This window comes from Magnolia sinica, chromosome 2 (assembly GCF_029962835.1).
Source record: "Magnolia sinica isolate HGM2019 chromosome 2, MsV1, whole genome shotgun sequence".
Lineage (NCBI taxonomy): Eukaryota > Viridiplantae > Streptophyta > Magnoliopsida > Magnoliales > Magnoliaceae > Magnolia > Magnolia sinica.
The window spans coordinates 109,814,828-109,886,916 of NC_080574.1; the positions used below are offsets into that span (position 1 = coordinate 109,814,828).

Here is a 72,089-nt window from a genome sequence, read left to right on the forward strand (position 1 = left end):
TGGGGTTGTGAACAAGTTTTTGAGGGAGATTAGGTTGAGGCTGGGGAGAACTAGTTTCTATTAGCCTATCAAGGTGTGATTCAAACTCTTCTAGTAATTTTCTCATATCCGCAGAAGAGTCTATGTCACTCTGAAGTGGCTCCTCTTGGATCGATTTTGGTTGGATTTTAAAGGTAGAAGATCCAAGAGAATATTAAATTATAACAAGTTGTTGGTTCATCTTCCCAATTTTGATGTTTCCATCGATCATAGCCATACGGATCATAGGTGGGAAAATCTGATGGTCGTTGATATATATTATCATACATAATACAATCACACATTGTTTTCTTCTTGTCTAATGGGTGATAATAATTCTCCCTCGCATAGTTATGATAACCCCAACATTCACGTAATGTTTTCTTAATCTGTGGGGTGTAATTATTCTCCTGCATATGATCACGTGAAGACTTCTTAATCAGTCGAGCATTAAATTCCGGTCGGTTCTCGATGATGGTTTTAGAAAAATTTTAAGACATAGGTTGATTTCTATCATAATCATCATACTTCCCTCCCCAATATCTCTTATCCATCTCAGCATACTGACGGACCCACTCTTGCATGGTGAAACCCTAACTCTGAATCTAATCCTAAAAATTAAAAAAAAATCCTACATCAATATAGAAGTAAATAGAGGAGAAGTTAGAAGGAAGTTACCAGATTGGAGGAGATCTATGTTAGGATCTTGCAAAAGAAAACAAAACAAGTTAGTTTTAAAAAACAGAAATTCTAAAATTAGAAAGTTTCTAAAAATAAAAATATAAGGAGTTAATTTCTAAAAAGGAAAGTTTTTTTTTTTTAAAAAATAGTTTCTAAAAACAAATTAGAAAAGTTTCTAAACCTAGAAAATAGAAAGCTAAGTTAGTTTCTAGATTAATTTAGAAAACCCTAATCCTTAAAAAAAAGAGACTGGAAAAATCCTAATCTTAAGCTAATTCCAAAACTAGATAATATCAGAAAAATGCAACCGTTAGTCCCCAGCAACGGTGCCAAAAACTTGTTCACAACCCTAAGTGTAGAGCTCAGATGGTGGCCTCAACTGGGTGGTTTCAAATTCCAGAGTCATATAGAGCAACTCATCCCTCTCTCGAATCATATCATCATTCAATTTAGGAGAGTGGTCCAAACATGTCTCACAAGAGTTAGAAGGGTCGGTTGTAAGTGGCTCATCCTCCACATTTAAATCGGACATGTCAGATGAGTGGAGTAGATTCTTATGACCAATCACTTCATGTACTTCTTGATCACCGACTTGGACCAAACTTGAGATTGATTCCAAGGGAATTTGGGCTGAATATTCATGATCGTCATCCCAATACTCATCATCTTCCAATTCAGTGCAGTACACACTTGGGATGGGATTGCTTTCCTCACATTCTATTCCTAAATTGGGTTGAGGTTTGAATAAACTAACCTCTTCCTCATCAATAAAAATCAGGTGTGTCATGTGAGTGAAGTGTGTCGATATCATTATATTTGAAAACCAACAGTGTCTCTTGATTATTCATTTGGACCGTCATCGAGATCGACTCTCTAGAAAATTGAACCATATGCTCATTAATATAATCCAATTCTTCATTCCAAATTCCAGAGTTCTTCAAAAGTAACTTGGGATCACTTTTCTCATATTGTGTTTCTGGATTGAGTTGTGGCTGGGACGAACGAACCTCCAATGTCTTATCAATATGCAATGCAAGTGCTTCTATCGTTCTACTGATGTCAACAAAATCATATATGTTACCCTGAGTGACTCCTCTTGGATCGTTTCTGATTGGGTTTCAAAGGTAGAGAACCCGAGAGAATGTTCATTAGGGTGTATTGTTGGTTCATCTTCCCAACATTGATATTTCCACTAATCATAAGTAGGGAGTTGGGAATGAAGAATTGGATTGGGTTGAGGCTGGGGTGAACTAGCTTCCATTAGCCTATCAAGGCATGATTCAAGCTCTTCTAGTAATTTTCTCATGTCCGCAGAAGAGTTTATGTCACTCTGAAGTGGCTTCTCTTGGATCGATTATGGTTGGATTTCAAAGGTAGAAAATCCAAGAGAATAATCATTATAACAAGTTGTTGGTTCATCTTCTCAATTTTGATGTTTCCATCGATCATAGTCATACCGATCATAGGTGGAAAAATCTGATGGTTGTTGATATATATTATCACCCATCAGACAAGAAGTAAACAATGCGTGATTATATTATTTGTGATAATATATATCAACAACCATCATATTTTCTCACCTATGATCCGTATGACTATAATCGGTGGAAACATCAAAATTGGGAAGATGAACCAACAACTTTTTATAATGATTATTCTCTTGGATCTTCTATCTTTGAAATCCAACCATAATCGATCTAAGAAGAGCCACTTTAGAGTGACATAGACTCTTCTCGGAACATGGGAAAATTACTAGAAGAGCTTGAATCATGCCTTAATAAGCTAATGGAGGCTAGTTCACCCCAGCCTCAACCCAATCCAATTCTTCATTCCCAACTCCCTACTTATGATTAGTGGAAACATCAATGTTGGGGAGATGAAACAACAATACACCCTAATGAACATTCTCTTGGGTCCTCTACATTTGAAACCCAATCAGAAACAATCCAAGAGGAGTCACTTCAGGGTAACATATATGATTTTGCTTACATCAGTAGAATGATAGAAGCACTTGCATTGCACATTGATAAGACATTGGAGGCTCGTTCGTCCCAGCCACAACTCAATTCAGAAACACAATATGAGAAAAGTGATCCCAAGTTGCTTTTGAAGAACTCTGAAATTTGGAATGAAGAAATGAATTATGTTAATGAGCATATGGTTGAATTTCCCAACGAGTTGATCTCGATGACGGTCCAAATGAATAATTAAGAGACACTGTTGGTTTTCAAATATAATGATATTGACACACTTCACTCACATGACACACCTGATTTTAATGATGAGGAAGGGGTTAGTTTATTCGAACCTCAACCCGATTTAGGAATAGAATGTGAGGAAAGCAATCCCATCCCAAGTGTGTACTGCATTGAATTGGAAGATGATGAGTATTGGGATGACGATCATGAATGTTCAGCCCAAATTCCCCTGGAATAAATCTCAAGTTTGGTCTAGGTTAGTGATCAAGAAGTACACGAAGTGATCGGTCATAAGAATCTACTCCACTCATCTGACATGTCCGATTTAAATGTGGAGGATGAGCCACTTACAACCGACCCTTCTAACTCTTGTGAGACATGTTTAGACCACTCCCTTGAATTGAATGATGATATGATTCGGAAGAGGGATGAATTGCTCGATATGTCTCTGGAATTTGAAACCACCCAGTTGAGGCCACCATCTAAGTTATACACTTGGGGTTGTGAACAAGGATCCACTTGTAGCTATCAAATGTTACCTTATTTGATTCAAGGAACACAATTGGAATTGGAGTCCTATCCTATCCAATTGGAAGATAAAGCAATTTAAATCAAATCTGAATTTTCATTGACCTAATTCTCAATGGAGGAGAATTGTGATGATTTGAAGGGATTCCATCACCCTACCATGCCTAGGAGATGATGTTGAACAACAAGATTTACTAATCTCACAATCTCAAAACAGGAAAAGAAGATATCCAAAGCTACCACAACATCTATTGTAATTTGAGTCACAATAAATCATAGAAAACTGAAAACATTCCTTTAATATCAAACTAGAAATCAATGAGGACTAATAAGAACAAGAATCAAAGCAAGATAATCATCCAAACATGCTATAAGCTTCATCTCTTAGCCTGGCTAAGAGGTTTAGCCACCCATAGACATGATTGAAACTAAATCTCTTAAATAAAGTATGAAAAATAAACTAGAGAAGAAGAAAAACTCTTTGGTGGCTGCTCCACCCTAGTGTATGCTCCTTGAGACCTTTCCAAACCCTAGAAAATGCTTTGTATCATCCTAAGGAGTCCTATTTATAGTTGTACAACTCCAACTTTCGCACCGAGTTGGAAAAATTTAGAAATCACCTCAATTGTAAGCACTCTGCGCAGTTTCTCAAAATAAACTCAGAGTTTAAACCACCTCAAATTTACGCACTCTGCGCAGTTTCTTAAAATAAAATCAGAGTTTAAACTGACTCAAATTTACACACTCTGCGCAGTTTTCCAAAATACACTTGGAGTTTTAAAATATCTTTTTTTAGGATAATTTCAAGAATATGTTTATTTTCAAGACAATTTCAGGATTCATTTTCTTCACTTTAAATCTTTGATTCTCTTCATTCCTCACTTGGTTTTCTTGGATCCTTGGCAAGTAAATTCTTCACTAATGACTTCTAAATCTCCAAATCTTCATTTAGTAATATTTTGAGCATAAATCTTCCATTTGGCATCAATTTTATCTTAAGCTCTTGAAATCACCCGCACATGAAAACATGCATAATTAAATCGATTAAGTACCATCATGTTTATAAAACTAGGTATAAATAGAGAGAAATATACAATATTTCACATTCAACACACCCCCAACCAGCATTTTGCTAGTCTGGAGCAAAACATGCATGAAGAAATCTTCAATAATCATTGTTCAAATCACTTTCAGAAAATAATTATTTGTGCAATCAAGTATGAATAAGTACAATATAAAGAAGCGAGAGTGCAATTTTTAAAACCTAGAGCCAAATCACATGAGCAATTAATCAAAAAGTTTCTTTATCAATAATTTAAAAGCATAAGTTCATATATCAAAATTTTCCAATGTGCTTAGTGAATTCTATTTACTTTCCATAACATACTACTATTTCATAATGTTAGCCATGCTCATCACCTCAAGTTTTATTGAATAATCAAGTATTAATTCCAAACTTATTACTTTTTCTTTATTTTTTCAGTTTTTGATTTTATATCGACAGTCCCTTTTATTTATTCATTATTTTTAGACTTTGCATCCCTTTCCAATCTTTTCATTATATATGACCTTTTTGTCGATCTCTCTATTTTTTAACTGGTTTTTTTTCATCTTTTTAAGGTGGACAAAATTCTCCAGACTTAATTCTCAATATCTATCAATGATACACATACTAACAATAAAAAATTCTAATATAATTCACAGAAAGCAATTTGAATGTGATGTGTGACTTAGATTAACATGATATTCAAACTTCTTCTTAATCAATTAAGTGAAAAAATCTAGTTGATAGTCTAATCGGTTGATCAAACTCGAACAATTCAAAGTTCAATCTCTATCTTATCATGATACTCAAAGCATTTTAATTCCACAAATTATCATTTCCCAAACATGTTTTTAACTTGAAATTTTGAAAATTTTCACAATTTTTGCTCAAAACTAAGAAAACACTGATTAGTTTACCTAATCCACACCCCAACCTAAAACCTACATTGTCCTCAATGTAAAAGATATGAGCATGCAATGCATATGAGACAACGAAAAGAAATGGAAAGTGATGGAAAGATAATACTTGAAGGAGAATTAAAGCTTTTTCAAAGTTCTTAACATGTAAATGGGTTAGCATGAAGACTAAACAAATTGAAATCAAACTATCCTAATCATAAATCCTATGAAAACAATAAACCTAACTAAACCTCCATCAGACTAGAAGGTCAATCCTAGTATACAGGATTAGTTAGAGGCATGGACATGTCCTTTGAATCAAACTTCTCAACAAATGGCTTAAGACGATGTCCATTTACTTTGAAAACATCACCATTTGCTGGATTCTTTATCTCGACAACCCCACGAGGATAAATAGTAGTAACAATGAAAGGGCTGGTCCAACGAGATCAAAGTTTTCTCAGAAAAAGATGTAACTGAGAATTATATAGGACTTTTTGGCCAGATGTGAATGATTTCTTAAGGATGTTCCGATTATGAAACACCTTCATCCTGTCCTTGTAAATTCTCGAGTTCTTGTATGCATCGTTCCAAATTTCTTCGAGTTCATTCAATTGAAGTTTACGCAGCGAGCTAGTGTTTTCCAAGTTAAAATGTAGATTTTTGATAGTTCGATAGGCTTTATGTGTCACGCCCCAAACTCAAAAATCAGGCTCACAAAATGCCTGATCGCCGAATCCGGCGTCGACAGCCTTCATAGTACCCCATTCTCGGCTCACGACACCCATATACCAGGTTCCGATCCTGAGATAGTACAAGGAGGATTTTCAACAAAAATTTGATTCATAATAAGCATAACTATAAGCATAACCCATGAACGATAATGAGAACATTTTAAAAATCAACTATGATCAAAACTTGAGTACAATGCGAAAGTACAATATCAATAACAGAAGCTCTAGAAGACAGTTGCGTGCTCCAATCTCAATGCTGCAGCTCAGCTACGACTGTGCCCTGGCGTCACCTGTACACATCTATCATGCATAAACTTATAGAAGGCTTAGAGGGTGGTGAATGTGTGTGCGCAAGGTAGCAATGAAAGAATGTAATATTAGATTAATGTGGAATTGCTGGTAAGTCCATGAATGCCATCAGCCGTACCAAGGGTATGCGATGTAAGGCATGCCTGCTATCAGCCATACTAAGGCCATGCGATGTAAGGCACGAATAATGTCGGCCATACCAAGGCCGTGAGATGTGAGGCCTATGTAGTCGAATGTCATATGCGAGATGCAATGCACGCATGCCAGTCCTCATTAGAATCCACATAACCATACAACTCATCGTTGGAGCATCAAATATTAGTACAGATCTCACGCTGGACAATCACTGGGGTCTAGTACACTATACAATAACTTGCCGCCCTTATCCGATCACACAACTGGATAAGTGGAAGAGACCTCACTATCCGCCTGCCAATATCAGGCCCGACTCATCGATAGTGGACTCATTCCTCAAGATGGTCAAACTTAACCTAGATATTTCCTCCCTCACTCAAGCGGGTAAGGCCACATCCCCTTCCAACTGACTACGATATAGTGGGAGACGCGGCCTACTGGTATACGGCCCTCGTGCTCTCATGTATCCACTCGGTCTCGACATTGGAGTTATCCTCTGGTACCATCGGGTTTAGAAATTTTCACCCAGGGACATCTATGGAGCCCCGATACTAGTAACAATATTTTCGGTGTCCAATCCTGCCATCCACGATGTGCTTGTGGAGGCTATGGCCATGATATCGATAGGGCGTACGAAAATCATATCACACAAATGCAAGATGCATGAATCATACTATCCAGTCTGCAGTAATCCTGCGTGTACCGCGCGATCATGTGGGCAACTCTATCAGGGAGTCCTATAATAATCCGCCCAATGACATATGCTATAGTTGTGCACGCAGGTCGATTTGGTCCGGTTTTGGGGTGAAACTGGAACTAAATCGTTCCTAATGGTTCTACAGTTTTTGGAACAAGAACCGGACCGTTAGCACCCTAGAACTGAACCGGAACCGGACCGTGAAAAACGGTTCGATATCGGATCGGTTCCACAGTTCTAGGCTTTTAAAAATCCAGCCCAGTTGGATTCCAATTAGTTGTGAGGCCCAACATTTAAATGTTTTGGATCATTGAACCGCAATCCTGAAATAAAGGAACAAGGGACGATTTACCATACATAGCAAACATCCGAGTAGCATATACAGCTAAGAAAGTATGCACAGTGTAAAAGTGCAACATCCAAGTAGCATATACAACTAAGAAGGTAATTAGGTATGCATGAAATCTAAAATTCTGGAGTAAATGTGCCTTCCTCAAAATCAGCAACAAAAACCAAAATCAGCAAGTAGCATATACAATATGCCCTGCCTTTCTCAAAATCAGCAACAAAAACCAAACAAAAGAAAAAGTTTCATTGATTGCAACTCTCCTGAAGACTGCAATCAATGATGAAGATTGTAACACTTTCTTCCATGTTGAGACCAAATCCACAGTTCTTAGAAAGGCTGAAGGTCCACTTCTCCCATGAGCCTGACCCCTAAATTCATTAGGAGAGGAAGGTAATGAAATTGCCTTTTCCTTTGAATTTCTTTACTCCATGAAAAGATTATATGTAGCAGATCTTTCACTGAATATTTCACCACGACCATTCTGATGGAAATTTGAGACCTAAAGTTGTGGATGAACTAAATACAGATTATACAGGTACTGTCCAAGAGAAAATATCACAGAAAACACAACACCATGACCAACTACACAAAGGGAGACATGTGAAGCAACCATGGAAGTTGGGTCAAAAGATGGTCTTTTACTGAACAAACAAGAATGAATTAGTTTTACTAGGAAGAGAGAATACAAGAAGATAACAAAACATTTAAGTAATTGGCTGGGTTCAGTTTGCTCTTAATTCAATGCGGCACATTGATTCTCTTAGGATGCATTTGAAACTTCCAATATGCAACTAAGTGGATAGCTTGTAAATTGTTCAAGTCCTACAAATGAAGAGCCAATATTTCCATTTATAACCATTACGCTGTAAATGGAGAGCCTGTATATGAAATTGGAACTTTTTTCCTGCAAACAAGATGGGGGTAAATGCCGTAAATCATTTACATCCTATAAATTACAGGCAAAAAAAGGCCATCCAAACAGTGTAAATGATTTACTTGTAAATCATTTGCAACATAGCCCATTTACAGGCATTCAAACGACCAAAAAATGGTGCATCCAAACACATCCTTACAGTGAACTGAACTCAGAAAATTAGTTAATTTGGTCTTTTATTGATTGTATGAGTGTTTTCAATTCAAATCACTTGCATATCCAAACACAACTGCAAAGATTCAGTGCACTGAATTGAATTGACACTGAACTGAACTCAACAAAATGGAGTTGTTTGACAACGGTAAATTTCAAAGTGTGTATGAAGAAAAGGTTAACAGAGAGATCCACAACCAAACAGTAAATGGAATGGCCAATCAATTCCTTAACATAAGTATAGCACATAAAATCTACTTAATTGCTTGTAACAAGCGTAATAGTTAGACTACAAATATGCTTTTCATGCATTTTAAAATAAATACAAGCTCTTTCTACCTCTACTCAAACATTCATTTATACATTGGCTTTCTAATTCAATACAAGGATAGAGCTACAAACAGCTAGTAAAGTCACTGTTGCTTCTCAAAACTTATTCATGAAGTCTAGAAGCTGATGAAATCGTAAGCAATGAAAAAAATAATCCATGGTCGACCCAAAATAGACTATGCAGCGTAGATGGTCTCGGTTGACATACATGCATGCCTCATGTAAAATGGAAGCAAGCCATAAACTTATCCATGTAAAGAGATGCATTCTTCCTTTTAAGTTGTAAGTAAATGTGGATCTATCTAATTGTTAACTAAATGAATAATTTAGAGCAGGTTACTTTCATGTGATTGAAGCAAAACAGAAATTTCTTCCATGGTCAATTTCCCTCACTTGGAAAATCCTTGATGAGGTATCAGAGCCCAGATATCCATGCAGATGTTGGTGGATTTTGAGTGGAGTTAGAGAAGGTCACCTCAGTCAAAGTTTATAGAAAGATGAAACATGCAAGAATAGGTAAAAAGAAGACAAGCAACAGAGATATTTTGTGCTCTAAGTAACAACAATAGAAACCAGAATTGGTAAAACGATAGTCTATAAGGCTACATTTCCATCCAATTATTATGCACAAGCGCATAGAACTTCAAAGGTTGTTATTTCCTAGATATCAGCATCATAAGTAGATCCATTTTCTAACATATTCTTACCCTAATTTTCTAATATACAATTAAAAGAAGAAAGAAACTTTCAAAGTCTGGATCAAATGAACATTTACCTGATTCAATTGAACCTCACCCAAGTAAACTCGATATGAAAGTCCTTAAATAGAAGATAGGGCTGCAAAAATATAATAATTTATTAAAATCAAGAAGAAAACAATAACTAGAAATAAATTATATGACAAAATTATATTGATCAAATGAACATTTACCTGATTCAAGAGCTTCAATTTCAGCCATATTTTCTTCAACTTGAATTGGGAGAGGTGAAGTACGTAACCAATCTTGTGCATAAATTAAGCATTCCACAAGCTTAGGGGTAAGAGAACTATGGAATTGATCTAGAACATGACCTCCAGTACTAAAAGTCGATTCAGAAGAAATGGTAGATACAGGAATGACTAAAATATCCCCTGCAACTTGAGAAAGAGCTCTATAATTTGAGCTATTCACCTTCCACTAGTTCAAAATTTCAAAGTTTGGATCATCCTTTCCACAAGATTCCTCCAAATATTTGTTCACTTCAGACTTGCCTCCATTACTCTCTTCTTCTTCCAAATGTTTTTGAAACTTCGATTTGAGAGAAATTAATTGCTCACTTGTACAACTAATTGATTGGTCGACATCCATGTCGAAAACGGCTTGACTTGTAGAATAGTCAATTGACTGAAACTTTTGATACTCATCATAAATACGATTGAATGCCTCTCTTATCTTCTTAGTGAGCTCAATCACCATGGCAGGTTTGTAAACTTCAGAATAATAAAACTTCACATATTTCAATTTATAACGGGGATCCAACACAATAGCAATCAATAACATCATATTCACCTTTTCAATATTTCCCCAATACTTCTCAAATTTAATCTTCATTTTCTTAACCATGGTATTTAAAGTAGAATCCATACTTATTGACAATTCAGATAAGTAACTTTCAATGGCACAAACTTTATGAAAATATGAATTAGAAGTGACATATAAAGAACCAGACAAGCGAATAGTCGCATCATAGAATTTCTGCAAAAATTTTGTAAAAACCCAAGTATCATCCCAATCACTAGTGGTAGGAAGTCCATCATGAAGTTTTATGGTGAAATGTGGATCTTCCTCTTCTAATCTCTCAAATGCTTTTTGAAACTTTGTTGCAGCATCTAGCATGAGATATGTGGAGTTCTACCTAGTTTGAACATCTAGGCACAAAGAACTTTTATATGTTATCCTCTCGTTCTCTACACATGCCTTGAAGCATTTTTCTCTTTGTGGAGAACTCCTAACATACCTCATTGCCCCACGAATTCGAGTTAATGAATCTTTTAATTCAATTAACCCATCTTTCACAATTAAATTAAGAATATGTGCACAACACCTCATGTGAAAGAATTCGCCGCCTAAAATGAAAGTATCTCTCTTCTTAGACATCTTTCTTTTTATATATGAAATAGCAACATCATTGGAACTTGCATTATCCATAGTAAGCATGCATAATTTCTCTATACCCCATTCCATTAAACATGCCTCCACCGTTCGACCAATTTCTTCACCTTTGTGACTAGAAATCACACAAAAGTTTAAAATTCTTTTATGCAATTTCCAGTCTTTAATAAAATAAGTTGTAAGGCACATGTAAGAAAGATTCTGCACTGAGGTCTATGAATCCGTAGTGAGATAAATTCTTTGAATTTAGGTCACTAATAAATCCTTCAATTTTTTTTCCTTACTCATATACAATGCCATACAATCCCTTGCCATTGTAGTACGTAACAATATCTTGAAATTAGGCTGCATCACGCTACAAAAGTAACGAAACCATTCATGCTCAACAAACTTAAAAGGCAACTCATCTACAATTATCATTTTGGCAAGTGCTTCTCTATAGAGATCTTGCTTAAATTTCCAAATACCAAGGGTACTACGACCATCTTCTGATATTGAATGCATTGACAAAAGTTTCTGTTTCTTGTCTTTATTGTGGGAATTCTTGGGACACTTTGATATATGTTTTCTCACTAGTCTCATTCTCACTCAACCATGCATAGGATGTATTACAGTAGTTACATCTAGCCGCTTTCGCTTTTTCATTCCCATCATCTACAATTTTTGTAAAATGATCCCAAACGTCAGATTTACGACCCTTGTCTTTAGGAAGACATACCTTTGCATGAGATGAAGAATTAGTAATAGAGAGCTCCTGAGGATTATTTGTCTCTCCGGTACTTGACATTTAATAAGAATTAAGATATATAAAAAAAAAGATGCAAAAATCAATAAAACACCCAACATTCAATAAAACATTGATAATTAGATTTCTCAATATGTACCATATCTTAAGTAAACAACATTGTGCCATCCAAATAATGTAATTTCTCAAATGCCATTTACGTTAAAATGGTATTTGGCTGATCTTTTAAGTCAAAGTCAAATGTACCTCTAGCATTCAAAATAAGAAAGATATGCTTGCAATTTGGCCATTTGCACATTAGTAGACTTCAAATGCAATTCAGTTGGATGCTGAATCCAAATGCTAGCTGTTTCAGTCAGGATACTTCTTCAGCTCACATGCGACACTTGAAAGTGTAAATATTGGCCATGCCCTGTGCTAATGATCATCCGTACATATGGGCCCCACAATTTCACTCAAACTATATACATATGACTACAATGGAGAATGGTTTGTGAGGAATTTTGGCTGTGCATCAGGTTGGCCCCACCATATAGATGACTTGGCCAAGAAATCAGGCTGGTCCAATCATCTGGTGTGCAACACACATGCGTGAATAGCAACGCACTGGCTTGCCATCCTGGTATTTCTTTTTAGAATTTTTGATATATACCATCCTCTTTGGCTTTTCATATATAGCCATCAAACACCCTTTAGGGTCTGTTTTAAAATTTTAATAGTTGATTATCTTGTAAATGTAGTGAAAATCTCACATCATTATACTTCATTATTAATTACAACAATTGTTCATATTCAATAAAACATTTGCAAAATATCAATCACATTGATAATTAGTAAATAGTAATTACCATCACAGAGATTGACGATGAAGCCATTGTTGAAGTTCGGATCGAGATTCAAGATGGTCAGAGAGGGATGGCCAGCGATGGACGACCGGAGAGGGACGACCAGCAAGAGAGGGATGACTGGACATGATGTTTTTGAGAAATTTACCCTGCAAAGAGAAAATAAGTAAATTAATACTGTAAATGCTACCTTTTATCTAGGGTTTTAAAAAGGGGGGAGAAATTCGGAAACCCTAGAAAAGGCAACACTAGTCTCTAAAATCCGTCAGAAATCCCAAGCCAGAAGCAAAATCATCAGAAAATAAGCAAAACCATTTGTGATTTTCCCAAAATAGAACGAAACCCTCTCCTCAAATCATCACAAAGCATTCTATAGTATGCAAAGATTATACTACTTTCATAGCAGATAGAAGGAATTAGGGCTTGAAAAGATAAGAAAAGACAGAATAACAAAGAAGAATGAAAATTACCTTTCAAGATCTATTGCAGAGAGAGAGAGAGAGCGTCCCAGTGATTGGGAGTCTGGGACGGCGAGAGAGAGAGAGAGTACTAATGATTGGGATGGTAAGAGAGAGTGTCGATGATTGGGACAACAAGAGAGAGGGAGAGGTCAAACCGTCAAGGGAGGGCACTGCACAACTGCCGGTGTTTGGGACGGTGAGAGAGAGAGAGAGGGAGAGAGACTAAGAGAGAGAGAGAGAGAGGGCAGAGGGACTGAGGGAGGGCGAGAGAGAGAGAGAGAGAGAGAGAGAGAGAGAGAGAGAGAGAGAGAGAGGGCAGAGGGATTGAGGGAGGGGTGTTTTTCTTTTTGCGGGGGCGAGAGGGGGGAGAGGCAAGGCCGCAGGGGGGCATTAAAGCTAAAGACAGAGGAACATTAGGGTTTTTTTAAACGAATGCTCGGATCCACGGTTCGGATCTACGGTTCGTGGCATGGTTCGGATCAACGGTTCAGTTCAATGGTTCGGATCAGTTCTACAGGGCCTTAAACCGAAACCGATCCATAATCAACAGTTTTGGGAATTTTGGAACTGGAACCGGACCGTTGGTATCCTAGAACTGAACCAAACTGGACCGATCCAATGGTTTCGGTCCGGTTACACGGATCCAACGGTTCGATGTGCACCCCTAATATGCTATGATCAATCACTCCTCATATCAAGCATACACATGATGTGCATGGGCATGGATCATGAAACTATACTAAGCATGTTATATGATGATGATGTTTTCTCCTCATATCAAGGATAGGCCTAGACAGCCCACTCATATCAAGAATGAGCCTAACGATCATGGGTGCCCAACGATTTGCGTTAGGCCACTAAGGGGAGGTGAGAATGGGTTTAACTATGGGCCCTAGGGAGAGTTACAATGTAGACTTTTAACCATTATTGCTCTTATAATGTGGACATCAAACTATTATTTCTCCCAAGGCATGGCCCATCATAAACATTATTACATACATCATGGTGGAATCACACATCACATCGGTCCTCATATACATTGCTTTGGGCCTCACACAAGGGCCTCATATACATCACATTGGGCCGCACTCATGGGTCTCATGTACATCACATCGGGCCTCATACAAGGGCCTCATTTACATTGCATTGGGCCACATCCCATGGGCCTCAAATATATGACAATGTGCCACGTCTATGGGCCTCTCATACATCACATCGGGCCTCACATACATCACACTGGGCCTCACTCATGGGCCTCATATAAATCACATCAGGCCTCATTATATGGGTCACAAATACATCCCATTGGGACTCACTCAAGGGCCCATGGGCTAGGCACAAGGGATGGATAGTGAGTGCATTACATACATCATAGTGGGCTTAATGGGGCAGCCCATATAGTCCGAAAAATAATTGGACAACATGCTCAATGTACACAACAAGGTGGGCCACATATGTCACGCCTCGAACTTGAAAATCGGGCTCACAAAATTCCCGATCGCTGAATCCGGTGTCAACAGCCTCCATAGTACCCATTCTCGGCTACTAGCATTTATACGCCAGATTCCGATCTTGGGGATCCTACAAGGAGGATTTTTATTATTTTTTATTTTTTTTATTTGTACATTTAACTCATAATAAGCATAACCACAAGATTACCCAATTCACAAGGGCAACATCATCATCACATATCCACTAATATAATCATTTGAGTACAATGCTGAAAGGAAAATACATCAATCGAAAATCAAGCACCAGAAGACCGCTGTACACTCCAAGCTCAACATTGCTGCAACCTAACATCACCTGCACACATCTATCGTGCATAAGCTTATAGAAAGCTTAGAGGGTGGTGTAAGTGTGTGTACAAGGTAAGTGCCAAGTATTCAATATAATGCCATAGTCATACAATACCGAAAATATTGGAAATCTATAAATTATACAATATTGGAATAAGCAGAAATACTGACAAGATCATGAATTATCAGAGTAAACAGAAATACTGATAAGATCACAAATCATAGGATAACAGGGTAAGCGAAAATACTGACAAGTCCATAAGTCATACAATATTAGAATACGCAATACGAATTAACTATGCAAATGAGGAGTCACAGAGCGCCAAATATCAGATGCAGAGGATACAATGCAATAAACATTCCTGATGAGTAACACAAATAGCGTCAGCCATACTTAGACCATATAAATGCAGAAACACAGTAACCCAGATTGCTATATGCCGCAGATATAATGCAATATGCGGTGCGAATGGAGTGACCATGCTAGAGTGTCAAGTCGGGATGATAGTACGTAGTATCGCAGGCTATGGGGTCCATCACAAGGGACTTCTATCCAAACCAGTCCCATACCTAAATTTGGATAGTCAAACTCAATGTGGTAAACTCCTGATCTCAGGTTAGTTGCGCGCCCCAACTGAAATCCTGGCCATTACGAAGGCACACGTAACAAATAGTTACGCACCTCCAACCCGAGTGGATAGTGAATGAATGAATGCATGAATGAGTATGCAACTCCTGCTCACTAAATCCACATATCAGTACAGTTCATCTCTGAGATCATCACCGGGGTTTAGTACACTCCAAATGGCATTGTCTCTCTCCCAGCAGCACAGTCCAAGTGAGTGTAAGAAACCTCACTATCCGCCTAGCCAATAGTCTGCCAATACCTATCCGGCATGTCGATAGCGGACCTATTCACGAGCTGGTCAAACTCAGCCTAGTAATGCCCTCTACCCTCGGGCGGGTAAGGCCACACCCCCTCCCAACCAACCATGACACAGTGGGAGACGAGGCCTCCTGGTATTCAGCACTCGGGCGCTCATGTATCCACTCGGTCTCGACGTTGAGGCGTCTCCTGGCCTCAGAGGTTTAGTGATTTTCACCCAAGGACATCTATGACGCCCATATGCTAGAACCAAACATTTCTGTTGTCCCATCTAGCCATCCACGATATGCATGTGGAGGTTACAACCCTGATGTCGCTAGGGCACACAATACAAGATGCATGAGTCATATAATACAGTCATGCATCAATCCTACGCATACCGTGCACTCATGTGAGATAACCTCCGCCTATCAGGGAGTCTCATAACAATCTGCTCAACGACATATGCAATGGTCAACCACATCTCATAACAAACATGCAGATGATGCATATGGGCATGTATGATGATGCTATGCTGTCACATACTCATAATCAATATTAATAACCGGTAGCGACATTCGGCCCCAACAATGTGGACATTTAACCAACATCGCCCCTAAGGAATGGCTCACATAGAGCCTAACATATAGTGGACCCATGGCCTCACACAAGGGCCAAATATATATACAATTCCATGGGCTTCACTCAAGAGCTTAACACATCACGATGAGCCTTTCACATGGGCCTAACATACATCACAATGGCTACATCACCTGGCCCTCAAATACATCACAATGGGCCTCAACTATGGGTTGCATATACATTATATAGGTCTCAACAATCAGCCTCGACAATTGAAATCGGCCTCGACAATCGAAATCGACACTCAGAATCAGCCTCGATACTCGGCCTCGACAATCGGGATCGATCGATAATCAGAATCGACAAATCGGTCATGACAATCGGAATCGGCAATCGGCTACGATAATTGAAATCGATCGATAATCAGAATCGGCAAATTGGTCACGATAATCGGATCGATCGATAATCAGAATCGACAAATCGGTCACGACAATCGGATCGATCGATAATCAGAATCGGCAAATCGGTCACGATAATCGGGATCGATCGATAATCAGAGTCGGCAAATTGGTCATGACAATCGGGATCGATCGATAATCAGAGTCAGAAAATCAGTCACGACAATCGGATCGATTAATAATTAGAATCGGCAAATCGGTCACGACAAACGGATCGATCGATAATCAAGATCGGCAAATCGGTCATGACAATCAGGATCGATTGATAATCAAAGTCGAAAAATCGGTCACGACAATCGGATCAATCAATAATCAAATCGGCAAATCGGTCACAATAATCGGGATCGATCGATAATCAGAGTCGGTAAATCGGTCACGACAATCGGATCGATCAATAATCAAATCGGCAAATCGGTCATGACAATCGGGATCGATCGATAATCAGAGTCGGTAAATTGGTCACGAGAATCGGATCGATCGATAATCAAATCGGCAAATCGATCACGACAATTGGGATCGATCGATAATCAGAGTCGGCAAATCGGTCACGACAATCAGATCGATCGATAATTAAATCGGTAAATCGGTAAGAATTGGCATAACAAGGTCTAATAGAAGGTCACAATGTGGACATTCAACCATCATTGTCCATCAATTTGGACATTTAACCAACATCGCCCCCAAGGAATGGCTCACATAGAGCCAAACATATAATGGGCCGCGACCCGTGGGCCTCAAATACAACAAGTGGGCCGCATCAATGGGCATATATACACCACGGGTGGACCCTGCTCATGGGCCTCAAATACATAACATGTGGGCCCTACACATGGGTCTCATATACATCAAATGGGCCCAATACATATCACAATGGGCCTTTCACCAATGGGCCACACTAATGGGCCTCATACATATCAAGTGAGCTTTAAATACACAATAGGTGGACCCCGCATATGAGCCTCAAGTACAAAACAGGTGAGCCCCATCACATGGGCCTCATATGACAGGTAGGCCTCATATATATTAAGTGAGCCAAATGAGGCAACCCGTGGTTTAGCAAAACAGATGGAAAGTGTGGTTGAAACATATTCATCATGGTGCGCCCCACATACCAATGGGTGGCGTGGTGAATACATACATCACGGCGGGTTCCCACACCACCCTGGACAGATGGATGGCTGGAGAACCATATACATTCAAGTGGGTCCACATCCTCAAGTGGACGGAAAATTGGATATAACAATACATTATGGTGGCCTCACGCCATTCGTTTAGATGGACGGATGGATATAGAGCATATACATCGAGGTGGGTCCCACCTGCCATGGACGGAGCAGATATTCAACACATCATCAAGGTGGGTCCCATCCCACACGTGCAGCACGTGTGGGGTGGACCCCATGTCAGCTAAAATGGATAGACAGTGTGCATAAGCACGTACACTACCGTGGAATCCATTCCACCATCCAAGTCACATGGACGTAATGGATATACAATACATTCACCAAGGTGGGTCCCACCCCCACACGTGCCACACAGGTGGGGTGGGCCCACACCTCCAAATGGAAGGACGGTTTGTATATAAAACATATACATCAAGTTGGTGCCACAACGGCTGCCAACGGATGAATGGTTGAGTATGTCTCGGTGGCCCCCTCTTTGCACGGTCGAGAAATGGATGGTGTGGATAAATGATACATACATCAAGGTGGCCCCACACAGCACGCCTCATGACTGGACGGTGGAGGAAGGTGGGTCTCACATGCACGTGGCCCACCACTTATATATAATAATATTTTATATTTATTATTATTATTATTATTATATAAGTAGAAAGGTGGGTGGACGGTGTGGTAATACACACATATTGTATGGGTCCCACCGTCTTATTCATTTGGATGGTGTGGACCCCACACACATCACATGCAGGCCCTACCGTCCATGTGGACGGTGGGTGTAGTACATACATAAAAAGGGGACCCACATGCTGATGTCTCCAGCAGCTACATAGCTGGTGTTGAAATACACCAGCCAATCTCCTATCATCAGGTGGGTACCACGTGGGTGGGCCACCATCATATATCACATATAAAAATATATATATTATTATTATTATATTTATATTATTTTATTTGTATAAATATATAAATATTTTCTTTCAAGGAAATAAGGTCCAGCAACCACTGTCCAGTGGATTGGACGGTGTGGACAGTACATCACAGTGCAACCCACCTGGACGGTTGGTTGGATATATCACATACACGTGTGGGTCCCACGTGGCAGGTGGGTTCACACGTGTAGGACCCACCAGCAAAATGGATGAACAGCCGTGGATAAAACATGTGCATCAAGGTGGTTTTTCGCCAAAGATTTGAATCTGTTCGTTGGATGGATGGTGTGTATACACACATCCATCAAGTGGGTCCACGTCTAGCACTGTCTGAAAATGGTGGACGGTCTGGATTTCAGGCATATACAGCATGTTGGGGCCCACAACATTTGCTGACATCAATTACAGTCAGCTACATGCTGTTGGGACCACAAATGGACGGTGTTGATAAAACACCATGCCCACAGTGCAGCCCACCGTCCAGAAATCTGGACGGTGGTGATAAATAAATAAATCATGGTGGGCCCACGTTAGTGTGGCCTGCCAGTCCACTCGTTTTGAATCAAGATAATATTTATGCTTTCCCTTCACCCAGATCTGTCCCAAAACAGTCCAGGTAGCAATGCTACTGGACGTCAACAAGATGGGTCCCATAATGGGACAGCATGGATACAACGCATTCATCAAAGTGGGGTCCGCATAGGTGGCCCACCCAGCTTAGAATCAAGCTGCTATTTATGGCTTCCCTTTAACTTAGGCTTGCCCAAAAAGGGGCAACAATGGTGCTGTCGACGGTCAGCAGGGTGAGCCCTGTTTGATAGATGACAAAGTTGTCCCACTTCCGGGCAGCGTGGATAAACTCGCACATCAGGTGGGCCATAAACAGGGAAGAGAGAGAGAGAGAGAGAGAGAGAGAGAGAGAAAAAAACACCCACAATGATCTTCTCCTTCTTCTTCTTCCCATGGGTTCATAAGCCTTCTAGGACCCCTTCCAATGGTGGAGATGGGCTTCTAAGGGTTAGATTAGGAGGGATCTAAAGGTAAGAGGGTTGGAAATGGAGCTTGCTTGGAACGTCCATGGCTAGCAATGGAAGTGAAGAAGAAGAGAGAGAAAGTGAGATGATAGAGAGAGTGAAAGGATGGGTTGTAAGAGCTTGTAATAATGAGTGTTGAAAAAAAAGAGAGCATTTATGGGGTAGGCTAGGTAGGGGGTAGGTTAGGTTGTAGAATAGGGTGATGTCATCCCTAGGATGACATCATCCTCATTATGATTATGGAAAAATGTGTACACCATGGCCCATAACATGCAGTCCACTGCTATGATCGTGCATGGGTCATACCTTGGGATCTAGACATCGGATTGATACACGAGACCTGGCATCGGAATCGTAGCGACAACATGGTCGCAATGGCACAGGTCTCAGGTCGAACTGACTCAGGTGTATAGGGTGTGACTCACGGTCGAGCGCAAATGAAATCTACAGGTCACGGGTCGCCGGAATTCGACCGGGAGGACCGCAGAGGCGTATGGAACGGTACGGGCTAGGATACGAGTCTCACATCATAAGTCAGCCCAAAGGTCCAGAAAATGGATGGACATGGTGCCTACAATTCATACATCAAGGTGGGCCTGTTGCACCACAAAATGGGCCTAATAGGGTAGCCCATAATCCAGGAAAAACTGATGGGTAGCCTATATATACAACGCATTCATCAGGGTGGGCTGCTGCCCTGGATGGTGTAAATGTATAACACATATATCGCGGTGGCCCATGTCCTATGGATGACTTAGATTAAACATGTACAACATGGTGGGTCACACGTCCAACCCGTCTGGACGGACGGTGTAGATATACAACACATGCTACAAGGTGAGCCCCACTCATCTAGCAATATGGACGGCATGGTTGGAATACATATCTCAAGGTGGACCCCACCCATCAAATGGACGGACAACGTGAATGTACAGATACATCATGGCTAGCCTCTCACAGCAGCACTGTCTAAATGGACGACTTGGAGAACAAATACATCATGTGGTGGGGTCCACGTCCCCAAACAGACAGACGATTTGGATATAAAATACGTACATTAAGGTGGGTCCCACCCCCACACGTGCCACACGTGTGGGGTGGCCCACATCCAAAACAGATGGACGATGTGTATAAAACACATACATCATGGTAGCCCATAGAGCTTGCTGACAACAATTGTAATAGCTATATGCTACTGGGCTGCTACCCAGCAGCCCAACAGATGGACGGTGAAGATTAGTTGGGTCCACACGCGTGGACACCACATGCCATCAAGGCGGGCCTCATGGCTGATGACCAGTGTGGATAAAACACATACATCACACGGCCTCATGGCTTAGACGGTGTGGATTTTACATGTACAGCATGGTGGGTCCCACCGTCCAGCAAGTGGACGGTGGATGGATTGGGTGAAATGCATGCATCATAGGTGGGTCCACATGGGTGGGGCCCACCAGTTGTGGATCAGCTGATATTTGTATTTTTCCCTCACCTGAGCTGACCCGAAAACAGGCAGCAAGTGGGCTCCATTTGCTGGATGTCCAGAAAATCTGGACAGTCCAGATTTTAATCACATCGGGTGGGCCACACATATATATATCATCATCATCATCAAAAGAAAATGAGAGAGAGAGAGAGTGTGGCGAGATGGAGGGACCTCGTCACTATGGGTCCCTCTTTGTTTACAACACACATTAAAATGGGTCCCATCACAGGTGGGCCCTCAAATAAAAATCAACGGTGGATATCCTAAAATCACCCACCGATTGCCTTCTTCTTTAGTTCCTTGGACTTTTTAGCTCCTAGACTTTCCCTTTGATGGTGGATGATGAAGATTAAAGGGTGGAGATGGGAGTTTTGGGGTAGGAAGTGGACCACACACTAGGCTCTCTTTGGGAAGCTTGGATGTCCACTCTCTGTTAGTTGTTTGAAAAATGGTAGAGAGAAATGAGAGAGAGGAGATGGTATTGTAAGAGAGAGGTGATAGGTGATGGGTGATGGGTGTAAGGAAGGGATGGGTTGAGAGAGAGAGAGAGAGTTGACTTTGGATGAGAGAGGTATGGGTTGTCATGCCTTATTGGTGAGAGAGGAATGGGCTAGGTATGGGTTGTACTTTGATTGATTGATGTGATGTTAGGTAGAGATTCTCTCGAAATTCACAAATGCGTGACGTTTTTATTGAAATATACTTAGGCCCACAACTCCTGGCCTAGGTATCGCATCGGCGCATGAGACGCGACATTGGAACTGCGGCGACGACGTGGTCGCTAGGGTACAAGTCTCGAGTCGGGTTGAGTCAACTCAAGTTGACAGGGTGCGACTTGAGTCACACATAAATGCTATATAGGCATCACGGGTCGTTGGAATTCGACCGGAAGGACTGCAGGATCCTAAGGAACGGTACAAACTAGGTTACGAGCCTTACATTATGTTCTAACTCTACAGGCAGGTGGTACACTTTCCCATAGATAATTCTAAAGGGAGACATTTCAATAGGGGTCTTAAAAGCTATACGGTAAGCCCGTAAAGCATCGGTCAAGCAAATTGACCAATCCTTGCAGTTAGGGTTAACCATTTTTTTCAGAATTTTCTTAATTTTCCTATTGAAAATCTTAGCTTGCCCGCTTGTCTGCAGGTTCTATGGAGTGCTAACCTTATGAGAGATGCCATATTTCTTCATTAAGTTCTCAAATGACCTATTTTAAAAGTGTAAACCTCTATCACTAATGATGGCCCAAGGCGTTCTGAACCGGGAAAGGATGTTTTCTTTTAAGAATCTAATCACCGTTTTGTGATCATTATTCCGGCACGGGATCGCTTTGACCCACTTAATGACATAGTCTACTTCCAATAAAATGTAAATATTTCCAAAGGATTGGGGGAATGGCCCCATGAAATCGATGCCACCGCAATCGAATGCTTCAATGATAAGAATTGGGTTTAGCACATCATATCTCTATGGGACAATCCTTCCGATTTCTGACAACGCTCACAATCTTTGCAAAACTTATGAGTATCTTTGAACATAGTGGGCTAGTAAAACCCACATTGCAGAATTTTGGTCGTGGTCTTTTCAGCAGAAAAGTAACCACCACAGGCCTGAGAGTGATAAAAGGAGATAACACTCTGATGTTCATTGTCTAGCACACATCTCCTTAGAATTTGGTCTGGCTAATATTTATAGAAATAAGGATCATCCCAAAAGAACTTGCGTACCTTGGTGAAGAATTTCTTCTTATCTTATGCAGTCCAATATGTCGGTGTGAAACCAATGGCAAGATAATTCGCAATGTCAGGAAACTAAGGTAATTGGGAAAGTTTAAATAATTGTTCGTTAGGGAACATATCATTTATCAGTGTCAGTTCAAGAGAATCAGGAAGATCAAGCCTAAAGAGATGATCAGCCACTACGTTCCCTACTCCCTTTTTATCTCATATTTCTATGTCAAACTTTTGGAGTAGAAGGATCCAACTTATCAAGTGGGGATTGGCATCATTCCTAAAAAGAAGGTACTTTAGCGTCACATGATCAGTGTAAATGATGATTTTGGATCTGATCAAGTAGGACCTAAATTTATCCAAAGTGAACACTATGGCTAAGAGTTCCTTCTCCATAGTAGAGTAGTTCACTTAGGCCGAATTTAGAGTTCTACTTGCATAATGAATCACATAGGGCTTCTTCTCTTATCTCTGGCCTAACACCGCCCCAATAGCATAGTCAGACACATCGCACATAATCTGAAAAGGTATGCTCCAATCGGGTGACTGCATGATAGGAGCAGTAGTCAACATGCCCTTGAACTGCATGATTGGATCAGTAGTCAACATGCCCTTGAACTTAAAGCTCTCTGGCATTCTTCACTCCACTCGAATGGTGTATCCTTTTAAAGTAGATTACATAAAGGACGAGAGAGATGACTAAAGTCCTTTACGAATCGTCTGTAAAATTCGGCGTGTCCTAAGAAGGATCGCACGTCACATATGCTCTTGGGTGGATGTAGGTTAGAGATAAAATCAATTTTTGCCTTGTCTACCTGAATTCCTTTAGATGAAATTATATGTCCAAGAACAATTTTTTTGGGAACTATGAAATGACACTTCTCCTAATTCAGAACCAAATTCTTCTCCTCGCATCGCTTTAGTACATTTTTAAGATTTTCCATATACTCGCTGAAGGATGGACTAAAGACAGAGAAGTCATTTATGAATACCTCTAAATATTGCCCTACCAGGTCAGAAAAAATACTCAATATGCATTGTTGAAAAGTGGCGAGGGCATTACACAGTCCGAATAGCATCCTTCGGTAAACAAAGGTGCCAAATTGACATGTGAACATTGTCTTTTCTTGATATTTAAGGGGTATATCTATCTAGTTGTAGCCCGAATATCCGTCAAGGAAGCAATAATAAGAGTGACAAGCTAGCCTTTTCAAAATTTGATCAATGAAGGACAAACGAAAGTGGTCCTTCCTTGTGACGGTATTCAACTTCCTGTAATCAATGCACAGTCTCCAACCAGTAGTAACTTTAGTTGGCACGAGTTTATTGTTGGCATTGGCTACGATGGTGATTCCGGACTTCTTAGGAACCACCTGAGTTGGACTCACTCATTGACTGTTAGATATAGGGTATATGATACCCACATGTAACAACTTAAGTACCTCAGCCTTAACCACTTCTTTCATATTTGGATTGAGTCAACGTTGTGGTTGCCGGGAGATTTTCGCATTATCCTTAAGAAGAATGCGGTGAGTACAAATCAAAGGATTAATTCCCTTGAGGTCCGCAATCGACCATCCAATAGCTCTTTTATGCTCAATGAGGGTAGAATTAAGTATAATCTCTTGTTCCTTCTCAAAGTGGGAAGAGATCACCTCCGGGTATGTCTCATCTTGACCTAAGTAGACATATTTAAGATTAACGGGCAAAGGTTTTAGGTCAAGCTTCGGTGCTTTGAGGCTAGACGGTAGAGGCACTACATCGGTTTAGGGTAATTTCTCAAATTGTGGTCTCCACCGGTTAACTTCAAGTACTGGCATAACATCAAGCAAGACATTCATCTCCCTAATCATGTCATCATCTAAATCAGGGGAGTGGGTCAGGCATGTCTCTAGAGTGTCAAAGTATAGAGTCAGGAGTGCTCTATCTTTTATGAAAGGATCGATCATGTTAATGTCGTGGGTATCATCATCATCCTCTGGTTGTTTGTTCATGTTGAAAAAGATGTTAAGCTCTAGTGTCATATTTCTAAAAGATAAATTCATAATTCCATTCCTACAATTAATGATAGCATTTGATGTAGCAAGGAATGAGCGACTAAGAATGACGAAAATTTGAGTGTTTACATCTATGATGGGTTGAGTATCTAGGACAATAAAATCTACTGGATAGTAGAATTTATCAACGTAAACCAACACATCCTCAATCATCCCTCTCGGTACACGAACTGAGTGATCGGCAAGTTGTAATGTGGTCCGTATGGGTTTTAATTCACCTACACCCAATTGTTCATAAACCGAGTAAGGGATCAGATTTACACTTGCCCATTAGTGAAGAAGTACGTGCACAATCTGGTAGTTCCCAATTTACAAGTAATAGTTGGGCTACCAGGATCTTTGTATTTTTGTGGCACATCTTACTTGAGGATGACACTCACTTTTTCTGTCAAAAATATTTTCTTTTATATGTTTTGCCGTCTTTTGGTCGTAAATAAATCTTTCAGAAATTTGGCATATAAAGGGATTTATTTAACGATAACTAGTAAAGGGATATTGACCTTCACTTACTTAAGCACCTTTAGAATATCTTGAGAGTTAGAGAGAGATTTTGGTGCAATCAACCATTGAGGAAATGATGCAATTGGCTTAGTTCGAGGTTTCGGTTCTAGCCCGTGTGGAGCATTACTAGGTCTATCATTCTCATCTATTTTCGGGTCCTTAGGCTTTTCAGCCCTCATCGTAATAGATTTGTTATTTGTCTTCCCACTCCTAAGAGTGGTGATAGACTTAGTTTACTCCATCTGTTTTGAAGAGCTTGGGACACTTATTTCATACTGCTATTTTGGGTTTGGCAGAGGCCGAGCCGAAATGATCCCTTTCTCCCCAATCAAATTTTTTATTTCAAGCCCTTGTATGGCCTTTCTAAGGTTTTGAAAGGCTTGCAGCATACCCTAATTAAAAAGCTCTTGGTTTTATATATGTTTTAAGACCAGATCCTCTTAAGGTTTTTGATTCAGAAATTGGTTATAGATCCCTTGAGGAGTTGCCGTTTGTCCATTCCTCTAACTGAAGTTTAGATAGTTCCTCCATCTTGAGTTATATGTATTTTAGGTGGGTCCATTGAAAGGTTTTTGGTAGTTATTTATGACATTTGATTACTCATTCAATATCTCTTGAAAAACAAAAATTGTTGGGCAATTCTCAATTGTATGCATGTTATAAGCACAAACCGTAAACAACTTTCATTGTCTTTTCTAGTTCTACCTTCTTAAGTTCCATAGCCTCGACTTTTCTTATGAGTTTGACCACTCTTGCATTTATATCATCTTTCTCTTTTAGAACATAAATTCCTCCATTTTTCTTTGATTGAGCAGGCTTAGAAGTGATAATTCTTAAAGAGGTATCCCATGATTGCGCGTTTTTAACAAGTTTATCAAAATAATCCCACGCTTTATCGACTTCCTTATTCATGAATTCCCCATTACACATCATCTCCACAAATTGATGCATGAGTGAGGTCAATCCCTCATAGAAAAAGCTTGTTATACACCATGTTTCATAACCATGTTGTGGACATGAATTTATGAGATCCTTAAATCGCTCCCAGCATTGGAAGAAGGTTTCATCCTCTTTTTGCGTAAAATTCATGATTGCTTTCCTTAAGGTATTTGTTTTATGATAGGGGAAGAACTTTTTCAGGAACTCCCATGTCATCTTAGCCCATGTGCCAATGGACCTTAGTTTTAAGGAATGTAACCACAACTTAGCCTTTTCTTTCAAAGAGAAAGGAAACAATTTTAATCTAACTATGTCCTTAGACATGTTTGAGAAGTGTAATGTAAATATGATTTCATCGAACTCTTTCACATGCAAGTATGGACTTTTAGATTTTAGTCCATGAAACTTAGGGAGGAGTTGAATTACCCCTAGTTTAATATCGACAGTTCCTACATTCAATGGAAATATCATGTAGGAAGGTGTACTCACCCCCGCCAATTGTAAATAATCTCGTAGATTATGAAGCGGGGGTACATTCTGCAACTCATTTTCATCTTGAACTTCCTTAACTGGAGGTTGAGGTTGATTTGCGGCCATCACTTCTACTTACTCAGAGAGTCTCAAGTGGTGTCTAATCCTGTGATGGATAAGCAACCCTTCGACTAATCCTCCTTCACTTAAGAGACATCAAGTGTTGTCATGAACCCACTTGGGCAGGAAACACTTGTAGCCCTCAAGTAACTAAACAAACTAAACCTAAGAAAAATAAAATAAAACATACAACAAATAAGAAATCTAGAAAAGAAAGAGAGAATTGGAAAGAGGTTACCGGATTGGAGTAGATATGTTAGGATCCTACAAAAAAGAAAATAATGCTAGTTTCTAAAAATAATTTCAGAAAAAAATCCTAACCTAAAAAAAAAAGCAGAAATAAACCCTAATCTTAACTTTGCAAAACTAATTAATCTCAAAAAAATGCAGCCGTAGTCCCCAGAAACGGCGCCAAAAACTTATTCACAACCCCAAGTGTAGGGTTGCGATGTAGTAACAACTCGGTAAGACTGAGGTCGAATCCATAAGGACTAAACTTATACGTATTCTGAAAATAACTAGAACTATAACTGAAAAAAGATCTAAATTGTAATCTGAATAATTGAGAGTAATGGTGAATAATGTTGATTAAAACTTATAAATTTAAAGGTAGGAACTAGGGTGCCAAGGATCCACTTATAGCTATCAAGATGCTACCTTACTTGATTCAAGGAACACAATTGGAATTAGAGTCATATCCTATCCAATTGGAAGATAAAATAATTTAAATCAATCTGAACATTTCATTGACTTAATTCCCAATAGAGGAGAATTGTGATGATTGGAAGGGATTCCATCACCCTACGGTGCCCAGGAAACGATGGTGAACAAAAGGATTTACTAATCTCACAATCTTAAAACAGGAAAAGAAGATATCCAAAGTTATCACAACATCTATTGTAATTTGAGTCACAATAAATCATAGAAAACTAAAAATATTCCTTTAATATCAAACTAGAAATCAATGAGGTCCAATAAGAATAAGAATTAAAGTAAGATAATCATCCAAACATGCTACAAGCTTCACCTCTTAGCCCATCTAAGATGTTTAGCCAACCATAGATATGATTGAAACTAAATCTCTTAAACAAAGCATGAAAAATAAACTAAGAAAGAAGAAAAACTCTTTGGCGGCTGTTGCATGCTTGTGTATGCTCCTTGAGACCTTTCCAAACCCTAAATGATGCTTTGAAGCATCCTAAGGAGTCCTATTTATAGTTGTGGAACTCCAACTTTCGCACCGAGTTGGAAAAATTTAGAAACCGCCTCAAATTTACCCACTCTGCGCAATTTTTCAAAATAGACTCGGAGTTTAAACTACCTCAAATTTACGCACTCTGCGCAGTTTCTCAAAATAGACTAAGAGTTTCAAAATATGCTTTTTTAGGACAATTTCAGGAATATGTTTGTTTTCAGGACAATTTCAGGATTCCTTTTCTTCACTTCAAATCTTTGATTCTCTTCATTCCTCACTTGGTTTTCTTGGATCTTTAGTATGTGAATTCTTCATTAATGACTTTCAAATCTTCATTTAGTAATTTTTTTAGTATAAATCTTCATTTTGACATCAATTTCACCTTAAGCTCTCGAAATCATCTTGCACATGAAAGCATGCATAATTAAATCGATTAAATACTATCATGTTTACAAAACCAAGGTATAAATAGGGAAAAATATGCAATATTTCATACTCAACAGAGTGCTAGCATCAATGATGTCCTATGTATCCAAAATAATAAAATCAACTAGGTAGTAAAATATATCGACTTGGACTAGCACATCCTCTATTACCCCTCTCGGTATACGAATTGAACGATCAACAAGTTAAAGTGTGGTTCTGGTGGATTTTAATTCACCTAAGCCAAGTTGTTTTTAGACAAGTATGGGATCATATTCACACTTGCCCCTAAATCAAAAAGTGCATGTTCAATCCGGTGATCCCCAACCATGCATGAGATGGTTGGTCTACCGGGACTTGTGTATTCTGGGGTACATCTTGTTTGAGGATGACACTCACTTTCTTTGTCATTTTTTTTGGGAGGTTTTGTCATCTCTTGGCCATACATAAATATTTCAGGAACTTGGTATAAGAAGGGATTTGTTTTATAGCACCCAACAAAGGGATGTTGATTTTCATTTGTTTTAGAACCTCTAAGATATCTTGAGTGTTTGACATAGGTTTTGGTGAGATCAACCTTTGTGGAAATGGAGCGACCGGCTTGTATTATTTTTTTGGTTCTTTCTCATGTGTAGTGTTGATAAGCTCATCATTCCTCTAAGATTCTTCCAAGTCCTTAGGCTTCTCAACCCTTATTGGGATGTTCTTGTCAATTATTTTCCCACTTCTAAGAGTGGTGATAGACTTTGCTTGCTCTACATGGTGGTTCGAAGAGCTTGGATCACTTATTTCACATTGTGCTTTTGGGTTAGGTATAAGTTAACTTGGAAGAGTCCCTTTCTCCCTAACAGTAAGTTATGACTCAATTATTTAAATGGATAATATAAACACTCCTAAGAATGTTTTAATATTCTGGAGTGCTTGCAACATATTTTGATTAAATTTTTCTTGATTCTGAATAAAATTTTAAATCGTATTCTCTTGAGGTCTTTTCTAATTTAATGGATTAAGGATTGGAGAAATAGCCTCATGAAGATTTCTATCTGTATTAGCTGTTTTCTTATTCCTCCAACTGAAGTTTGGGTGGTTCTGCCAACTAGAATTATACATGTTTAAGATGGGAGTGCTAAATGACCTTTGATAATCGTTCATGGCATTGGATTGCTCATGTAACAACTCCTGAAACGTAAGAAATGTTGTACACTCCTATGTCAAGTTTATGTTGCTAGCACAAATACCACAAACAACTTTAATAGTCTCATTGGATTTGACTGTTTCTGCTTTTTTTAATTCCATGGCTTTGACCTATCTTGTGAGATTAGTCACCTTGGCGTTAATGTCCTCCTCCTCCCTTAAGACCTAAATTCCTCCATTCTCTTTGGATTGAGCTGTTTTAGGGTTAGTGGGCTTAAATGAAGTATCCCATGACTACATGTTTTCTACATGTTTTTAGCAAATATATCAAAATAATCCCACGTGTCATCAGGATCTTTGTTCATAAACTCCCCATTGCACATCATCTCTAAGAATTGGTGCATGGGCGAAGTCAGTCCAGCATAGAAAAAACTTATGACCTGCAAATTTCGTATCTATAATGTGGGCAAGAATTTAAAAGATCCTTGAATATTTTCCAGCATTGGAAGAAGGTTTCTTCTTCTTTCTGCGAAAAATTCATGATCGCCCTCTTTAGAGTGTTGGTTTTATGAACCGCGAAGAACTTTTTAAGGAACTTCCACGTTATCTTAACCCATTTCTCGATTGATTTTGGTCTCAAGGAGTGAAGCCATGACTTGACTTTCTCCTTCAAAGAGAAAGGGAACAACTTTAACCTTAAGGTGTCATCAAACACGTTGTGGAAGTGTAGAGTCACTATAATCTCATTGAAATCTTTGAGATGTAGATATGGACTCCAAGAATCTGGTCTATGAAACTTCCCAATTAGTTGGATCACTCCCAGCCTGAAATCCACGTTTCCTGTATTATGTGGAAAGACCATGTAATAAGGTATACTCGTCCTCGCTAGTTGAAAATAATCACGTAACATTCTCAGTGGAGGACCATTGTGCACATCGTTATAATCTTATTGTTCCTCAACAGGATGATGATGTTGATTTTCAACTATATTTTTTTCAACCTGGAAGGTCTTAGGAATTGTCTAATTCGATAATGGATAGGCAAACCTTCAACTAATTATCCTTCACTTAAGAAACGTAGAGTGATTTCATGAACCCACTTGGGCATGAAATACTCTCAGACCTAATTCTAAACTAAACCTACTTCTAATAAAAAAAAAAAAAAAAAGAATCTGAAATACTCAAGTAAGAGGGCTGGAAGGATATTACCTGATTGAAGATTTTAGGTTAGATTTTACAAAATAGAAGAAGCAACGTTAGTATATAAAAAGATTTAGAAAACCCTAATCTACAAATGCGGGAAAAAAAACTAAACCTAATTATACATTAATTCTAATATTAATATATTTTAGAAAAATGCAGCCAAAGTCCCCATTAACGGTGCAAAAAAAAAAATGATCGAACCCAAGGGTTGACAACCCCAAGTGTAGGGCTGCGATGTAGTAATAACTCGGTGAGACCGAAGTCGTACCCACAGGGACTTGCAATTGTGCAATTTCTAGAATACTTTAGAACTATAACTGAACTAACTAATGAAATTTTCTTTAAGGAGTAATTGTGAAGAACTTATCCAAGATAAAACACTAGAGTGATGAGGATCCATTTGTAACTATATCTTAATGTTAATTCACTTAATTCAATTATATAAATCAACTGGAATTGAAGTCCTATCATATTCAGCTGGATAATAGAGTGGTTAAATCATCATTTATAAACTTAAAACATATTTGAACTTCTATAGAATTGGTTCCCACATCATGCACCAAAGTATTGATCGCAGGGAATTCAAAGCATCTATTGTTCCCGTAGCCTATGATACATCAATGAATTTTACATATCAATTTCTTAAAAAATAGATAAGAAATTATTGTTAGCTTTCCTAAGCATCTAATGTGCCCGGAGTTAATAGTGGATCAAACTAAACTAAAGATACATCTTTATTCAAACCAAATATCAATGAATTATTCAACATTTAAATCAAATACTTGAATTAAAGTAAACTAAGCATTAAGAATAGCTACAAACTTCTACTCTTATCCCTATATAAGAGATTAGCCTATCAAAGACATAAATGAACTAAAACTCCCACTACCAAAAAAAGGAAGAGCAATGGCTACGGATTAAAACTGTAGCTATTGGCTTATAACTATGGTTTATATCCGTAGCGGATCTATAGCCATTGGTATCATAGCCATTGTAATTGAAGCAATGGCTATGGATAAAAGCCGTAGCTATTTGTATACAGCTATGGACTATAGCCCTAGTGGAACGCAATTAGATTCGTAGCCATTTATATAAGGGAAGCAACAAGTGTAGACTAAATCCATAACCATTTTCTTTTAAAAAACAAAAAGAGATCTACCAATTTCAATCCTACAGTCATGCATCTAATTCATGTCCGTATTTCATATCGGAACCTTTTACCATGAAATCATTACTTGCATCTAATTTAAAATCAGAATTTGTATTTCCAGCCTTCTTTAATGTGAAATCATCACTCATAAAACTTCTTCTCACAAGTAGTGTTACCTTAATAGAGGGAAAGAGAGATGAAAAAGTAATTCTGTATGAAAGCATGAAAGACTAGAAAACTAAAACAATAGTGGCCAATATATCCATCACCATACAACAGTCAGCTCTATAAAACTAAAATGAAATTTTAACAACCATGTTCTTATTTTGTATCCAACTGGCAGAAGTGCTGCCAAGTACAATAGCAAGGCATGGCATTTGCTTCCTTTTAATAACTCAAAGAGAAATATTCTACTGAAAGGAAAACCACCTTACAAGTGATGGTGAACTCTCATCAGCTGAAGCATCAACCTACATTGAATTGGATTTGCTAAGCTTCTCCACCTAAGATTGCTAAGCATATGGTAGGAACATAAAAATAAGAAGTACATAGAAATATGAGATTGCTCACATAAAATTTATTGAAGGTGACAAATCAAAGTTTTCGGGAAATTTTCCTGTTAAGTTGTCAAAGCTTAGGTCTCTGCAAGAGAAATCAACACAAGAACAAACATTAGATCCAATCATCCCCATAAAAATTGAAATATTTTGAAATTGGAATTTTTTTTCACCTCAGAATACATGGTCAACATTGATGAGAGATGAAATTCATGAACCCCATGCATTGTAAAAGGCCCGGTGGAAGTTAACTTACAGGGTTTTTAGATTCTTCATGTTGTTGACAATAAATTTTGGGATTTCACCAAAAATCAAGCAATTCCTTAGTATCCTGATGCATCAGCCAGCAACGTACTTCATAAAACGAATGAAACAATAGACCACTGACATTGTTATATATACCAAGGATGGTAGTATATTCAATTCAACTCGCAGTATCTTTAGGTCTCTTATATTCTCCAATGGAGGGAAGCCCACACTCAATCCCTTCAAGTCAGATATCCTCTTATAAATTGAAATGTTTTGGACCCAATTACTTGTGATTCGTATCATTAGTCTGCCATAGTCCGTTTGGGATCTTATGAAATGCCCCTGAACTAGTTTATACAATTCAAAATGAATGTAGAAAGTCCTCTCACAGTTCTGTTAAATGTTTCAAGAGAGCAATGTTAGGAGGAACTGGTCCCTCCATAGACATGCATTGCATATCTCTGCAATGGGTTAAAATCACAGTTCATGTAAATGATTTTGTATAGAAGATCTTTTTCTGTTACATGGAAAGTAAATAAAGTCCTTACATTCTTTGGATATGCGTCCAGTTCCCTATGAAATTAGGAATCTTCCCAAAGATAGGATTCCCATCTATTGTACTGAAAATAAGAATAAGAAGTTAGGCCTTTAACACTTGTAAAATAAAAGACCATCAAAATAAGTGGAATCTACATACAAAATAGTCAAGTTTGTCAGCTTGCGAAATGTCGTGGGCAATGGTCCTATGAAGTTATTTACAGAAGCAAGGCTGCTTAGATAAACATGAATCCATTTCAGATTTCAACATGAAGTAAATGGTACGTGATGTTTTAGGCTGGCAATCGGTGTCTACATATACAACAAACATTGTAAGTCTCAACCAAATAGTGATGATTAGTAGGATCAAACCATCTAGTAGGAGGTGTGGGAACTATTTAAGTACGAATGTAACTGGAGTGGCTGGTGGGCCCCACGATCACATGGTGGTTAATAGTGCACTTGCCAAATCCTTAATAAACAGCACGTTTAATAAAATTCTCATATTTTTTCATCAAAAGAAGAACAACCCAACATCTGATTCTTTGACTGAAACTACAAATGAGAAATATGAAATATACCCATCAAAAGAAGAACAACCCAACATTAGTTCCAAGTGTCATCAATATACAATGAGGAGAGAAGCATCTTTTTTTTTTTTTTCCAACTAAAATGCAAAAGATTAAAGAGCATATACTGACCATGTTTATGGTCATGTTCTTCATGATCATGGTGATGATGACGATGGTCATGCTTGTGATCATGATCACCATGATCATCCTTCAAACCTTCGGCATTGACAACACTCTCTATCCTGGCAATGTTTAAATGAACAGTTAGCATAATCTAGGGAAAATGTTAAGATATGAAAGAAATAGAACAATTAGCATAAGATGTGTAATGAAACCAAAAAGCATGTAGACTTTAGAAAAAATGAAAACTAAGTAATGGAAATGAGAGAAGTGAGAGAGAGAGAGAGAGAGAGAGAGAGAGAGAGAGAGAGAGAGAGAGAGAGAGAGAGAGAGAGAGAGAGAGAGAGAGAGATGAGGAGCTGAACCATGATCCATCTAGCACCCTAGTTATATTGTCACAAATCCCCTGTGCATCATCCTGAACAAATCTCAAAATCCCCTAAACCCATTCCTATTTCACAATCCAGTTCGAAACCCTAGTCCCAAAACCCTAATGCCTCTTCTAGTCCAACCGCCATCATTCCTAGCTAACACTGCTGAACCCTAATCGCCACCATCATCAGCCGAACCGTTCGTGCACGCATTAGAGCCAAACCCAAACCCTTGTCGCTACCTCATCTACGCTCGAATTGTCAGCTCCCAGCCTCAAAACCTATTCCCTTCTAAAGTCCCTATCTGAAACCACAACAGCAACCCATTTTCTTTCCAAAATCGCCACTACCATTGCGTCCCCAAAGCCATTTCAAACCCCAACATTCAGACCTCTTGTCTTGTCCAATGAACATCATCAGCACAGATAATGCTAAAACCCAACTCAAGTCGCAATGCCATCGCCCAATCACTATTAAGATCCAACGTCCATGCACAGCCTCCAATCGTGCACACACATGAAGAGAGAGAGAGAGAGAGAGAGAGAGAGAGAGAGAGAGAGAGAGAGAGAGAGAGAAGGGCTGAAAGTCGGGCGAGTTGGGGCGGGTTGGTGCTCAACCCTAGCCTAACCCAAGGTTCTTGTACCTCAACCCTAACCCAACCCAACCTCGGGTTGGGAATTCTCAACCCAAGCCCAACCCAAGCGGGCTTGGTCGGGTCGGTCGGTTGGATACATGATAATATTTTCATTATTACATTAGTCTATTGTATTTCAATACACGTCTTATTTTTTGTATCTATAGTTTTATTAATTATATATGTAGTTATTTATAGTAAAGAACTTCATTTTTTTTTCTTCTAAACAAACAAGCTAAAATATAGGACAACTATTTCTTTAAAAGTCATGTTGTGTAGCACACAATCAATTTGGGAGAGAAAAATCCGGCATATCTTATTAGCTTGAGTCATCGAAAATAATGTGGACCAATGAGACCCAACGACACTGGAATTTCCTATGCCTTCAACACAAACAATCCTGAAAAGGCCAAGCTATATGTCCTGGGGGGGGGGGGGGGGAAGGGAATAGGACTATGCCAAATTAAAATGAGAACAGCGAAAATTAAAAAATTAAAGAAAGATAGCACTATAATCAATTCACAATACTGAAATTTAAAACAACCTCAAATATATGACTATTGAGAGATTGATACAAATGTTGTTCTAAGGACAACCTTATACCAAAAATCAAGGTTTATGGTAGGACAACCTGATTCCTAGAAAGGTCTTTGTATCAAAAACTCAAACTTGATACAAAGGAATAAATAAATAAATAGGAAGGAAATGAAATCTAAGTTATTACAACATTTTCCACAATGCTTGAAATGTAAAAGATTACAACATTCACATCCACAAATACATTCCACAATATTAATGATAAAAGATATAGAAATTAAACCACATATCCAAACATAAAGAATTATAGTGGTTCGCCTGTGTGTACACCAACTGTTCAACAACAGCCACACAGCTACTCCACTCCTAATATCCTCACACAATGGATATTAGCGTTCACTATGAAAATAGATTTTTCTCAGGTTTACCTAAAACCCTCACAATTGTGTCTTTCAAGTGGGCTTACACAATTCAAAAACTACACTCTCTGAGTTTTCTGGCTCTCCTCAGACAACAAAAAAGAATGAGACTTTTTTGGCTTAATCTCAAAAGAAACCAACACAATAGAAATTACAATGATGTAAAATACCTTGATTTCTTTTTTTGTTGTAGCCCGGAAGAACCAAGATGGAGTAGAAGTTCGAATAGAAGTTCAATGTCCAATACTCACTTATGAAATGGTTCTAGGTTCTAATTGATTTTAAATTAAATCAAGTTGGGCTAGCTCAATTTGATTTTGATTCTAAGAAATGGAATATCACAATTCCTCTTTCAAATCAGATTGGAATACAGAAACAAAATTAAATATAAAAAGCTAATAAAAAGATAATATTAAATATGCATAGTGTAGCTTAAGAAGATTACAAACTTATCTCTCAGAGTGATGCCTTGATTTTACTTAAATTGGATATCAAACTCTGAAAATTGTGCTCTATTTATAGTTGTAGAAATCACGTCTACGACTGGTCGAAGGATGAACTGATTTTTGAAATTTTGAGCGCGATCATATAAAACCGTTCCACGACTGGTCGTAGGTCCTTCACGACCGGTCGTAAGGCCTCCACGACTGGTCGTGAGGAGCCAGGAATAGTTGCTGGAGTTTGAGTCATAGCTGCTGGTCGTGAATGAGTCATGCACTGTTCACATGACCGGTCGAGCAGACTCTAGGACTGGTCGTGGCTTAACAAAAAATTATGAAAATTTGCAACAACTTAGGACTGGTCGAGCCAGTGCTATGACTAGTCGAACAGAGTCCAGGACTAGTGTAAGAACAGACTTAAACACTTATAAAATAAACAATTGACATATGTATCCGAAATGACCTACCTTAAGGTCAATCTATGGTCTTTCATAACTTAAACATGAAGTATGAACATTGAACCTTCTTTTCTTCAGATGATGGATGATCTTTGACGTTCATGAAGCTTGAGATCTCGACACTTAATGAAGCTTGAACTTGAGATTTTTGGAAGCTTGAATTCGTAGTTCTTGAGTTGTACTTCACGTTGAGTCTTGAACAAGATCTCATCTTTCGATGCAGCTTTAAAACTTTGAAGCTTTCAAAAGAGAACAATGTACTTGATCTTGCAGTTCTTGAAGTAGATCTTTGTTCTTGACTAGAAGCATCGTCCTTGTACAAGTGATGCATTGCCTTGAACATATATATCAATGTGCTACACAAGACACAGATTGAGGTTTTGGTACTCCAAAATTTGACAATCAAAGGAGCATGAAACCATAACACTTACAGATCCACACTCAATTATAATTTATTAGTAACTTATATATTGATCGGGTTCGGGTTGGGTCGGGCAACCTAAGACCTCAACCTGAGCTCGACCCAAGTTTTATTGGGTTGGTGTTTGTATAGCCCAAGTCTGAGATCGAACTCAATACATCCTGCCCGAGCCCTACCCATTGTCGGGTCGGTCACAGGTCGGTCGGGTTGAACATTGTATATTGTATAAAAGTGAGCAAGGTTATCCCCCCAACTAGTATTTCTAGGTAAAGAACATGGATTATTTCAACAACATGAGAAAAGTTTTGGTACATTTTAAAGCAAATTTGTGTCCCATGCATGGTTAAATATTTTAGCTGTAATAGTTGAGAATACGGCTACAATTTAAGCCGCAAATGGCAACTTATATATATATATATATATATATATATATATATATATATATATATATATATATATATATATATATATATATTTACAATTTTTGTCAAGGACATGAGTTCTATGGGGTCCACATTGATGTCTTGTGACATCCACACCATCCATTAATTTCGTCGGCTCATGTTTGGAGATGAGCCTAAAACTCAAGTAGATCCATAACTCAAATGGACCATACCATAAGAAACAATGGAATTAAATTCCCACCACTGGAACCTTCTCAAGGACCTATTTGGCTCGAAATTCAGTTGTGAGTACATGTGTATAGTGTCAGGCGTGCCTAAGCCTTTTACAACTCGATCTGACCAAACACCTAGACCCCAAGCATAGAGATAGGTAGAGGGACTAAATAGACACCTATGATCGAGAACTGAAGTAGTTCATCATCTATTCAACTACGTGTATGCGCAATCAAATGATTTGCGAAGGGGAGGGCTCATCCTTCTAATGAGTTCTTTTTGCCTTTTGGATGAAATGACTTTTTCTCTTTGTGATAATAGAGATGATCCAATACACACACAACATGTGAGTAAAAGGAACTCAATTGTATTGATAAAATAAAAGAGAACTTACAAAAGATAATTCCTTTACAATTTAATGTCTATAACATAAATGGCGAGGTTTTATATCTAAGTCTTCCTTGGTCCAAAGATTGGAGCGTAGATGAAGGAAATTACACTACTAAAAAGAGAAAAAAATACAAGGGTCTTCCTTGTGATCTAATGCTCACGTAGATTGAAGGGAATTACACCACTCCTAGTCTAAGTTTGGCCAACATAACAACATAAACGGATGGAATTACACTACTTGTCATGCCCCTAAATCCAAAACTATAATTGGGACTAACCCTAGCCTCGAGTTTAGAGCTATGACTAAGGTTAAAGTAAGAGGTAAACATTCGCACCACGTAATACACATCCAAACCATACGTATAGAAATAAAAACTACTGAACTTTAAACTTAACCCAAAATCATCATCCCACATGTCAATATCCAAGGCGAACAAAATAAATAACTAAATCTAATAGTGTTTGATTTTAAGACCATCTAAAGCAAGTGATCCACGCTATCGATCTCATCTAGCCAACTTCGAAGCATCTTGACTTGCTTCTTAGTCTATGTTTTTCCATCAATGAAGAGTATGTGCAAAGTTCCCCAACAAATGGCTTTGATTACAAGAAATAACAAGAGATTTGTAAATATAGAAATTTAAGAAAAATACTTGAAAATGAATGTAATATACACGATGTATCACAATTTAGAGTACGGTTAATCAATTTAATAATAGGACCAGTAACAATGGTATCTAGCAATGGGGTAGGTGTTGACTTTTGAGACTCTTGCATGGGGAATGGAAGAAAGGTTGGGACATTTTAGGAATTTGTAGGGAGTAGATGGTACTTTAGTAGGGATAATAGGGTAACTAGGGTGATAGTTAATGGATTGATGGAGAAAGAGGTGATTGGGTAGGTGGATGATCGATTGATGGATTGACAAGATTTTTTTGGAATTTGCACAAGTGAAGTCCACATCATGCATGTGTTGTACAACTTGCCTTGAATTGTGCCAACAATAGTTGTACCCAGGGCATAGGTCTTGGGTCATTGTGGTAAAAAAATAAGGTAGCCGATTGATGCTTGCCAATCTAATACATTCTGGGTATACCGACATTGGAAACAAAGTGTAAAGAAGGTTAATCACGGTATGAGTCTTACAAATTCAGCCATTAGTTTGTTACGACCTATATGTTTTCCTAAAAGTGAGTGTAGGCTAGCCAAGTTTTTCAACACAGTACATTTGTTTATCTAGTTGCACCCACCTGAGTAATGCATCAATAATTGTTGGGCTAGGGCATCAATAAAGTGGCGCCTTTCCAATGGATGGATTGGATCTTGGACCTATCATGTCATGCTATCGCATATGTGTGTGTACATGAGCTTTATCGTACACACATGCAAAACTATATGTATCTGGATCTATATTGTATAAAAGTGAGCAAGGTTATCCCCGCAACTAGTATTTCTAGGTAAAGAACTTGGATTATTTCAACAACATGAGAAGAGTTTTGGTACATTTTAAAGGAAATTCGTGTCTCATGCATGGTTAAATTTTTTTGCCGTAATAGTTGAGAATATGGCTACAATTTAAGCCGCAAATGGCAACTTATATATATATATATATATATATATATATCTTTTTACAATTTTTGTCAAGGACATGAAGTACTATGGGGTCCACATTGTTGTCTCTGTGACATCCACACCATCCATTAATTTTGTCGCTCATGTTTGGAGATGAGCCTAAAACTCAAGTAGATCCATAACTCAAGTGGACCATACCATAAGAAACAATGGAATTAAATTCCCACCATTGGAACCTACTTAGGGACCTATTTGGCTCGAAATTTGGTTGTGAGTACATGTGTATAGTGTCGGGCGTGCCTGAGCCTTTTACAACTCGATCCAAACCGAACACCTAGACCCCAAGTACAAAGATAGGTAGAGGGACTAAACGGACGCCTATAATCGAGAACTGAAGCAGTTCATCATCTATTCAACTACTTGTATGCGCAATCAAATGATTTGCGAAGGGGAGGGTTCATCCTTCTAATGAGTTTTTTTTGCCTTTCGGATGAAATGACTTTTTCTCATCATGATAACAGAGATGATCTAATACACACACAATAGGTGAGTAAAAGGAATTCAATTGTATTGATAAAATAAAAGAGAACTTACAAAAGATAATTCCTTTACAATTTAATGTTTATGGCATAAATGGCGAAGTCTTATATCTAAGTCTTCCTTAGTCTAAAGATTGGAGCATAGATGAAGGAAATTACACTACTAAAAAGAGAAAAAAATACAAGGGTCTTCCTTGTGATCTAATGCTCACGTAGATGGAAGGGAATTACACTACTCATAGTCTAAGTTTGGCGAGCATAACAACATAAACGGATGGAATTACACTACTTGTCATGCCTCTAAATCCAAAACTATAATTGGGACTAACCCTAGCCTTGAGTTTAGAGCTATGGCTAAGGTTAAAGAAAAAGGTAAACATTCACACCACATAATCCACATCCAAACCATATGTATAGAAATAAAAACTAATGAACTTTAAACTTAACCCAAAATCATCATCCCACATGTCAATATCTAAGAAACAAAATAAATAACTAAATCTAATAGTGTTTGATTTCAAGACCATCTAAAGCAAGTGATCCACGCTATCGATCTCATCTAGCCAACTACGAAGCATCTCGACTTGCTCCTTAGTCTATGTTTTTTCCATCAATGAAGAGTATGTGCAAAATTCCCCAACAAATGGTTTTGAATACAAGAAATAGCAAATGAATGTAATATGCACGATGTATCACAATTCAGAGTACAGTTAATCAATTTTATAACATGACCAGTTCCATTCTGATTGGTTAATTCTCACTCATCACTCAATTCACTCATCATCACTCATCACTCATCACTTAGCATAAATCATCACTCATATTCACTCATCTCTAGTTAGACAGACATGTGCCTTCATCCTGGCCATACTGAATTCTACAAATGAGTCAATTCATTCATAAGGATTCAATCCCAATGGACACGCAGTCCTTTCACTCAATATTTTATTCACTCGTAACATACTTCATAGTCACTAATTTCACTCAAAAACCTCATCATCACTCGTGAAAATCACTCATAAACATGTCCTCACCATCATCACTCATAAATCAAACCTCAACATCGCTTCATGTATCACTCATAACCTCACAATCACTCTAGAAATTCACTCTTGGCATGCCTTACAGTCACTCAAGAATAATCCTCACTTTCGCTCATATAGTTTCCTTTCTGTGGTGTTATAATAATGCATGAAAACAATATTCTAGAAATAACTCATTTTTCCTAGAACTTTCTAAATATAAAATCTTTTTTAAAATAACATGTTCCTCACTAACGTTCCAAATATAAACACGTAAACAAATAGTTCATAATAACTTTTCAAATATAAACAAAATTTAAAAATAAAATGGAGAGACTGATTAATTCGAGTCAAGGAAATATAAATATCTTAGATTTAGAACCACTTTCCAAAATATTTCCACAAACATATAGGGTATGCCCATCAAGTCCTTTGGGTACACCTCTCGATTAGTTTCCTTTTTGGCTTCCTTTTGGTTATCAGATGTCTTAGGGTTCTTAATTACGTGATCTTGGCCCTTCATACTAATTCAGAAAACTTACCATAAATAAACCTTCCTAATTGAAAATTTATCCTAAGTTACTATCATATAGATAATGTTCTTAGTTCTCTCTTCAAATCTTTTAACCTAGCCTACACTCACTTAAGTGCATCAATGGACCATGGGTGTGACCCTAAGGGTAATTTATTATAACTTTATATTTATATATGTGTGTGTGTGTGTGTGTGTGTGTGTGTGTGTGTTTATTTAATCACACGTATGTACCATTCACGAATTTGGTTCACCTTGGTTTAGTTATAGAATTTGAGGTCCAAGTCTAACTTCCGAGGTCAAAACTATCCACCTAAGATTCAAACCCACATAAGTCTCACTCTAGGGTTCTAGGTCAACACCTTGGGCCGATAGTGTGCCTTGTTTCCAGGTGGCCCATATTCAAAATGTCTTGGTTCAACTAGTCCCTTTAGATGAAATGATTAATAAAGTCATTAGAATTCTTCCCAAGTTCACCATAAACCCAAATGTTGAATTTCTAAGCCCAAAAGTGGTAACTTACATTCAATCATCCTTATATTGCAAATATAAGAGTATCTGTTTAATTGTATGGTTAATCACATTAGAACACATGGTTGAGATTATGGAAACATTGGTGGATCCCGATCAGTTAGTAAAGTCCATTAGGCCCATCATCAACATGGGCCCAAAATATTACTTTTGGTGTATTGGGCTTGACATAGGCCCACTATGCTTTAATAAAGTCCACTAGTTGAAGTTATATCTTCCCTTTATTTTCAAATGTCTCCCACATAATAGGTCCCACCTTAATGTCCCATGATCAGGGCAATCATACTAGTTCAAATATTATACTAAGTTACATTCACAAGGACTAAACTTGCCACAAAGCCCAATTATACTAAAACTCATATCTTGGCCCCAAATTATGGATTCGTGGGCTTCAAGGGATGACATCAGGCCCATAAAATGATTTTCTAGCGACTTTGCGGATCAGGCCCCAAAAATAATGTTTAAATCGTTTGGGCCAATTCGCTGTCATACATGCAAAGGGTTTGGGATATTTCCCACTTCTACGTTCTAAGATGGCACTTTTTGGCCCGTGTGCTAAATTATTGGCCATGATGATGGATTTACTAAGATGCCAATCAGATCTGTTATCAGCCCCAAAAATACATATGGACCTGATTTTTAAGTAAAGATAGCCATATAAGTGCATATACAAGGTTATGTTCATGTAATCATAATTTTAGAAAGGAGAAGGTTGGACTACAGATTTTTGGTGAAAATGAGGGTCTGTAGTGGGGCCACGACCTCCAAATCCCATGGCCACAAGGCCTCTTCAATGGCCACAAGTCGGGCACCAAACTTGGCCCGAACCGGTTTTAAGACCGGTCCCATTGCATGTGGAACCGTGTGGGCGTCCACCTGGACAGGGTGGGACCTACTCACGGTCCATCTTAGGGCCATTCTCCCTGCCCAAAAACTGAAGATGGTGGCCCTACATTCAGCTCCCATCATAATCCAAAAATCTCAATGCATCGAGGGTAACAATTCTTACTTTAAGCCATTCAACAAGATATGTGCAATGATCAAGATAGAACCTGCAACATGGCTGAATCAAAAGTCTCCAAAAGTGCTTATGGTGGGCCCCACAATACTCCAAAAAATTATGGACTATTTTGGAATCGTGATCCCTAACACTAAATAACCCAAAAAGTGGGTCCCACATAGATTCTCATATGGCCCACCATTTCAAACATTATTTTGATGTCATTGATCGTAGCGATTGAAAGAAACTAGAGATCGTTGCAAGGTTGGTCCTTTGGAATAATTCTCCTATTCAAACATTTCTGACGGCTTAGATCGAGATATATCCATCCAAAAACATATTTTGACAGAGATCAGCCCTTTAGAATACTTGTAAAAAATTAAACAAGGTACTTCGAGGTTTTTACTACAAACCAAAGAGAAGAGATATAACCCACTTGGTTGGATAGTTAGGATGCCTTAGGTATATGCCGGGCCCCATGTGATGGATGGAGTGGATTTGTCCACGCCCCACCTCTTTCTCACTTTTCTTTCCCTTCTCTATCTCCCTCTTTTCTTTTCATGCCTTGTAATGACAAGGTGTATTTCACTAAATTGAGAGAGAATATGATTTTTTTTTTTTCCGATAGATTTGGAGAATTTATCTAGGTTTTAATTTAAAAAAAAATATATATATAACTCATGAAGAATTTGTCCAGGTTTTAATGAAAAAATATAAGCTCACGATGAAGGCCTTCAATCCCAAAACATCCTCCAAACCAAGCTCCTTTGCCACTTGAGCTACTTAGATCTTTTTTAAATTAAAACACAATTCAATTAATATATACTCTAATTAACAAGATTTAAGAAAAAAATAAATAAAGGAAAGATGATTTGGCAAAGATTGAAAGTCCAACCTCTACCAAGGCTATACTAACCACCAACTACAAGCTCAAAGGTATGAATGTACTAAAGTTACATCAATTAAAACTATATTCCGTAGATTTTATATAATTTCCATATTATGTCACATGATCTCATTCACATCTAGCTCAAAGGGCCATAACCAAAGATAATCTAATTATTCTACCATGAATATGTATGTGTGGCCAACGTGATCAAGAGTTATGAGTCCACATACCTAAGGTCATGCTTATGGATTCATTTATGGTGACATGATAACTTTACAAGCTACAAATAAGCAAAGTTAGATAATCAGATAACATCAGAGCTAACAAGTCCAAAAATAGCAGGTTCACTAAATAGAAAGTTTATTCTAGGGAGGTGAAGTAAACAATAACCGTTGCACTAAGAAAATATGATTAAAACATTTTTGTCAAGAATATCAAATGATAAAATTCACAGATTCTAAATATAACAAATATCCATATATAGTAGGTATCCAAATATAACAATTATCCAAAACTTGCCTTATAGTTCAACTTTCTACTCAACCAACTTTTGATTTTTCCATCAACGTCTTTCACACTATTTTCACTTTTTTCTTTTATGTCCATTATTTTTCTCTCTTTCATGGATACATCAATAGGTAATCCTTTTCGACAACAACTATTTTTTAGCTATGTATTACCCTTTTTTTTTTCTTTTTTTTTTCATTGAACATGATGGACAAATTCTCTAAGTTTGGTTCCTACCATTCTCAATAATCATCAAGTTAACAATTCAGTATTAACTAAAACTTTAATGTATGAGCTAGATGTGATATATGAATTACATGGCTCAATCAATGTTTAAAAACTTCTAATTAAACATTAAGAACTTCATACTTCACTTTAAAATCTATCAAATAACTAAAATTCAAGTTTAAAAAATATTTAACATTGGCATCTTATCATTCTAATCCATAGAGTATTTTAAAATACTTAACTTTACAGAAAATTTTAAAAATTTTAAGATAAAAAACACAATTTCAGAAAAAATGTAAAGAATTTTCTGAAGGAAACCCTACACCCAACCTAAATTTTACATTGTCCTTAATATATAAACATATGCAATAAGATCAATATTGAGAGCAACGAAAATAAAGAGGAGTAGATGAAAAGTACCTAGAAGGTGACAGACAGATAAGCAAGTGCAATCTTATCATAAAAAAAAATTGTATCAACAACTAAATTAAACTAAACTAAGTAAAGCAGACTAATCCTGAGAAAGCAATAAATTCATAATCCTAAACTAGGAAAGCAAGGAAAAACTACTTATTCGTGATAGACGTTTTCCTCCTCTGGCCAGTATCTCAATAAATTTCTCAACATGCTTCTAAAAAAGATCATCCAAAAGCCCATTTTGTGGTAGGTTTAGATGTCCTGGAGCATGGATGTTCAGAGAAATTTATGAATCTCAGTATAAAATCTTCTTTTAATCCCCCAAGGTATCCAAGGTGGAAAATGTTCACCAGTGGCAGAAAAATTTTCAATGTTAGTACACCATGGTGAATTAGATATTATAATTAGGTGAAATTCTAAAAAATTCTCATTAGGCAGTGTATTCTCTATAAATTTCAAAGTTTCAGACTTTAGTTCAAATCCCAACTCCTCCACCTTTAATGGTAAATAACTTGGATTTGTGGAAGGAGGGAATTCAGAATAATGATTCCCCCGGTCAGTATCAACTATTGAGGTATTGTCTTGCAAGGCATTCATTATGTCTTTTATCATATTATCATTACAATCCTTAAAGTGTGCCAAGCAAACTTCTAAAGAGTCGGGACATTCAGTTGAAAGAGATTCATTCTCCACATTAAGGTCAAGTGTGTCATGTGGGTAAAGTAGATATACATCACTATATTTGAAAAGTACCCATGCTTCTTGATCATTAACCTAGATTGTAATTGAGATCGACTCTTGGGAAAACTGAACTGTAAACTTATGATCATAATGCAACTCTCCTCATTCTCAAATTCGGTATATTCTACAAGCGAGTTAGAATCACTCTCCTCACATTGTGTTTCTAGATTGGGCTGAGGCTGGGCTAAACTAGCCTCTTCCTCATCAATAGAGTGTGACTGAATTTCTTGAATGAAGGATTCAAGCAACTCTAATTATGTTCTAATGTTTGCGAATGATTGCAAAATGTGTTGGTTGAATCGTTCTTAAGCATTAATGAATTTCTAAGTGAATCCTCTTGGATTGTTTCTGGGTCGATCTCAAAGTACTGGATCCAAGGGAATAATCTTCAGAATCCATTGTTGGTTCACTTCTCTAGTTTAAACTTTAATGGTTCGAACAATTAAAATCATACGGGTCATATGTGGGACTATTTGATGGTTATTGGTAAGCATTATCACCCATAATATAATCATGCATTGTTTTCTTAACCAGTGGATGATAATTGTTTTCCCTCATATAATCACATATTGATTTTTTAATCGGTGGATCATAATTGTTGTCCCTCCTATATTCACATAGTGATTTCTTAACCGGCGGATCCTCATATCCCGATCGATTCTCAATCATAATTCGAGCAAATTTACGAGACATCGGTTGTTTATTAACATAATCATTTGACAACCCTTCAACTAATCTCTCTTCTCTTAGAAGTTGATTAGAGTATTCACGTGTCCACTCTTGCATGAACATATGAAGTTCTAAAAAAAATTCTACAGAATAAAATCTAAGAAAGAAAAAAAACAAAGTAGATAGAGTATGGGAGGATGTTACTAGAAGTGAAGAACTAAACTGAAAATCCTATAAAACCAACGTAATCAAACTATGTCAGTAATGTTAAAATTTTTTTATATTAAACCTTATAAACAAAATTTTAAAAATTAGAAAATCATAAAAAAGAAAACCCTAGGTTAGAAAAATTCAGAAAACTAAAAAAAACTAACCTAAAACATAAATTAAATCTAGAAAACCTAAACCTAATTGTGTTCAACACCACTCCCCGATAAATGCACCAAAAACTTATTCACGAACCCAAAGTGCAAGGCTGTGATTTAGTAATAATTTGGTGAGACCAAGGTCAAATCTACATGGAATGGGGAACACAACCCAGGACTAATTTAAGCCTAACGTTTTGTCTGGATTTTTAATCCAGTGAGATAAAAAGGGTTTTAAACAAGAAGAAAAAGGACTAAGGATCCTAGAATCCAATTTATCAATCACAACATCTATTTTACTGATTTAACGATTATAACTCAATTGGAATCGAAGTCCTATCTTATCCAATCAAAAGATAGAGCGGTTAAATCATCATTCATATACTTCAAAGTATATTTGAATTTCATTAAATTGGTTCCCTCATAAAGCTTCAACGTATTGATCACAGGAAATTCAATGCATTTATCATGCTCGGAGTCAATGATATATTAAAGAATTTTATAGATCAAACAATTGCAAAACATGTAAGATAATATTAATAGTTTTCCTAAGCATCCAATGTGCCCGGAGTCGAAAATGTATCAAAGTAAACTGAAAATACTTCTTCATTCAAACTAAAAATCAATGAATCGTTCAAGATAAAAACTAAATAACTTGAATTAGAGTAAAATAAATATTAAGAAGAACTACAAGCATCATCCATTAGCCAAAAGGTAAGAGATTAGACAATCATAGACATGATTGAACTAAAACTCTTAAAGAAAAACATAAAAACTAATTAAAACCAAATGATTAGAGAAGGACTCCGCAAAAGCTCCACAACTCTTTGCTTTACTCTTTCTATCCTAATTCGTGCTTAAAAAGCCCTAAAACATCCATTTATATAGGCTTTGATTGCACCAACTTTGAATTTATGCACTTTTGTTATGCTTCCGTCGCACTGAAGTTGCCTTTGGTCGCACCGAATTTTCTTTTGGTCACACCAAATTACACTTGAAAAATCTATGTTGAGTATCAAATATTGCATATTTTTCCTTAATTATTCCTTAGTTTTATAAATATGATAGTGCTTAATCGACCTAATTTTGCATGTTTTCATGTGCGAGGTGATTTCGAGAGCTTAAGGTTAAATTAATGCTAAAAGGAATATTTATGCTCTAAAGATTACTACATAAAGATTTGGAGATTTGGAGGTCAATAATGAAAAATTCACATGCCAAAGATCTAAGAAAACCAAGTGAGGAATGAATAGAATCGAAGGTTTGAAGTGAAGAAAAGGAATCCTGAAAATTAGCCTACAAAATATATTCTATAATTCTGAGTTTAAAATAAAAAAAGTCCTGAAACAGACTTTCGGTCTGACTGAAATTCAATTTCAATCTGACTGAAATTGGGCAAAACAGTCTAACAAGAAGCAAACTTTTTAGCCTTAATTCGGTTCGACTGAAGCCAACTTCGGTCCAACCGAAATCGCGCAGAATTGTCTATCGAGAAAGTGCGATTTTCAGCCTTAATTCGGTCTGACTCAAGTGTAACTTTTTGCATGAATTTGAGGTGGTTTCAAAGTCGGTCCAATCAAATACTATAAATATGGGTCTCTTAATTGTTTCTAAGCATGAATTAGGGTTGGAAGAGTGGAGGAAAGTGTCGGAGAAATTTAAGAAATCCTTCCTTCTTCCTTAATCTTCTTCTTTTAGTTAGTTTTTATGTTTTTTTTTAAGAGTTTTTGTTTCAATCATGTCTTTGGTTGGTTAATCTCTTAGCTAGGGTTAAGAGGTGAAGCTCGTAACGTGTTGAGAAGTTTATCGTGCTTTGATTCTTGTTTATGTTGAACTTCATTGATTTCTAGTTTAAATTTGAGGAATATTTTCAGTTTTTTATGGTTTATTGTGACTCAAATTACAATAGACGTTGTGATAGTTTTGAATATCTTCTTTTCTGTTTTGAGATTGTGAGATTGGTGAAATTCGTGATTCACCATATCTTTTTGTAACGCCTTGAAATTCGGGGGTCGAGCATAGCTCAGCTCCCGAGTTCCAAAACATCACTTATGCAACATATTAAATGATGGATGTATATTGTTTGTATGAGTGCATAAAAACATGGAATAGATTAAGCCAAACTGCAAACATAATTCAGGGATAAGTGATAGACGCAAGCGGAAGACTTAAAGAAATATATGTGTACACATGCAAATCCCTGAAATACATATACATACCAGGTCATACTTACAAGTGTTACTATCAAAATTACAAGCATCAAATGACATTCATCTATTCCAAAAGAAATCCCAGAATCCCACGCATCAGGACATGGCTCACAAGAACCCGCCTGAAAACTGCATGAAAGAAAATGTAGCCTCATCATCCTCGAACTCCTGCTCTGCCTCAGGGGTCGCATCAATATCTGCATCTACGACAGAGTCTGGTGGGTGTTTAAACACCGTCCCAGAACGTGGGAGTAAGTGATCAACTCAGTGGAACAATAAAGCAAAGGTTAACATGTTATCAATTCAGTCAAGCAGTAATGATAAAGCAGAACAATCAAACATGTCCTAAGTACTCTTGTTAGTGCAAGGATGTATGTTGAATGATGCGTGCCCTCGCGCGTACACCCTCAGCGTCTTCATCTTACGTTACGCATAACACCACCTCAAGTGCTCCACCTCTTCCAAGCACATGCAATGCGGTGCATGAACATGATTTTCAAGTTGTTATTAGTCCTTTTCATACAACAGGATTGGGAAGCTAAGGTACCTTCCTCATATCAATTTCCAAATAGTGATCCATTCTAGGGTCGTCAGTCCTAGGCATCTCATACGATCATATGGTTTAGGTCGCTGCAAAGGGCTCGTCACCAATCAATGTACGCCTATCATACCTTCGTTACTACAATAAGGCTCGTCACCTCAATGCGGTATCCAGGTATGCTCGAGGTCACTACAAAGGGCTCGTCACCAATCAATGTAGGCCGACAGCACGAATATAGTGTCCCATACCACCATAATCGGCTCACGAGTTTGGTTGCTCACTGGTCACTACGGGGAGGCTCGTCACCCCAGCGTAGGCCGACAGCTCGACCATGGTGTCCCATACCACCATGTCCGGCTCATGAGTCTTAGCGGATCCAGGTACAATGGTTAACAGGATTTGCACTGGTAAGTTTGGTACCTTAGATTCAAACAATAGCGTCCATACATGGTGAACATACATCGGACAATCGGGTTACTTGATGAACTCGACTAGCACGAGCGCACATTGGGTTAAACGACATAGAGTGCGCAAACACTCCGTGTGGCCAAACCACTGCCGATAACAACTCTAATATGACTCGGGTTCGTCAAATCGCATCCTACGTGGTGAAAGCAACCTCAGCCATGAACTCAAGGTCGATTACCGATTTCCTGGACTATTCATAGTCCCAAACACATTCCAATATAACAGCTATGCACATACAATTTAGAACAGTAATGGAACAACAATTCAAACCATGTAGCATATGAGCATTTGAAGAATATCAACTTAACATGGATTTAAACATAAGTAATACATGAAGTTAAACAACAAAGATTGTGACTTGCATGTAGGAAATCATACACACGAATAGGAGAGTCAAGAATCGCTTCTCAACGCCCGCAAATAGGATAATATATTGCACTCTAAGTCATTCAGACATTTCTACAAACACTTAGAATACATAGTTCAACATACATGACGTATGTTGAAATACACACATTTGGACAATTCCTTTTGCCAAGGAGTTGTCACACATGCATCTAGCACAAATACACGACAAATAATCATGGCAAACACATGTTCATATTTTACACGTATACGGTACTTTCCACATACACAAGGAATACACAAATCTCAATATAACACATGCATATCAGGAACGCATAATAAACATAGCATTTGACATGTGAAATAGCATCCACAACAAGAATAAAGCATTAATTAGCATTGAAAACCTTGAAAACCATAACCTATACGATTAAAGTCCGCACCTTAAACTAGAAATAGAGCACCGAACTGATTCAGACGTTATGTCTTCGTCAACGGCGACAGGATAACCTAAGGCAAGAATAGAAATGAGCTACATCAACACATAGACTCTTCTAAGCTCTAAAGCAGATTAGGGTTAGGTTAACTTACCCAAGGATGGACTCAGAATCGTCGGAATAACGATTCAAAAGTGATAGTTTAAGGATGTAGAGTAACAGGAAAGAATCTAAGATGATTCACCAACTTCTCTCTTACTTTCTCTCTCTTTTCCCCTCTCTTTCTTAGCTAGGGTTAGGAAATTCGTATGGAAAAGAGAGCTAGGGTTTTAAGGTCTATATATAGGCCTAACATTGGTGAAAATAGCCCTAAGGCCAAGGTATACTTAGGTTATAACCAAAACAGGCCTCTCTCGATCCAACGGAACACTTTCGGTGGTCCTTTTTCCACGTGCAGACGGACTTAAACTCACTGACCATGGATCTAGGTCAGGCTGAGTTTTCGTACCGATCGGCTTTACAGATCAGCCGTGGCCGACCACACTCAATTCAACGGTCACCGAAACTCGATCAGGTCCACAAGCACTATGACATGCCTGGGCCATCTTCCCTGATCAGAGGGTGAAATTGGGTTAGAATCCAACGATCAGATTGCTTAAAATCATCGCGCAAGCGACACGACTCAGATTTCATAAAATAACATTTAATTCACTCTTCACTCCGAACTAAATCAAATCGACCCAGGACATCATCTGGACTTGATTTTTGAGGTGATGGCTAAGTCCAACATAGTGACCAATACTGACTAAAATCATCGCCATCGGACTTTCGACTCGCGGTCCAGGTTCGATCCATAGTTTCCGAAAATTCTCAAGAACAACTGGATTTAGCGATGGATCCCAAATTTCAGAGTAACATAGCGCTAACTATTCTACAAGTTTTGAGTCATACAGATCAAATTTAAAGTGATTGATGCTAATTTCATGAGCAATTGAGTTTAGCGCTAATAACCCATAATTAACTTCTAAGGAAAATAGAGGTAGTACTCGGGTCTTGGCACGAAATTTTTCGGGTCATTACAATCTACCCCCCTTAAAGAAAAATTTTGTCCTCGAAATTCGTACCTTCTCATATTCCTCAAGGATCTGAGGGTAGCTCTTTCTGGCCTCTGCTTCAGTTTCCCAAGTAACCTCTTCCTCACTATGATGCGTCCATAGAACTTTCACAAGAGGGATGGCCTTGCTACGTAATACCTGCTCCTTCCTGTCAAGGATATGCGTCGGTCGCGGTACATATGTGGCATCCTCACTCAACTGCACCTGCTCCCAACTGATGATATGCGAAGGATTAGGAACGTACTTCTTCAGCATAGAAACATGAAATACGTTATGCACACTCGCAAGTGGTGTGGGCAAAGCAAGGTGGTATGCTACCGCTCCCACTCGATCCAGAATTTGAAATGGACCAATAAATCTCGGCGTGAGCTTTCCCTTCTTACCAAACCGCAGAACTCCCTTCATAGGAGAAACCTTAAGAAATACATGGTCTCCAACCTCAAACTCAAGCGGTCGTCACCTCGTATCAACGTAACTCTTCTGCTTGCTCTGGGCTGTCTGAAGTCGACATCGAATAATGTCAACTTTCTCTGAAGTCGCCTGCACCAACTCCGGGCCAATCAAACTACGCTCGCCAACTTCTGCCCAGCAATGCGGTGCTCTGCACGGGCGACCATACAATGCCTCATAGGGAACCATGCCGATAATAGCCTGAAAACTGTTATTATACGCGAACTCTGCATAAGGGAGACAATCATCCCAACTGTCCTTGAAATCCAAAACATAAGCTCGCAACATGTCTTCCAGAATCTGATTCACACGTTTCGTCTGCCCATCCGTCTGCGGATGAAACGCGGTGCTAAACTTCAATTTCACACCCATCGCTTCCTGGATACGAGTCCAGAAGATAGATGTAAAACGCGTGTCTCTGTCAGACACAATCTCCAAGGGAACTCCATGCAGACGTACAATTTCCTTGATGTACAATTTAGCCAACTCGTCTGCAGAGTTTGTGACTCTGATCGGTAAGAAATGAGCCGACTTCGTCAATCAGTCGACGATCACCCAAATAGAGTCATGTCCCTTCCTCGTTCTCGGTAGCCCTGAAATAAAATCCATAGAGATGAAGTCCCACTTCCATTCTGCTATGGGCATGGGATGAAGCAACCCAGGAGGTCGGCGATGCTCTGCCTTGACCTGCTGGCACGCGAGACAACGAGATACATACTCAGCAATGTGAACTTTTGTGTTGTCCCACCAATAAGATCTTCTCATATCTTGATACATCTTCGTGCTACCTGGATGCATCGCAAGCTTAGAAGTGTGGGCTGACTCGAGAACCTCCTGTCTCAAGTCAGGAATGTCTGGGACACATAACCGGCCACGAAATCGTAGGCCCCCATCTGAACTAACACTCCACTCGGAGTTCTCATCTGTATCAACCCGCTTTCTCATCTTCGCCAAAAACTCATCATCTGCTTAAGCTGCAACGATCTTCTCGTCGATGAGGGGCTGTACACGAATGTGTGCGATAACTTCATACGGCTCTTCCACCGTAAGTTTCTGCTCAAAGTCTCGCACAAACTCCAACATATCTCATTCTGCTATCATTAGCGGAGCCGCAAACTCTATAGCCTTCTTGCGACTCAACGTGTCTACTACAATATTCGCCTTGCCCGGATGGTAAGAAACATCGAACTTAAAGTCTTTCAATGTTTCCATCCATCGGTGCTGTCTCATATTCAAGTAACGCTGCGTGAAAATATACTTAAGGCTCCTATGGTCGCAAAAGAGCTCGAACTCCTCTCCGTAGAGGTAATGTCTCCAGAGCTTTAATGCGAAAATGACAGCTGCTAACTCCAGATCGTGTGTAGGGTAATTCTCTTCGTGTTTCCTCAACTGTCTCCATGTATAAGCAATCACCCTGTCCTTCTGCATAAGGACACAACCCAGGCCAACGCGAGAGGCGTCAGTATAGATCGTATACTTAACCCCTTGCTCTAGCAATACTAGCACAGGGGCGGATGTCAACTTGTCCTTCAGCTCTTGAAAAGCTATCTCCGCCCTCTCATTCCAAACAAACTTCAAATATTTTGGTGTCAACTGAGACAATGGTCTGGCTATCTTCGAGAAGTCTCGTATGAAGCGTCGATAATAGCCTGCTAGACCCAGAAAGCTCCTTACCTCAGTAACTGAACCAGGCTGCTTCCAGTCCTGAACTGCAGCTACCTTGGCAAGATCGACAACTATCCCTTCATTGGACACCACATGTCCCAGGAACTTGACTTCCTCTTTCCAGAAATTGCATTTCTTGAACTGCGCAAAAAGCTGATTCTCCCTAAGAGTATCTAAGACCGTTCTTAAGTGCTCCTCATGCTCTTCCCGACTCGCAGAATAAATCAAGATGTCATCGATAAAGACTGACGAATCAAAACAAGAATGGCTAAAATACCCTGTTCATCAGATCCATGAACACGGCCGGTGCGTTCGTGAGACCGAACGACATCACAAGGAACTCATAGTGGCCAAAGCTAGTCCTGAAAGCGGTCTTATGCACGTCCTCATTCTTGACGTGCAACTGATGATACCTTGACTGCAGATCAACCTTCGAAAAGTACCGTGCCCCCTTCAACTGATCAAATAAATCATCGATCCTAGGCAAAAGATACTTATTCTTCACAGTTACTAGATTCAACCTGCGATAATCAATACATAATCGCAAGGAACCATCCTTCTTCTTTACAAACAGGACAGGTGCTCCTCAAGGAGACACACTAGGCCGAATAAAGCTCAAATTCAACAAACCATCTATTTGCTTCCTCAATTCCTCCATTTCACTCGGAGGCATACGATAGGTGGGCAAAGAAATGGGCACTGCACCAGGCATGAGATCGATAGTAAAGTCAATCTCACGCTGAGGGGGTAATCCAGGAATTGACTCAAACACATCTTCAAACTCCCGAACTACAGGCTTTCTTTCAAACGCCGATTTAGCCATACTCTCCAACAGAGAAGTATAATAACCAAGACGAAAAGGGTAACTGACCTGAACTGGGAAAGTAACTGTCTCGCCCTCAGGTCCATGGATTGTCACCGACCTTGCTTCACAATCAATATCTTCTCGCATCCTCGTGAGCCAATCCATACCTATGATGACATCATAATGGTCAAGAGGTGCGACAAAAAGGTTAACAAGAATCGATCCACTCCTTAGATCAATCAAGCAATCCAAACAACGCTTGTTTATAGCAGAGGAGATCCCTGTAGCGGTAGTGAGCGACACTCCTTGCATAGCAATAGTGCTTAAATTCAGATGCCTAATTGCCGCATACGATATAAGAGAGGTAGTGGACCCTGTATCCACCAACATAGAAACAGGAATACCTTCAATGTGAGCGGTAACCTTGAAAGATCTCGGCATCAAGTCAGCCACAGGCACTTCAGCTGAGAGCGCGTGAACTCGAGCCTACTGCTTGCGATTCGGCGGAGGAACCATGGGCCATTGAGGTGGCCTGAAGCTAGGTACAGAAGGTCTGAAGGATGGATAAGCTGGCACTGAACGAAGAGGTGGAGGTGATATAACCTGAGGTATCAGATGACTGATCCTCTGCGGTGGAGTAAAACCACTGTCCCGAATACGCGAAAAGCAAGAACGATCCAAATGCCCCATCTTCTCATAGTACGAACAGTGAAGATTAGCTCACACCTGCTGAGCGGGCGGCGTTGAACGCCTCGGAGGAGAATCTGCCCACGGCCTCTTGCCGAGAAATGGTGCACTCTGAAAGTCAGGTCGTGGCCTAAGAACTATAGGTGCTCGCATACGGGATGACCTGTCCTCGTCCTGCTCAGCTCGCAAGGACATGCTCACCAACTCTGCATAGGAAGAAATGCTAGCACAACATATTTTCGATCTGATCTCAGGCCTCAATCCCTCAGAAAAATGTCGCATCCTCATCGGCTGATCACCCAGAATCAAGGGAACATAGCGACCTAGCTCAGTGAATCGGTTCTCATACTCCGTCACCGACATCCCTCCCTGGCGGAGGCGAAGGAACTCACTCTCCTTCTCATGTCGGTACGTAACCGAAAAATACTTCTCGTGGAAGCGTGCCTCAAACGCCTGCCACGACCACTCATATCCTTCCTCAATAGTGCGAAGAGCACTGTCCCACCATAAGCTGGCCTCCTTCTCAAACATGAAGGAGGCAAGCTCAACCTGCTCAACCTTAGAACAGTGCAGCGGTCTCAGTATCTTAGAGATGCGATCAATCCAGTACTCAGCCTCCTCGGGTCTATGAGAACCAGTAAATGTGGGAAGTCGTAAGCGCTGAAATCGCTCAAATGTACTGCTCGCACTAGCGCTCCCAGATGGGTGCATATGTGAAGCAGGTGGAGTCGCCCCCACCAACTGAGCAAAGATGCCAGCCATGGAAGACAGAAACTGCTGCTGCTGGTGCTGCTGCTGCTGAATCTGCTGTTGCTGCATCAACAGCATCATCTGCTCAAACCTATCAGAAGGCGGAGCAGACGAAGATGCACGGTTCGGCTCAGGAACCGAAGGCGTGACTGGAGGAGCCATAGGTGGAATCACAGGTGTCGGCCCAACACCAGTATGAGACGGGCCTGACTGTGGATCCGTCTGGCTATCGCTCAGGGGAGGAACCCCGATAAGCGACTCGATCAAAGAGATGGGCCGAAGTCTTCGAACCCTTAGGAGGCATACCCTACATTCAACAGAGGATGCAACCTGTAAGATTCTACGTCCACATAATCCACCCATACAGCAATCACAACACAACTTCAACGACAAACAACATGCATTCCATTAACAAAATTATCACAATACAAGAAGTGCAGCATTACATGAATCACGACAGGGAAAGCATGTGAACCAAACATCTAAAACAGCAAACAACAAACAACTTCCAACTACTATGCCAACAACGGTAAACACAAAACAAAGCAAAGGACGACTACAACTGCATCGACTCGTTGGAATCAGGAGATGGAGGCGGGGCACCCTTATCCTACAAGAAACACAGGATAGACTTCAGAGTTTGAGTCACCTTCTTAAACTTATGCTTCACAAGGCCTTGAAGATCCACTATATCCTGGCGTAGAACAGCCTGCCCTTCCTCAAGCCGAGCAATACGGGCATCCCTGGCAGCCTGATCTGCGCTCTTCTCTGATGCTACAGGAGGAGAACTCTCACTCGTATCCTGTGCCTCAACCTCTTCCTCGTCTTGCTCTGTTTCTTTTTCAATCTCAGCTCCACCTTCGCCATAACTCTCTTCCTCATTGCTCTGTCTCATCCTCACTTTCTGAGGCTTGTCGACGAGGATCAATTTCCATCTGCTTAAGGGTCGTCAGATTAATGTTACGAACAGGTACCAGCTTTTCTGCCCCAAGCCGATAGCCAAACTCATGTGCAAGCTTACAAATGAGTCGGCCAAATGGGAGCGATTCGGTCCTCCTAGTTAAATGAGCGATAAGGATAATCTGACGCAAAATGTATGTTGGCACACATAGCTTCACTCCTTGCCCCACTTAATACAAAAAATCCACCATCAGGCGCGTACACTCGCTGCGGTTGCTCCACCTTGGATATACATTGAACGTACACATGTGGTGAAGCAAGCAGAAGTCGTCCGTCATGTTGGTAGCTAGAAGGCTTCTATTAGGCTGCCATTCGACCAGACGACCACACAAGAGCTGGGTGCGACGATCCCTCTCGCGCATACTGCCCAAATTCTTCTCACTGGCATGCACCTCACCAAGTGGCACATTCAAGAGTCGGGATATCAAAGCAACGTTGACCGTGGCCTCCCGACCTCTTCCACAAGGAATCTTGAACTACAGAGGCTCTAGCGAAGAATCACGAATGTTGGCATAAAAAGCTCGAACAGTGCTTGCATTGGCGTGATATTCGCCCTCAAATAAGGGACACCAACTAGCCCCTTCCAGGCGCTCCAATAACAGAAACTCGCCAAATAGCCGCGGATCTACATGAGCCTCAAAAAGGACCCTACAGCCTTCATCGACTCCATGAGATAACTCCGCCAACAAAGTTCTTCCAATGGGAGCTTGAGGATCAAGGTCTCGCTTGGTCTGAAATTCACGGGTGGCGGTTATACTCGCGGCGGCACCTCTCGGCCTCAGTGCATGGGTTGGGCGGCTAGGCCCGACTTCATCCACGGGCGCTCTCTTCTTCCCCATCAAAGAAATAAGGGTGGAGATGGAAAAGATGGCCGTGATAAACTCAAATAAGGCCATGGAAATGAGAGAAAAGGGAAAAATAGGAAGGATGGTGAAGCTTCCACACACTTGAGATCCCAAAGAAGGATTTGAGAGCTCAAATGAGAAGAAAAGAGAGTGAAATCACCAATGGGGATGAGGTTTTGAGATGGGTTGGTTGGGTATGCACGAAAATGGAAGAAGAAGGAGAATGGGGAGAGAGTTTGGTGGGGTTTTGAGAGAAACTTGAAGAAAAGGAGAGCTTGGGAGGGTATTTTGTGAAGGAAGTAGGGTTTAGGAGGGTTTAAAATTGAGCAACCATGGAGGGGTGGGCCACACTAGGCCCCAAAGTCGTCGGCCCAAGCTGGCCCGCTGAGCTGCGAGGGCTCGCCGAACCAGCGAGGTCATCGCCAGTCTCTGGACCATCCGGCGATGACTCACCATTTGGACGAGGTCCTCCTGACCCCCTAAGTGGAAAATGATGTGGGTCCCCCCTGGGTCCCCCTGAAAATGCCCCAATCGGCCCCTTTATCCGATTCGACGCCTATCGGGCCATTTGGGTTAAAATCTGATGCAAACACAGATTTATTGACAATTTAAGGGTTGAGATGGGAAGATAAACCATCTAGACTCATTAGTAGATAGTCTAGAGGAGATTTTGGGTCGCTGTGTGAGATCAGGAGTGAGCACAGACTCGATCTCGGCGATCATTTTCAATAAACTTTTGCCGATAGAAGCAACGAGACACATACACAAATTCTACGATAAATTCGCACCCAAATACACTAAGGTGGCGACAGCGTGCGGTGTGTGACCATAACCCAAGTCCGATTTAATCCAATTCATTCTTTGATACCAACTTGTAATGCCCTGAAATTCGGGGGTCGAGCATAACTCAGCTCCCGAGTTCCAAAACATCACTTATGCAACATATTGAATGATGGATGTATGTTGTCTGTATGAGTGCATAAAAACATGGAATAGATTAAGCCAAACTACAAACATAATTCAGGGATAAGTGATAGACGCAAGCGAAAGACTTAAAGAAATATATGTGTACATGTGCAAATCCCTAAAATACATATACATACCAGGTCATACTTACAAGTGTTACTATCAAAATTACAAGCATCAAATGACATTCATCTATTCCAAAAGAAATCCCAGAATCCCACGCATCAGGACATGGCTCACAAGAACCCGCTTGAAAATTGCATGAAAGAAAATGCAGCCTCATCATCCTCGAACTCCTGCTCTGCCTCAGGGGTCGCATCAATATCTGCATCTAAGACAGAGTCTGGTGGGTGTTTAAACACCGTCCCAGAACGTGGGAGTGAGTGATCAACTCAGTGGAACAATAAAGCAAAGGTTAACATGTTATCAATTCAGTCAAGCAGTAATGATAAAGTAGAACAATCAAACATGTCCTAAGTACTCTTGTTAGTGCAAGGATGTATGTAGAATGATGCATGCCCTCGCGCGTACACCCTCAGCGTCTTCATCTTACGTTACGCATGACACCACCTCAAGTACTCCACCTCTTCCAGGCATATGCAATGCGGTGCATGAACATGATTTCCAAGTTGTTATTAGTCCTTTTCATACAGCAGGATTGGGAAGCTAAGGTACCTTCCTCATATCAAATTCCAAACAGTGATCCATTCTAGGGTCGTCAGTCCTAGGCATCTCATACGATCATATGGTTTAGGTTGCTGCAAAGGGCTCGTCACCAATCAATACACGCCTATCATACCTTCGTTACTACAATAAGGCTCGTCACCTCAATGCGGTATCCAGGTATGCTTAAGGTCATTATAAAGGGCTCTTCACCAATCAATATAGGCCAACAGCACGAATATAGTGTCCCATACCACCATAATCAGCTCACAAGTTTGGTTGCTCACTGGTCACTACGGGGAGGCTCATCACCCCAGCGTAGGCCGACAGCTGGACCATGGTGTCCCAAACCACCATGTCCGGCTCATGAGTCTTAGCAGATCCAGGTACAATGGTTAACAGGATTTGCACTGGTAAGTTTGGTACCTTAGATTCAAACAATAGCGTCCATACATGGTGAACATACATCGGACAATCGGGTTACTTGACGAACTCGACTAGCACGAGCGCATGTTGGGTTGAACGACATAGAGTGCGCAAACACTCCGTGTGGCCAAACCACTGCCGACAACTCTAATACGACTCGGGTTCGTCAAATCGCGTCCTACGTGGCGAAAGCAACCTCAGCCACGAACTCAAGGCCGATTACCGATTTCCTGGACTATTCATAGTCCCAAACACATTCCAATATAACAGCTATGCACATACAATTTAGAACAGTAATGGAACAACAATTCAAACCATGTGGCATATGAGCATTTGAAGAATATCAACTTAACATGGATTTAAACATAAGTAATACTTGCAGTTAAATAACAAAGATTGTGACTTGCATGTAGGAAATCATACACACCAATAGGAGAGTCGAGAATCGCTTCTCAACGCCCACAAATAGGATAATATATTGCACTTTAAGTCATTCAGACATTTTTACAAATACTTAGAATACATAGTTCAACATGCACGACGTATGTTGAAATACACGCATTTGGACAATTACTTTTGCCAAGGAGTTGTCACACATGCATCTAGAACAAATACACGACAAATAATCATGGCAAACACATGTTCATATTTTATACGTATACGGTACTTTCTACATACACAAGGAATACACAAATCTCAATATAACACATGCATATCAGGAACGCATAATAAACATAGCATTTGGCATGTGAAATAGCATCCACAACAAGAATAAACCATTAATTGGCATTGAAAGCCTTGAAAACCATAACCTATACGATTAAAGTCCGCACCTTAAACCAGAAATAGAGCACCGAACTGATTCAGACGTTATGTCTTCGTCAACAACAACAGGATAACCTAAGGCAAGAATAGAAATGAGCTACATTAACACATAGACTCTTCTAAGCTCTAAAGCAGATTAGGGTTAGGTTAACTTACCCAAGGATGGACTCAGAATCGCCGGAATAACGATTCAAAAGTGATGGTTTAAGGATGTAGAGTAACAGGAAAGAATCTAAGATGATTCACCAACTTCTCTCTTACTTTCTCTCTCTTTTCCCCTCTCTTTCTTAGCTAGGGTTAGGAAATTCGTATGGAAAAGAGAGCTAGGGTTTTAAGGTCTATATATAGGCCTAACATTGATGAAAATAGCCCCAGGGCCAAGGTATACTTAGGTTATAACCAAAACAGGCCTCTCTCGATCTAACGGAACACTTCCGGTGGTCCTTTTTCCACATGCGGTCGGACTTAAGCTCACTGACCATGGATCTAGGTTAGGCTGAGTTTTCGTACCGATCGGCTTTACAGATCAGCCGTGGCGGACCACACTCAATTCAACGGTCACCGAAACTCGATCAGGTCCACAAGCATTATGACATGCCTGGGCCATCTTCCCTGATCAGAGGGTGAAATTGGGTCAGAATTCAACAGTCAGATTGCTTAAAATCATCGCGCAAGCGACACGACTCAGATTTCATTAAATCACATTTAATTTTCACCGTTCTCACACTCTTCACTCCGAACTCAATCAAATCGACCTAGGACATCATCTGGACTTGATTTTTGAGGTGATGGCCAAGTCCAACATGATGACTAATACTGACTAAAATCATTGCCATCGGACTTTCGACGCGCGGTCCAGGTCCGATCCAAAGTTTCTGAAAATTCTCAAGAACAACTGGATTTAGCGATGGATCCCAGATTTCAAAGTAACATAGCGCTAACTATTCTACAAGTTTTGAGTCATACAGATCAAATTTAAAGTGATTGATGTTAATTTCATGAGCAATCGAGTTTTGCACTAATAACCCACAATTAACTTCTAAGGAAAATAGAGGTAGTACTCGGGTCTTGGCACGAAAATTTTCGGGTCACTACACTCTTGGGCGTGGTGGGTGGTTGAATTCTCTTCCAATCATCACGATACTCCATGTGTGAACTAATTCAATGAAAAGTTCAGATTGTGCTTTAATTGCTTATCTTCCAACTGGATAGGATAAGACTTCAATTCCAGTTGTGTTTATTGGATTAAGTAAGATAACATCTTGATAGCTATAAGTGGATCCTTGACGCTTTAGTTTCTTTCTTTTTATTTATAATTTATTCACAATTATTCTCAACTATTTCAAATTTCAATTTAGATCTTTTTCTACTTCTAGTTCTAGTTATTTTCAGAATACGTACACGTTTAATCCATTTGGATTCGACCTCAGTCTCACCGAGTTATTACTACATTGGACCCTACACTTGGGGTTGTGAACACCATGCAGAATCTATCTACCTTAGATCCCACCTAAGCTGTCATAGGTGGGACTAAAGTTGGCTTTAGTTGGGCCGAAGGTCGAGCCTAATTAATTCTAAAAATCATAATTTCTTAGTGGACTGTTTTGTGCGCTTTCGGGTGGGACCGAACAGTTTGTTTTATTTATTTATTTTTGGACTTGTGATTTTGCCAGTCTTTTCACCCTCCTTTGCACTTAGTTTTTTAGGATCTTTGACATATAAATTCTTCATTAATGACCACTAAATTTTTAATTATTTGCCATATTCTTTTAAGCTTTAAATCCATCATTTTAAGCGTATATTCATCTTTAGGTCCAAAACCACATTGCATAATGAAAACAAACATAATTCTATCAGATTAACACTTAAATGCTAGAAAAGCTAATGTAATTGAAGAGATAAATATGCAATATTTAGGTCTTAACAAGAGTATATCGGATTAGGGTTAAGAATCTTTTCTACTCTTACCATCTGGCTCTTAAGGAGTTCGCTTGGAGCTTCTACCTCTTGTGCAGCTTTACTCACGGGTTCTCTACTAGGAGTTTGGAATTCATTATCATTTGACTCCAAGGATAGTGAGTTTTCAAAGAACGCAATGTCTTTTAATTTTATTATAGTGTTAAACTCTAGGTGTAGGAGTTTATATGCTTTGTTATTTTGTGCATACCCTACAAAGGCGCACTTGATACCTTTGGGTCCTAACTTGGTTCTTTTGGGATTAGGAGTTCTGTAATAAGCAAGACACACCATATTTTAAGATACTCTACTTTGGGTTTTATAACTTTCATATCTCATATGATGATGTTTTATTTTTCTTAGAAGGAATTATATTTAGAATGTGACATGATGCAAGTAGTGCTTCACCTCATAGACTCAGTGGCAACTTTGCTTGTATTAGCATTAGATTCATAGAAGTACATTGGTGCAGTACATTAGTGTATTAATTTATGTTCTTCACAGAAGTTAGAGAATTCATTCGAGAAGTATTCTCCCCCTCTATCACTATGAAGAATTTTTATTTTCTTATTTACTTGATTTTTTACTTCTGTTTTATATATTTTGAATATCTTTAGCGCTTTATCTTTGCTCTTTAATTGGTATACATACACATATTTAGAACAATCATCAATAAAAGTTATAAAGTATCTTCTACCTTCACGAGTAAGAATGATTTTTAACTCATAAATATCACCGTGCATAAGATCTAATACTTGAGATGATCTCTCCACACTTGGAAACGGTTTCTTTATCATTTTAGATCGTATGCGCACTTTATATTTATCGTTCTTATTATCTATGTATGAGATTAGATCATTCTTAGCCATGAATTTTAATGTATTATACTCTATGTGTACTAATCTTCCATGCCATAGTGTAACAGATTCAACTATATACGTAGAAGTACTATTTCTATTCAATGAAAACTTAATCATTCCGTTATAAGCATATCCCTTTCTAAAAAAAATTTCCATTTATTGACAGAATCAATTTACCTAACTCATACACTACTCGTATTACAGGTTTTCCTAGAAGATTCCTAGAAACTAAGTTTCACCTCATGTCTGGGATGTGCAACACATTAGTCAAGATTACATTCTTTCCAGAGGTAAATACTAGTTTCATAGTTCCTTTACCCACAACCTTCAATCAAACTTCATTACCCATTTAGACTTCTTGACCATTGATTATATTCTCATAGGTTTTGAAAGATGATCTATTGTGGTAGACATGTACGATGGCTGAAGTATCGTACCACCAACCAGGAATTTTGTCTTGAACCGTGTTAACCTTAGTAATCATTGCTATTATATCGCCCTCTACTGCACTTGTTTCTTTCTTTGATTTGTGATATCGGCAAACTCGAGTATATTTTTCAGTTTTTCCACAGATATGGTAAGGACCTTTGAAATCTCAATTCTTCTTCTGTGTTTTCTTGAATTTTCCTTTATTGGGCTTTAAGGAATCATCCTTCTCGGGATTCTTGCTATGGGTGTTTTCTATTACATATACTTTGGACGAGGAGTTCCAATTTTCAGATTTCTTATCGCAGTTATGAGACTCTTACTCAATTCGCAAATGTTTCTGTATTTGTTCTAGCATGTAGTCCTCAGTCTTATGTAACAACTTCTTCCTTTAGTTTTTCCACATTGGGAGCAATTTTGCGATAATAACTCCGACTTGGAATGATTCAGGAAGATAAATTTTAATAGCCTTGATTTTATCCAAAATTAGCTGCAATTCTTGAATTTGAGACACTAATGGTTTATTATCTACCATGTCATAGTCGAAGTACCAGACTATCAGGAATTAGTTGGTACCTTTTTCTTTAGCTTTGTATTTGAAATCTAGGGTGGTCCAAATTTTTTTTGTAGATGACATTTTTGTGTACATATTGTTCATTCGGTCAGAGAGTGTGTTTAATATGTGTCCACAATATAGGAGTTCATCTTCAGCTCGTTTGTTGCGTGCTACAATCTATTCGAGTGTGTCTTCGTCAATTGCTTTGGGCAACGACTGCAGATTTGGATCTAAGATGTAGTAGATCTTTAAGGCCCTTGGGAGAAATTTTAACTTGTCTTGCCATCTTGTAAAATTGGTTCTGTCAAATCGATCGAGACGAATCAGATCATGTTTCATTAGCTTGATGGAAGATACACCTTCGGTTTTCATAGTAATAATGCTTTAAGAATGTTAGCGCAAATTATAATTTTAGAATTTTTATAAATAATAAAGAAACTAAAATGTTAAGGATGGGCTGAAGCACGTGTGATCACGTTATCCTTAAAGCGTTATTCGACCATTATCAAAATGATTGAGACTGCTGATAGGTTGCATGCAAATAGCTTCTACAATACAATGAACTTGTATGTGGTTCTGTGTTCAATAAGCACGAAGAACTACAAATGGAACTTTGTGTACACAATTTTGTTTGGAAGATAAAACAAAATAAAATCCCAAATTAGAGAGAAGATTAGAAAATTGTAACTAGTGTAGACTATTACTTTGGTCTATTTCTTGAGGACTGCGGGCTAAGGTTCGTATTGAACCTTACTGACTAGATCAGAAGTCACTAGAATTTTTCTTATTAGATTGTATGTAAGTGTGATTTGAGTGGTTGGTGATGGTCCAATGAATCACCCATGCACTATTTATATAGGCCAATATTGCTGGCCATTTTGGTCCAGGGTCATAACTCCATATGACTATTTATGGTTGTTGGTGAAAAACTAGCCATTATTTGGCTGTTTCTGACTGTAATGCATGTGGGACAACCAATTGCTGCATGTCAGGCGTTAAGACTCATTGGTTAGCCATTTTATGATTGTTAGGCTAGCCACATGCAACAGTTTCTACATGATTTAGTTTAATACTGCATGTGTAGTTACACCTCTCTCAAACGGCTAGTTTTCAGCTTCTATAAAATATTGATTGGTCTCATTCAGAGTACTCGCCCACAACACTCCAGCCACCTGACCCAAAGCCCCTGTTGTATCGGTTTCGCGTAAGGTCACGAGGGAGCGACCTATCCGCGACACAATGTGCACGTACGAAGTGCAAAGTGCATCACTAACAACTCTACAACCACACTGCCTCATATGCCCACGCTCTTGCATTAAGCCTATGCTCAAGCCCGAGACCGTGCAAAGTGCGCCACTAACACCTGTATAGCCACACTGCCTCATATGCTCATGCCCACACCCTCACAAAGAGTTCAAGCCCGAGTGCGTGCACTGGAAAGCAAGTCCAAGTACTCCACGGATTTACCAAGCAAATAATGAGGTGCTCCACACCTTGTATATAAACACAATATTTTCTTCTCTCCTTTCTTATACGAGACTATTCCTAGAACACCAAAAACCCAAGTTTTTTCAAACAAACAATTGTATGTATATATATATATATATATATATATATATATATATCTATATATAGGAAAAGGTTCTAAGTGGTCCAGCACATGGGGACTTCCCGTGAGGTCGAGCTGTGTGGGCCCCACCGTGACGCGTGTCGACCATCAACACCGTGCATTTGATGGGTCCCGTCTAAATTATGGGATAGCACAAAAATCAGCCGTATATGGAACTCAGGTGGGCCATACCATCTAAAATCATGTGAAGACATGCCAAAACAATATAAAAGCACTTGGTGGGGCCCACCTGAAATTTGGATGCGTCTGAAACTTGGTCTGAACCCTCATCCAAGTGGGACACACATAATGGATGGGCTGGATTTGCAAACCACATCTCGGTGGGCCCAAAAAATGATTATGAATGTTTTAATGGTGCACAGCCCCTCCCCACTTCTGTATGTTGTGTGGCGCACACAAGTCATGGATTGACTTGATTTTTGAGGCCTAGGCCCACTATGGAATGGTGCATCTGACTGATGGGGTAGATTTTTGAAACGCATCATGGTGGGGCCCACACAACTCGACCTGATGGGACGGTCTTGTGAGGTGGAGCGCATAATACCTTTTCCCATATATATATATATATATCAAATCAATATTTTCACAGCACCTCTATTCTTCCCCTCCATCTGGTCCAAGAGGGATTATGGAACCGGGCCTATCATGAAGTGGCGCATCTAATGGACGGATCGCATGGCACTGAAACACTATGGTGGCCCCCACAAAGCTCAAATGTATGGTAATCCAGGTATCTATTATCGTACCAAGTGAAAAGAGAAAGGGAGTTTTACATGAACCGCCTCTGCTTTTGTCCCTGAACCAAAAAATTATTACTTAATAGTTCTGAACTATTTCTCCAAAACGGTACCTTCTACCATTTAGGCAGCTTTTGACCAATGCAGCATTCCTGTTTAAGCGGAAAATGAATAGTATGGTCTCTTCGAAGGTGAATGAACATGGTCTTATCGTATTCTCGGCCTTGCATGTGCCGTGCCGTACAAGTTATTCTACCATCATTTTAAGAAAAATCCAAACGCTCCATCTGTTTCCCACCATGTGTTCACGTGGTGTACACAAAGTTGAGACAAATCCAACACTCGGTTTGACTATAGCGCAAAAATCCGAGAAACTCTCAAAAAACCACCATTCAGATACGCAGGTCTCACCATGATGTTTGAGAGAAATCTACCCTGTTCACAGGTTTAACCATTTGATTTTACATCAATGTCCAAAAGATGAGGTAGATCCAGCACTAAAGTGGGCCAAAAAACAACAAATAATGGACAGTTAAAAGCCATCGTCCAACTTTTTTTCCATGGGACCTACCTGTGAATTGGATCAGCCTCGATTTTTGGCCCATATTCTAAAATTAGATAGCCAAGCTAATGAATGGGTTGGATTTGTCAAAAGCATCAGGAAAGTGGGCCCAGCCAAGATTAAGGGCTACATGCTGGAGCGGATTAGGTGTGGCCCTGGCCTCACCTAAGCCCATGCGGCCCATCCGGCCCTGATTGTGGGGTCCACCTTCTATGTATTTATTGTATATCCATGCAGTCCGTCTATTTTTCTAACCCAGTCTGGGATGGGACATAAGCTAAAAAGGAAGCAAATTTAATTCTCAAGGGGGCCGCACGAAAGGAAACAACGGTGATTGCACACGCACCATTAAAAACTTCCTAGGGCTCACCATAATGCCCATTTTCATGTTTATTTGCCATCCATGTGATCACACAGACTCATATGAAGGGGAAAAAATAAATTTGATTCAAAACGTTTGTAGCCCATAGAAGTTTTTAACGGTCAAGCACCACTATTTCCCATGGTATGGCCCTCATGAGATCTGGATTTGCTTTATTTTTAGACTCTTGACCTAAAATTGACTTTCAAGTAACCGATGAGCAACGCGGATATACACTGCATACATCAGGGTGGGCCTATAGTCAGGGTCGCACCAAGATGGCTTAAGCAGGGGCCGCACCTAATCGGCTTCCCTACGGGATAACAACTGATGCCTGTCCCGTCTCTGACTTTGTGTCAGAATTCGCTGAAAAATGATCACCGTGATCGTGGCTACCATGTTCTCCACGAAAGGTCTAGCGTCCCACCATTTTCCTCCTATCATTTCATCACTTGGGCATAAAAATCGATATCCAAAGCACAGGTAGGCCACACAACAGGAAACAGTGTATACTGAACACATGACTTTTAAACTATCGTGGGGCTATAAAAATTTAGATCAGTTGTAAAAATATGGTGGCTATGTTTAGTTCATTGTAAATCACTTTGAACAGCTGATAATGCTGTTTCAACGGTTTAAATGGCCTATAAACATAAAATGTAGATCATTGATAATTTCAATAGTGGTAAGCCATCGACCCACTTTTTCTCATTGTGGGATCAAGCAGTTCATGGATCCGTCTGAAATTTGCGCCAACACTCTAAAATAAGTTGGTGAAAATGGTGGACAGTACACATTTGTAACAAGCATCCTGTAGCTGGGTTTCTTTAAAGTATATTAATAAAGGTTTACCGTTCAAAAAAGAAATGGTTAATTTTGTTAGTATGAAAATAAGAAAATATTTTCGTTAGAATATATGCTCGTTGGTTGACCGCGACGGCAAACGGTTTTGAAACTGGTGGTGGTGGAAATAATAGGCAAATTTGGAAAAATAATTTAAACAAATCGCTTTTTCAATTCTAGACCAAAGCTGAGCCGCCTTATCGGAAAAATGGCGAAGAGAGAATCTCCCAAAGACAGAAGAGAGAACCTCACGTGCACCGGAGGGGTTTGATGGATGATACACCTGCACTTAAAAATTAATCTGAAATAAACTATTTGGAATAAAATTATTTCAATCTAAACTAGCTATCCAAGCATGGGTGCTCTTTATATGTATCATGAATAAAAAAAACATAAGATTATTTTATCATCTGATTATCAGATTGGTAGACGTATTGGATGGTTTAAAAAAAAATAAAATCAATGTCTTCTATCAGCAAACAAGAATCCAGATATCAAAGGTTAAGATTGTTGAACCATTTCATACTGCTACCGTGACTTTCAACGGTGTGGTAGACAATTTAGTCGGTTTAGGTTATGTTAATGTATGTCATGTCTAGAGGTGGGCATCCAGTCGAGTTGGACTGGATTGAGTCCAACTCGACTCTGTCCGAAACTTTCAATGCCCTGACCGAACTCGATCCAATCTAGGACCGAATCCGAGTCCTTTGACTCGATCTGATCCGTCGCACTGCTGGCCTGACCCAAACCGAGTCGAATCGGGTTGGGTACGGATCGGATCAAATCCTCTGTTTCCATGGTAGACGTTCAACCCCCACTATTTTTTGCAGTGTGGTCCACTTGATCTTTAGATCTGTCTTATTTTTTGGCTCAAGCCTTAAGACGAGCCCGCCAAATGGATGGATGGTTTGGATATAACACATACCTTATGATGGGACCCATAAAACTTGCTATGTCAATACACCAGCTGGCATGGTGCATGGTACACCTGCCAGTCTACTTACGTACACCTGCTAGAGGGGTTACGGTTACCCTCCCATTAAAACATCATGATATTTTTTGAGCCCACGGAGGTGTGTTTCACAAATCTAGACCATCCATTATGTGTGTCCCACTTGGATAAGGGGTCCGACTAAGTTTCAGATGCATCCAAATTTTAGGTGGGCCCCACTAAGTGCTTTTATATCTTTTAGAAATGTCTTCACATGATTTTAGATGATGTAGCCCGCCTGAGTTCCGTATACGGCTGATTTTTGGGATATCCCATAATTTAAAGGGGACCCATCAATTGCACGGTGTTGATGTTCGACACACATCACAGTGGGGGCCACATAGCTCGACCTCATGGGAAATTCCCATGAGCTGGATGTAATAGAACCTTTTCCTTTCCCCTGGTTTTGTGTCAGCACTTGGTGCTCGATGCACCTCGAGCCTTGAGAACAACAGAGGGATTGGCTACTCCTTCCACCAGCCAATGGCTGATAGTTGGTGCTTTGTGGACCCCAGCATGATGTCTTCATTTCATCTATGCCATCCATCTATTTTTCTAGATCATATTATGATATTAAACTAAAAATGAGGTATATCCCAATCTCAAGTGGACAACATTACAATAAATAGTGTTGAATGAACATCGTGCGGATCGAGTCGGATCGGATCGAATCGGATCCATTCGGATCGGATTTGTCCGGATTGACCACTGATCCGAACTTGATCCGATGTATGATCAGATCTGAGTGGTCCTACTCGATCTGCACCGATCCAGGCCTTCAGTTCGGTTCGGATCGGGTCGGATCCGCCGAATCAGGTCGGATCCGCTGGATCAGGTTGGATTCTGCCCAGCTCTAGTCATGTCTACAGTTCGGGAGTGTATTTGCATCGAGCATCATATGCATCGAGATGAAACACATTTGTTTTAGAGTGTCACATCAAGGTTGGCCCCGCGGTAAGGGCTGCTCAGTCTTGGTTGGGTGCGGGGTCTCCTCAATCCTCTCCTGTGTTAAATACGATTGGTGAAAAGGGAAAGCGAATTGGCTGGTGTACCTCACACCAACTATATAGTTGATGTGTTGACGTCAGCAAGTTTTGTGGGTCTAATCATGAGGTATGTGTTATATCCAGACCGTCCATCCATTTGGCGAGCTCGTCTTAAGGCTTGAGACGAAAAATAAGACATATATAACTATCAAGTGG

The 72,089-nt window shown here is 39.2% G+C and overlaps 2 non-coding genes across 2 annotated transcripts; both read left to right on the forward strand.

The window, feature by feature from the left end:
* The first annotated feature begins 26,839 nt into the window (after positions 1-26,839).
* Positions 26,840-26,947, forward strand: LOC131238157 (small nucleolar RNA R71). Its single transcript, XR_009167567.1, has one exon. It is a non-coding gene; the product is annotated as a small nucleolar RNA R71 (small nucleolar RNA).
* A 3,626-nt stretch (positions 26,948-30,573) lies between these two features.
* LOC131238430 (small nucleolar RNA R71) lies at positions 30,574-30,680 on the forward strand. The gene has a single exon (XR_009167840.1). It is a non-coding gene; the product is annotated as a small nucleolar RNA R71 (small nucleolar RNA).
* The last annotated feature ends 41,409 nt before the right edge of the window (positions 30,681-72,089 follow it).